Source organism: Malania oleifera, chromosome 4, assembly GCF_029873635.1.
Source record: "Malania oleifera isolate guangnan ecotype guangnan chromosome 4, ASM2987363v1, whole genome shotgun sequence".
NCBI classification, from domain to species: domain Eukaryota; kingdom Viridiplantae; phylum Streptophyta; class Magnoliopsida; order Santalales; family Ximeniaceae; genus Malania; species Malania oleifera.
In genome coordinates this window covers 24,993,557-25,065,645 of record NC_080420.1, presented here as the reverse complement: position 1 = coordinate 25,065,645, position 72,089 = coordinate 24,993,557, and the positions used below count along the sequence as shown (strand labels likewise).

The 72,089-nt window shown below is 37.4% G+C and overlaps 1 protein-coding gene across 2 annotated transcripts; it reads left to right on the top strand.

Annotated features, from left to right (window-relative positions):
- The first annotated feature begins 15,746 nt into the window (after nucleotides 1–15,746).
- LOC131154161 (uncharacterized) lies at nucleotides 15,747–44,105 on the top strand. Of its 2 annotated transcripts, none has more exons than XM_058106735.1 (7): nucleotides 15,747–16,230; nucleotides 16,350–16,810; nucleotides 18,955–19,138; nucleotides 19,302–19,526; nucleotides 19,657–19,773; nucleotides 36,700–36,933; nucleotides 43,615–44,105. In XM_058106735.1, the coding sequence occupies exons 1-7, from the start codon at nucleotides 16,171–16,173 to the stop codon at nucleotides 43,828–43,830; spliced, it is 1,497 nt and encodes a 498-aa protein (XP_057962718.1). In that variant the 5' UTR covers nucleotides 15,747–16,170; the 3' UTR covers nucleotides 43,831–44,105. The 2 variants fall into 2 exon arrangements, with proteins under 2 accessions (XP_057962718.1, XP_057962717.1); XM_058106734.1 differs by having other exon boundaries at nucleotides 18,955–19,183.
- The last annotated feature ends 27,984 nt before the right edge of the window (nucleotides 44,106–72,089 follow it).

Below are 72,089 nucleotides of genomic sequence, written 5' to 3'. Positions count from 1 at the left end.
TACCTGCAAGAAAACCATCATTGACGGTTTTCCTAATCCTCATGAAATCACCAACGGTTTGGTCCTAGCAAAATCCTTTTTCCTATTTTTCCTTTCCTTTCTCTTTTCTTTTATTTATTTCTTTATTTTCTTGGTTCGGGTTACTACATTCTCCCCTCCTTAAAAAAATTTCGTCCTCGAAACTTGCTAACTGATTTCCATCACATCAATTGAATTATCACTAATTTGCTGACTAACTCTAGAAAGAGTCGGCGGCCACCCACATAGTAGCCTCGTCCTAAATTTATTAATTGCCCTCACTTATGGCAGAGGAATACTGTGGTTACACGTAATGTATCAAGAGATTACAATATCCATAACAAACTCTCCTAAATACCAACCACGAACAAAAATAGCAACAATTAATAAAGCTAACAAGCCTACTCTAAGCAACCTATATACAAAACCAACACTTACCTACCGTTCTACTTACGTGTTTAGTGTTGAACCTCTTTGAACAGCTGTGGATACTTCTGACGTATCTCCGTCTCTCATTCCCATGATGCTTCATCCACATCATGATTACACCAAAGTACCTTTACAAGTGGAATCCTCTTAGCACGTAGCTCCTGCTCTTTATGGTCTAGGATCTGTACTGGTATCTCATCATATGCCAAAGTGTCCTCGAGCTCCAAAGACTCATATAACTGATCACATGCGAAGGATTTGGAATGTACTTCCTTAGCATAGACACGTGGAATACGTTGTGAATCTTAGACAGTGCTAAGGGTAATGCTATTATGTACACCACCAGACCAGCTCTCTCTAGAATCTCGAATGGCCTGATGTATCTAGGGCTTAGCTTCCTTTTTTCCCCAAATCTCATTACTTCTTTCATCGGAGCAATCATAAAAAATATCACATCACCTATCTCGAACTCCAACTCTCATTGGTGTATACCCGCATAACTTTTCTACCGACTTTGTACTGCCTTAATTCTTTCCCTGATAAGCTTGACCTTCTCAGAGGTTTGCTGAACAAGCTCCGTCCCCAAAATCTGCCACTCACCAACCTCATCCTAGTACAACGGAGATCGACACCTTCGACCATATAGTGCCTCATACGGTACTATCTCGATACTGGCCTAATAATTTTTATTGTATGCGAACTCAACTAACAGCAGGTATTTAATTCAACTACCCCCAAAATCCAGTACACACGCCCGTAGCATATCCTCTAGGATTTGAATGGTCCATTCTGATTGACCATCGGTCTGCAGGTGAAAAGAAGTATTGAAAGTGAGTTAAGATTACAATGCTTCCTATAGACTGTTCCAAAATCGAGAAGTAAACCGCAGGTCCTTGTCTGAAACGATGGATACAGACACCCCATGCAATCTGACTATCTCCTGCACATAGGGTTCTGCCAGCCTGTTCATGGAATAACTGACTTTAACCGAAATGAAATGGGAAATCTTCATCAGTTTGTCAACAACTACCCAGATAGCATCTTGTCCATGAAGTGCCGATGGAAATCTCGTGACAAAGTCCATGGAAATGTGCTCCCACTTCCACTTAGGAGTGAGAAGTGGTTGCAAAAGTCCTGCTGGCCTTTAATGCTCAGCCTTCACCTGTTGACATGTCAGACACTGCCCAACAAAATGGGCGATCTCTCCTTTCATGTTAAACCACCAAAAATATTCCCATAGATCCCTGTACATCTTTGTGCTCCCTAGATGCATTGTATATAGAGAACAATGTGCCTTTTCCAGGATGGTCCTTTTAATATTAGCATCATTTGGTACGCATATCTTGGTGTGAAATCTCAACATCCCGTCGTATGAGACATTGAAATTTGCCTTCAATCCATTATGTACTTCATTCACAATCTCTACTAGCTCTGCATCTTTCGTTTAAGCTATCCTGATCCTTCCTAAAAGGTTAGTCACACTACCAGACTAACAATGAATGCTTTGTGATTTTCTTTCACTAACTCCACACCCAACCTTTCCAGGTCCATCTTGGATCGATGCTGAACTATAATTGCTGAGATAGACGCACTCATTGACTTTTTACTCAAAGCATCAGCTACCATATTAGCCTTTCCTGGGTGGTAACTGATAGTACAGTCGTAGTTTTTTATCAACTCAAGTCATCTTTGCTGCCTCATGTTCAACCCTTTCTAAGTGAAAAAGTACTTAAGACTCTTATGATTAGTAAAGATCTCGCACCTTTCACTGTACATGTAGTGTCTCCAGATCTTTAATGCATAAACTACTGCTGCCAATTCCATGTCATGCGTTGGATAGTTCTTCTCGTACTCCTTGAGTTGGTGAGAAGCGTACGCAATAACCTTTCCCTACTGCATTAAGACACACCTAAGTCCTTTCTGAGATGCGTCACTGTAGATCACAAATCCATCCTCTTATGATGAAATGGTCAACACTAGGGCAGTAACTAGTTGTTGCTTCAGTTCCTAAAAACTTTGCTCACACTCACCATGTAATGACCCAAAGAATAATGGTATTTAAATAATAAAGAGGGAGAGAAATGGAAACAGTAACAGAAGGAGGCAGTTGACTTTGTCGATGAACACTCACTTTGGGATGTAATGATCCTAGAGAATTTATCAGATCCTAATCGACGAACATAGGGGATTCGTTGACGAGGGTACAAGAGGGCCTCATCGATGAAGACAAGTTTCGTCGGCGAGAAAATACCAAGAGCGAATTTTTGGAAGTGTAAAATTCATCGATGAGGGTGCAGGTTCGTTGACGAACTTTCTACAGGACTCGTCAACGAGGTGATGTGTCTCGTCGACGAATCTAGCTCTATAAATAGCTGAAACTTGGATTTTTACGCAAACAATTCATAGAAATTCACTCCCTCTCTCTCTTCTCCAGCTCCACCTCCATCTCTTTTCCATTTCGGCCCCGTCGTTCGCCGGATCGACGATCTGAGGCCACCACGACGCTCGTGGGGAAGTTCTCCCTAAGTCAGCTGGAGCGGATCATCAGTGGGATGAAGTTGGATTTCATCCCAGATTTAGGATAAAACCTTTTTGTTGAAATTTGACTTTCCAGCAGTTATAGGAAATGTTGTAGACGTAAAAATAGTGATATTTTGTTCTGGGATATATGGTTTTCAAGGTATTGAGTGGAGAATCCTGCGAGTGTAGGACCCATCACGGTAGAAGGATTTTAGCAAAAATCAGGTAAGGGAAATATGCTATGTTAGGCAAATTTGGTATGATTTTTAGTATAGTATATATATTGATACCAGATTATTATTCACAATAGAAATTTTTAAACAATATATTAATTATGTTAAATGTTTTAAAATTACTGTGTGGCATGAGATTATGAATATAACACAGAATCATGTTTACGGAATGAGTATTGAAACAGGTTTTACAGTGTTTTCAAGTTTATGTTTTACAGAATATACAAACAGTAGATATGTTTTACAAAAATTGCAGAATACCATGATTATACAGTTTTACAATACCCTAACATATAGTTTTACAGTCTATTTCAGAGATACAATTAATATAGTTACAGTTTATTACAACGTCATGGTTAATACAGTTATAACAGAATCATGGTAAAACAAATAGTTGTATATAGAATTGTACTATATAGTATCAGACCCTGTTGGACCATACAGTTTACAAAGTACGGTACCATTGCTACATACAGTATAGAGTGCAACCACATATTCAAATAATACGTGGTATGTAAGTTGATCGTATAAAGCCCACGAGTGGACAGGCTCCCCACTAGATATGGGTTGAGGAGGGCTGATGAGACTGGTGGAGTATAGTGGTTTATCTTGGTCAACCAACTAGGGTAGATCCCACCTATGGGTCGGACAACCCTGTTATGAGGGGTTGAATCATGACATACAGTTATCCACAGGGAAGTTTTCAGCTATTAGATGTATATACAGTTTTACAGTAACAGTGGGGGTACTTATATATAGTAGAAGTATTATGAATGGAAAACTTATAAAAACATATATGTTAAGCAACATAGGTACAGGTGGTGGTTTTATATGTTATTCGTACGTGTATTCTCATATCCAGTTATACATGATTATTTAGAAACAGATCTTTAAAGTATTGTAACTCATTTGTCATACACTAGCAATAGCATATTTCGTCTTACTGAACGTTGTCTCATCCCATTACTTTAACATTTTTCAGGTGATCCAAGTAGGCGAACAGATCAAGCTCGCAGATAAAGGGGCCTCAGTACTGCCTTGTCAGTAAAGTGAATATTTTTTAGAGTATCTATGTATAGCCCTAGCCCAATTGAGGGTATTTAGGGAAAAAGTCATATATGTATATTTTGGGGACACATTTTAGCACTCTGGTATTGTATATTTTCTTGATTGTGTTTATATGGATTCCGCTTCTTACTGCTTAGGTTGATGGTTTGGTTTAATCTAGTAGGTACTAGAGCATTATAAATCTTACAGTGTATATAAAAAAAGACAATCAAACAGGAAAATAATTAGCAGGTCGTTACACACCAGTCCACTCAAACTTTATGTTCTTCCATGTGAGTCGTGTTAGCGGACCTAATAGTCTAGAAAATCTAACTACGAACCAGTGGTAATATCCTGCCAGACTCAAGAAACTTCTAATCTCATGCACGTTCTTCGGTCTCGCCCAATCAACTATCGCTTCTATTTTGCTCGGGTCAATTGAAACACCTTCCCTGGACACTACATGTTCTAGAAATGCCACTTGCTCCAACTAGAATTCGCATTTCTTGAACTTTGCAAACAACTTTTTTTCCTCTGAGTACTAGAAGTACCAACCTCAAATGAGTTGCATGCTCCTCAAGACTCCTCAAATAAACCAGGATGCCATCGATGAATACCAACTGATCGAAGTACTTGTGGAATACCTTGTTCATCAGGTCCATCAATGTCATAGGAACATTGGTCAATCCTAAAGGCATAACCAGAAATTTGTAGAAGCCATACCTAGTACAGAAAGTCATCTTTGGTACATCCTCTATTTTAACTCTCACCTGGTGATATCCGGATCGCATATCGATCTTGGAAAAGACCTGTGTGCCCTGTAACTGGTTGAACAGATCATCAATTTGGGGTAATAGGTACTTATTATTTATTGTCACTTTATTAATCTCTCTATAGTCAATGTACATCCTCATCAACCCATCCTTCTTTACAAACAACACCGGTGCTCCCTAGGATGATACGCTTGGTCTGATAAACCCCTTGTCAAGAAGTTCCTACAGCTGCTCCTTCAACTTCTTTAGTTTAGTTAGAGATATTTTGTATGGAGCCTTAGAAATAGACGATGTCCTTGGAAGCAACTTAATGGCAAACTCCACCTCGCGATCAGGAGGCAATACTACTAAGTCCTCTAGGAAAACATTTGAGAACTCCCTTACCACGGGGATATCCTCCAGTTTAAGTTCTTCCCTCGGTGCTTCTTTTACAAACGCTAGGTACCCTTGGCATCCCTCTAGGAGTAACCTCTTTGCTTGAATGGTTGAAAGAATGCGTGATGCAGAGTGCACACACGACTCGACAAATATAAACTCCTGGTCCTTAGGAGGTCGGAGCACTACTTCCTTCCAGTGGCAGTCAATACTCGCATGGCTAGCTGCTAACCAATCCATCCCTAGAATGATATCGACCATGCATGTCAAAGATAATCAAGTTAGCAGGCATCATTCTCCCCTGAATCTCCACTGGGCAATCTCGGATCACTTTACTACAAACTACCACTAACCTTGTTGGTGTGATGACCTCTAACTCGGCATCTAACAACTGTGTTTTTGCCCTGCACAATTTAACCAATCCCTGAGACACGAAAGAGTGCATCGCACCTAAATCAAACAATACTACAACACAATTTGACAAAATGAAAATAGTACCTATCACCACATCGTTCATGTTTACGCATCTCCCTATATAAGCGAGTACACCCGCGCCTGGGCGGTGCCCCTCTGGTGACCACATTGGGATGCCTAGTTACCACCCCGATATTGATGTTGTGGAGGTGTGAAATTCAACATCGCATGACAATCTCACGCCAAATGTTTGAGTCTACCACACCAGAAACAGCCACCTGGTCCGCCCCTACACTCTCCTGAATGCCTCTTATTACACGTAGGACAATCATGGTATGATGGGATACCCTGAAATGCTTTACCACCCATCTCCCGTCACTGACCTTTGCCTTTACCATACCTCCCCCAAGGATCCTACCTCGCACCTGCATGAGAACTCAAAGGCATCGACCTCTTCTTCGGGCTCTGAACCTTCACATCTCCCTATAAGCTTGTCTCTGCCACAGTGGCCTTATCCACCAGTGTAGAGAAATCTTGCACCTGCAACACAGCCACCTACTTTATAATCTTCTGTCTTAGACCCCTCTTGAACTTCCAAGCCTTTGTGGACTTATCAGGTACCATATAGGGAGCAAAACGTGACAACTCCACAAATCGGATGGCGTACTGCTGAACAGTCAATTGTCCCTAAGTCGGGTTCAGGAACTCCTTTGCCTTTGCTTTCCTAATAAAGTTTGGAAAATACCGATCAAAGAAAACTTCTCCAAAGCGATTCCACGTCATCACCATCGGTATCAGTCTCTGCTCCTCTAGTAGCTTTATTGTTTCCCACCATCTCTCGGCCACTCTAGTCAGCTTAAACGTAGCATAGAATACCTTTTGCTCATGAGTGCATCATAGTACAACCAAGATCTTTTCGATTTTTCAAATCTAATTCTCCTCAAGGATCAAGTTGGTACTTCCCGCAAAGGTAGGAGGCTTTAGTGAACTGCTTGATAGAACCTCCCAGCTCAGTAGTGAGACAATCCTACCCTTGAGAACTCCGCATAACCTCAGCCATAAACTGTTGGGCAAAATATCAAAGCGCCATTGTAAAATTGCTGCCACCCTTATGGGCAGCCCCCTCACTCCTACTCCCTTCAGTGATAGCGTTACTGTATCTGGGATCCATCTTGAAGATAGAACCAAAATGAATTTAGAATTTTAATATCCTAACATGTCTGGTGCAATTATAACACTAAAATGCTCACTTTAAATAAATTCTAAATATCGGCCTAAATCTTCTCCCCTAATTTATGACATACTTTGTCAATTTCATATTCCTGTTCTACTTTTCAAGTTTTTGCCACTCCGCTCGAAAACAAAACCATCAATGGATTGCCGTGGTTTTTTGAACCCATAAACTGATTTAGAAAACACAGAAGTCTATCAAGAGATTTATGCCTCTTGGATTACGAAGCAAAACTCAACATTCCTATTCTACCAATTCCTATCCTCATCTTACTTAAACCTATACTCTGGTAAGATCATCCGACATAGTCTACATAATCTAGCAACCTAGGCTCTTATACCACTTGTAACGACCCGAAAATTTAACTGCTAAAAATATAAAAATGCTCTCTGATACCATATATATATATATATATTGCAACCTGCCCTAACTAGGGAATCCTGGGTGCACCCGTTATTACTACAATTAAAAACCATACACCAGAAGATGCTAAAACATCAAAACACTTTACCAGAGTTCTAACTGTTCCCAAATACATACATAAAACTATCTTTCTATATAATACAATCCAACAAAATGACAAAATGTAACAACTGGTGGCTCACCAGCTCTGTCTATCACCCCTAAAAGTCTAATCCCTGCCTCGTAGTAAGTTAGGCACGGTTCCCTGAAGGACCTGAAAAATGATTTGTATAATGGGGTGAGACACTTCTCATTAAGACGGATTATATTATTATCAGTGTGTGGCTAGCATGAGTTCCCATGTGAATATAAAACTTCCATTATTTAACTGTATATGAAATGACATTTAAACTGTACTGATCTATAATACTGAAAATACATAAGTTCTGAATAATAAATTGTCGGTTCAATATAACCCATTTTATAGTTAATTTGCCCATATATACATAAAATATACAACCTAGATTGTTGAACTAGCGTCGTCACGCTTTGACATACTCATACAACATGCTTTCCCCTATGACGGGTTATGCAGCCTGAAGGCTGGACTCAGCATATGGCTGGCCGACCATAGTTGAGTTAGAAAAGGTAGTAAGTACGATTGTACGTGCCCTTAACCCGAAATTGCATCGGGAAGGGTCACTCAAAAATGCTTCATATGGAGCTCCCGAAACGACCTCGAGGTAGTACTGTACCCAGGTCTCTAATCGACTATCCCGTATCACACTTCCATCCTCGTGTGATTACACCACCTCCCAGATCTAGCTACGGTACCACGCTTATAATACAACATCTCATATGCACAGGGTTCTAAAATCATATATGGCAATTTACATAATAATACTGAAATCATATTTCATTTTTCATAACTTTTTATAAAACATAGCTGTTCATTATTCTATCATTTTATGTCTCAGTATAAAACCAGCATATCAAATCTCGACATCTAGCCGTCATATCAAATCTCAGCTTATAGCCATCACATCACATTTTAGCTTTTAGTCGTCATATCATACTGTGTAATATCAATTAAAACATTATGTTCATATATGTCATTCAAAAATTGTTCTCATGTCACACAATTTTTATCTGATAAACCATAAATAAAATAAACTGACTGGAAAATATATGAGTTGCTGAAAACAAGGGTATGAGCATTTCCAGAGTTTTATTTAACTCAAACTACATATTTGATTGAAAATAGGAGATATTCAAACCATTCACATTATTTTTCCCCCAAACCATATAAAAGTCAAAACGACCATTTTCATATACCCGATTCGTTCAGAAAATCATATATACCTTTTTGTAACATAGATTGCAATTTAATTGGTCCATATTTCGAAAATAACTGACATAATATAATCCCCTAACCTATTCCTGAAGAAAATGTCTAAAGCCTTTGAAACCACGAAAATACTAACTGCACGAATCAACTGAATATTGACGGAATACGTGCCGAGAGAAGGGAGACAAAACTAGAGAGCACTTGCAAAGACTTCCCGGGCTAGAGAGAGAGAGAGAATCAAAAACCAAATTTTTAGAGAGAGAGAGAGAGAGAGAGAGAGAGCAAATGAAAGTTATGAAGAAATAAACATAACTTAGCCCTTAAGTAACTCTGCTCATAGGAAAACCGTCGACAGTTTTTCTGGGCTTGACAAAATCGTCGACAGTTTAGCCTTTAAACAGCTCTTGGTAGTTTAACTGCAGGAAAACCGTCGATGATTTTTCTAATCCTTACGAAACTGTTGACGGTTTGGTCCTGGCCAAACCCTTTTTCCTCTTTTTCCTTTCCTTTCTCTTTTCTTTTATTTATTTATTTTTTAATTTTCTTGGTTCGGGTTACTACACTAAACGTACATGAACCTTAGATCCTATCTAAATAATCCCTATAGCAATCCTCGGAGGAAATCTCTCCGATTAGCCCAACCTACTGGCCCTCGATCTAAAAATACGTAACTTGTGTTGACTGAAACTATCGATGATTTGGAGCAGAGAGAAATACTATTTTGTCTAAATCCGCCGACGGTTTGCCCCCTTCATGCAGCCTCTCTCATGCTCTTGCTCCTCGCATTACGTAACTTTTCCGGTACATGCGTCCCACTCAAAAAATGAGCCACATCCCCAACAGTAGTCTTTGTATTTTGTAAGGTTATCTAATATTTAATAGCCTGGTGATTGAATAAAATGGAAGAATTTGAGTCTTGATCGTTTGATTTTAAAGTTGATCATAAACTAATCAGGTACCGTCCATTGGATAAATGTGAAGGGGTGCTAGTACCTTCCTTTTGCACAACTATAATCCTAAATCCAACATGGTAATACCAACCATTGACCATTGGTTTCCTTATACCTAGGTGTAGCTTAGAGATCAATGAACTAGTAGCATATAAAATAGGTGTTTTAATATCACTTAGGGCAAAAAATAAATTAGTGGTGACTCCATTGACTTATATTTGACCCACTTCTCAATCTTATATACTATATTAGGTTCATATGAATTCAAGTTCTCCATTTAGTCGAGGCAATTTGGAGATTCACCCCCCCCCCTTTTTTTGATTTGACCCTCTGAGATGTAGCAACAACCGTTATTTGAGAAGAGCATAATTAATATTGTTAATTGCTATAATATTTTTTAGTTGTTTTTATATAGGTATCATCATTAGATTCTAGTCAAGGCGTGTCATTTCCTAAGTTCAATTTTATTTTAGAGTTTATTAATGATTGTTTTTTTAGATTCTAAGGAAATTAGAAACAATTTTGCTAAAGAATAGCCATTTCCTAGGTACATTTAAAGGGCAAGTCTGTTGTGTTCTTATATTCACCTTAACTAAATGATGAACAAGCAATAAAAAAATTTTCCTTCTTATTTTGGTTATAAATTTTGAATTATTCATAAATTAGCTAAAAAAACTTGAAAGAGATGGGTTAGGATTCACCTAATGGCCCCTTCTGTTGTCTCCGCCTATATTTTCTATGTGAAGGAATCTCTTTTTTAAGATGAAATCTCATTATGATTATCCTAACCTATCAAACTTCCAACACGACAAATCTTATGCTCTTTTCCTTCATATGTTGCATGAATAAGTACCAAGACTAGTTCTTTGAATGTTTATAAATGTTTGCGACTTATGCACTGTGCGTATAGATGTTGCATGAACTATAAGAAAAAAATTGAAACCTTATGGAGCTTTATTTTTAACATAAATAATCAAAGAAATGGAAGGGGTAAGGAGACGAGATCATGAACAAGTAAAAGAAGTTGAAGATGAACTCGTTCAATTGTCACAGGATGGAAGTGAAGATTCCAACCATAGAAGTAGTTCTAGAGTTAGAAGTTAATACAATGAAAACCTAGAATAAAAGGAGGATCAGGTTTTTAAAGTCATTCAAAAGTCTAAACAATGTGGTGTTTAGGTTCAAATTACAATATTTGAAAATGACATGGAACTTGATAAATTCTGGGATTGGATGGACAACAAGTGTTGCTTTGGGTGCAAAGACACTCTAGAAGATTGTAGAGTCAAGTTGTGGTTGAAAAGGAATCTACTTTAACTTGGTTAAGGCATTACCAAAATGATCATGAACTTAATGGAAAAAAGAAGATTAGGCAGTGGAATAAATCGAAGGAGAAACTTGAGGCAAAACTCCTATTGTGGGACTATGATCAAACTTCGTAAAAATAAAACAGCATGGGAAGAGTGTAAAATACTAAATGCAAGAGTTTTATAAGTATGAATCTGTTTGAAATATAATCTTAGAAGGTATGTCAATGCATCAATGATCTTCCAATAGCAATTTAAGATAAGTAACGTTGCAGCGACCTTTCAAGATAATCACCTAACTTCTAAAATTGAAGTTTGATTGACACAAAATGCATTAAAGAAATTAAGGTATGATCCAGGGGTGGAGGCTTCTTCCATCTACACAAAATCAAATCGAAATACAAAGGCAACATCTATAATTTGCACAAATGCTTAGATAATTTAGGAACGTTTGTGGATTTCTAGTATGATGAGATCCTAATTTATAACAAGGATCCTAAGGCTCAAAGAAAAACTCGAGGGCCATTTTGCAAGTTTTAAAGCAAAATTTGCAAGAAATAAATATGAAAAATTACTTATTCATGGTTCACATATTGGAAATTGTTGGATTTGTGGTCTTACTTATGATATAGAAGTGAATCCAATTAAAGTCCAAGCAGTTGTGGACTCACTCACTCCAAAGACATTCACCGAGACTAGAAGCTTTCATGGCTTAACAAACTTTTAAAGAAGATTGATAAAAAAATTCAAAATAAAAAATCAAAATAATTTTTCTGAGCTTGCTTGGATTTTTTATCACCTAATCCTATTACGTGGTTAGATTTTTTTTTTCTATGCAATATATTTTTCATAGACAAGTGGGACTATTTATTGTATTCATACTTTGCGATACCAGGTCTTTATTGTAATGCATTTGGTTTAACTTGCATATTAAATGCTAATAAAGCAAAGCAAGATTTATGCATTGTAAATGTAACAAGGTGATTTTACTTCACGAAAGTCGAAAGTTTTAGTATAGGCATTTTTTTATCATTACAAACTATTAGAACAAAAAAATAATAAAAGTAAGTCCTCATGCATAAGCTCAAGTGGTAAGGAGGTTCACTAGATCACCTTGGACAAAGGTGAAGTTTGAGGTTCAAACACTACCGCTTGTAGCGCACATCTGCAATTTACCTCGTACGTGTTGGCTGAGGGCACGACTGGCGTAGGCGTGGGATTAGTCTGGCGTGTAAGCCCAGGAAACCTGGCATATCCCAAAAAAAAATGAAAATAAAATGATAACATTATTTTTACTACATTCATTCTGAGAAATTGTTTCTATTGAGGTTTTAGAGGATCATTATAATTAACTTATTTCTATTGTAATTGAAATTAGGAATAACTTCCCAAGAGGGAGGGTGAATTGGAATCTTTTTAATTTAATATATTTTTTTTAATCTAGTTCTTTAGATACTAGATAGAACACAACAAATAATATATAGATACACCTTAGAATACTTGTAATTCAAACAAACAAGATAATTAATAACGTTTAAACAATTTAACCACTTAATTAAGGGTAATATATATTTTGTTGATTTCCCTGTGAATATGTATCACCAGCTTTGAATTAACTTCCAATATGTACCTTTCTTGATTAAGATTTCTGCAGATTAACCAACGTACTCCCTTTTGGGTTTCCGCAAACGGTTAATCAAAAACGTACTTTCTTAAATACCAAGAATCTTTATTTCTTTCTCTTTAAAACTTATTACCTGCACTTTGAAATCATACAACACAGAAAATAATGTATATAAAATAAAGAGAAAGACACAAGATTTTTACGAGGTTCGGCTTCAACGCAGCCTACGTCCTCGCCCTTGGCAAAATACCAAAGGTTTCCACTATCGTAGTTCCGTTACCGGGTGGAACAAAACCTGTTTACAATCACTCCTTTGGTCAAGGCTAGAGCCCGCCTTCTCCAAACAATATATCCTTGCTTGGTCAATGTTCCAACAGCCTGGAAACGTTCAACATCTACAAAAGAAATATCAAAACCTGATGTACAAGAGAAGTTCACTCAAAGAGCAGATTAGTACATATAAGAACTATGTACTTCAAAAGATAAAATATCAACAATGAAATAAACTTTTGAAGCTTTTCAAAGAATTCACCAAAATCCTTTTCTCCAGATGAGAAATCAGTAATTCTTCAGGATTTGATGAACAAAATATCAGAACAACAATACGTTCAGCTTTGCAAGAGATTGAGTAAGAAATATTAGAACAAGAGAGCTTTAAGAGAGTTTTCAATTACTTGATTTATTCTTAATTCACAAGAACCATATATTTATAGGCTTTGAAGTAGGTTCCCTTGTTGTAAAAGTTTCCTAAAATGTTTCCCAAGTTGTTTAGAAAATTTGGGTTTCAAACGGCTATATATTAAAAATAAGAATTTTAAAAATTTTGTCCTTTGAACAGTGTTCAGTTGATTGAAGTATCATGGTCAGTCAACTGAAGTTCCTTAAACCCTTAAAAATTTGAACAAGATACAGGGTCAGTCAACTGAAGTCAGAGTTCAGTTGACTGAAATCGCAGGTTCAGTTGACTGAGGTCACGGGTTCAGTTGACTGAAGTGTCTTATACTTTCAAAAATTAAAACAGGATACAGGGTCAGTCATCTGAAGTCAGAGTTTAGATGACTGAAATCGCAGGTTCAGTTGACTGAGGTCACAGGTTCAGTCAACTGAAGTTACTGCTGCAACTCTCTGCCTGTTCTGAAAATTCTTCAGTCAGCTGAACTTATTCTTCGGTTGACTGAAGTAATTCTTCAGATGTCTGAACTCAATGTTCAGTCAACTGAAGTCTTTACTTCAGTCATCTAAACTGAAAAGTTCAGTCAACTGAAGTCTCTACTTCAGTCTTCTTTACTTTCTTTTTTAAAAAAAACTCTTTTGTTCTCTCATGAAATAAATATTTAATTTAAATAAGTCTTTAAACATTAATAATCTCTTAGAAAAAGCTTCAAAATATATTTCAAAAATATTTTGCCTTTTGAAATACTTACATATATGTTTCCTAGGCCTTCAAGCTTGAGTCCTCTCATCTCTTGAGATATTTTAAACAATTTTATTGAGCTTCAACAATATCAGACCCTTCATGAATTTTTAAGAAGACATCTTCATACTTGACTTATACTTTATTCTTCTCATAACTCATACTTGATCTAAATTTGAGCTTTTGCTTTGAATCACACTTGATTCATATTTCTTGAAACATCAAAACTCAACTTTGTTTTAAGTTAAATCATCCTTTGTTTGTTATCACCAAAATCAATTGAAAGACCTTGCTAGGCCAACAGTAATAGTCCCACATCAAATGTGTAATAGAGAAATTTTATGCTTATAAGGATGAATAGTCTCTAGACATCAGAGATGTAATGGTTTTGGGCTCAAGTTTGGTGAAGTATTGTCCGCTTTGACCCATTGACTTTACGATTTTGTCGTATAAAAAGTGTCTCTCATAGTTGAAGCCCAAATCATTCTTAAAGTTCAAAATTTTGCTAGTACATATTCAATGTAGGGACCATGACACCTAACTTAATTCAAGTGATTTGACAATTATTTATCCAACTAGCTCCTATTTGATTGGACTCATCATCAACGGATATCACAGATCTGAAACCTAATCCTATCGCCGCAAAGAAATCGCATGAGAGTGAACGACGTCATTGAAGGCGGAGGCAGAAAAAGAATCAAATCTAGAAGGCTTCTCAAATCTGTCCGATCTTCAAACTTCCAAGTCACAACTTTAAGAATTGATTTTTGGAGAGAGGAGACAAACAATAATGAAGACTTGAAGAGAGAAGCTCTTCCAAGATTCAATTAGATTTTTTTTTTTTAAATTTTCATTGAATATTGAAGTAGGTAAATGAATAGCAGTATAATTCGATTAAATTCAATTAACCTATTTAACCGAATAAATATTTTGTTCAGTAAGAAGTTAATATGAGCAATAATTCGGTTTGGTTTGGTATGTAAATTTTATTAATCAAATTTTTTTGGTTAAATTCGGTAAATCAACCCACTTTGATCACCATCTTCGTGGGGCATAACTGTACACTTATGTTACGCTTGGTTTGCATAATGGAATGGAATAAAATTGAAATGGAGAATATGAAAAAAAAAATATAGAGTTAAATTCAATTTCACCTCATTTCTATTTACAAGAACCATCATCAAATCCTTAGGGTGAAGGGGGAATCATTAGAAACTATTATAGCATTGTATCTATAAAAGGGAAGTCACCCTTATGAGGTGGTAAATCCAACAACACCTTAATTTTCTTTGCCCCGGGTAGAATAATCCAAGTGAAGCTTTGCGACTACTAATTCACACCTTTACAATATTTCCTTGGAGTGAAAAGAGTAGGGCAAAGTGAATGTTTATAGATAGTTTTGAATTATTTTACAATTTAATATTAATTATCTATTTAACATTTTATCTAATTATATTAATTCTAAATAAGAGGATTATTTTTATAAATAAAAAAAAAAAGAGCACAAAATAAGAGGCTGCAAAGCCACTTTTGCCTTTCTTCATAATAGATGCATGTGAGGCCTATGTTCCCACCTCTTATTATTCAAGAAAAATATTAACTTGTTATATATTAAAATGAAAAAGTATACTTTGTGCCAAACGCTGCACAATTCCCCATTTAATTTAGTTTTATATTTTATAATTTCAAGGAGTCACCGTGTTGAAAAAAGGGCGCGCTCGCCAGTCCAACCCCACGTTACAAAACAAAAATAAAAAAAAGATTTGCAGATCAGGACGTAACTCCGACAACAAAATCAGCAAATCAAGACACAAGCCCATTCCCTCTCTCTCTCTCTCTCTCTCTCTCTCTCTCTCTCTCATTTCCATTAGTCCAAACGATTCTTCTTTTAGCCGTTGAGCTTCAGTTTCCGCTCGTTTCCAGAAATCACAAAATGTCATAATTGAATTTCCTGTTTAAATCCCTAATTCTCATCTTCCTCCTATTGACCTTCTGTTCCTCGTCTCGGTCTTCTCTCTCTCTCTCTCTCTCTCTCTCTCTCTGGTTTGATTCGAGCTATGCTTCTCGGTCAACCGGGATCGCGCCATGAGTGATTCCCAGAGCGTCTCCTCCGCCGATTCGTCCTCCATCGCCTCCACAGATCAGGTAACTCGAGTTACAAAGTCACGGTCTTTTCTCGCGTCAGTCCAATTCCTCTGTAAGTTAATTGAAAATTGTAATTAATGCTTGTTCCGATCATTGTTTTGATTCGTTTCTGGTCGTAGAATGTTGCGAGGGGTCGTATAAGCGGCGATAATGGGCATGCGCTCTCCCCTGATATCTCCCGGCACTGGCGGGATGTTTTCTGGTCGGGGATTTTTGTTGTGCATTTGATTGCACTGGGATTAGTTCTGACAGTACTTGGACTCAATAGGTTTAAGAAGACAGATAGGCTTAACATCGATAGATACACGAACAGAATTCTCGAGAACCAGGCTGGTTTGACAGAGGCATATTGGCCGCTGTATGCGGTTGCGGGTGGTGTTGGCGCTTTTCTTGGATGGGCTTGGTTGTTGCTACTTGGCTCACGCGCCAATCAAATGATGAAGGTTTCAGTGCACATTTTGACGACTTATCTTGCAGTGATTAGCGTGTTGTGCTTTTGGGGGGAACAGTTCTTCTGGGGAGTTGCGTTTGCTATTGTTGCTACGTTGCAGTTTTTGTATGTGATATCAGTTATAGACAGGTATGAATTTAAGGTATTATGTGTTTGAATTTCAATCTGGTTCTGTTGTTGGTGTTATAACTAGCTGAAATAATTATATTAGTGAGATACATTGCTTATTGTGGCTAGATGTTTTGAAAATGCGTTTAATTGTTGATAATTCTTGATAGATGGAGACTCTGCTTGATATGTATATATATATTGAGTCTGTTAACATGTGCTTTTATTGCAGCCAGATATTATTACTTTCTGTTCTTTTATTGACAGTCAGACATTAATCACATTTCCTGATAGTGTATGTCAAATCATAGGCTAGATATTGCACCTTTCATGAATTAGTTTGATTTACAAAGCGGCTAAAATTTGACTTGATTCAGAGTTTAGTTGGTGAATTCTTGCACTTCTTTTTAAATTTTTGTGTGGAATTATTTGAATTACAGATACCTACATGCTTATTACACTTAAATCGGCTAAAAACTGAAGTGGAAGTTGAAAACCCTGCTCCATTCTGTTGGAAGTAGATAACATGCTGAAAAACAGTTGCATAGATGCAACATGCTTTGGCCTGTCAATAAGACAATTGAACAATTTTCTTTTTTCATAGTTTTCGAATAATTTGTAGAACCTCATTTATTAACATTAATTTTCTATACATTCTGTTTAGATACTGGAATCAAAGGAAAATGACATCCAAACTATAGGGTAAAGAAATGAACATAAAGTAAAACAATGGCGGACACCTTTTGATCCTTGAACATTGTAAAATAAAAGAGAGCACAAAATTAACTAAGGTCTTTGAGCATTGTATCGTCATTTCCTTGAAGTTGCCTACCCTTCTCAAGACAATTAAAAATTCTGTGGACAATTGGACTTCTATTCTGGTCCCTTTAAATGTTTATTCAAATAGAAAGTTTGTTTTGTGATGGCGTCTTGTATTCTAATGTGATGATGGCGGTTTTGAATTTCCAATCCATTTTTATAATCTGACCTCGTTTGAAATGTAAGGGAAAAAATAGAATTCTGTTGGCTTGAGCTTCCTGACCCAATAGTTGAGAGGGAGGGAAAGCAATCCAACGCATCAGGTTGCCTAGGGTTTGCTTTACTATTTATGTTTGAGTTATGGCCTGGGCTGAGATATTGGGCAGTTGTTTGAATTAAGAGGTTGAGAGCCATTGTTGTACTTTCAGCTTAACAAGTGAATGTTTGATCTTCCTCCCCTTTGTTGATTTAGGCTTGCTGAGCTACACAAGTCCTAATGTTCTTGTGTGTGCTTGCCATTTCACATGATTAATTGTTAATTTAGTGTATTTCGGGCCTCTTTGCTTTTAAATCTAGTTGCTATATAATGTCATTTAAATTTTTTTAACAAGTTATGAATGAATGCAGAAGAATGTTTGTTTACTCATGCAATAGAGAGAGCTTTTAATATTGAATCAATTTGGTTGTTAGCACGTTGCCAATCCTCATTAAAGGAATTTAAGTGGGCTAGGACTTAACTAATTATTTTAAAGTGGTAGTCTAGATCCCTACATCTATTTATGCTGTGGGTGAGAGGGGCTCTGCAAAGTACACTTGGCACACTGGTGGTCAACAAAACATGTTGTGGGTTCTTAACCCTACAAGCTACATTTCAAAATTTATTGTCAAATGTTTCACGTGCTTTTTTTTTTCAGAAGTATTGTGTCTTCTCAATTATTTTATTTTTTTTGTTTCCATTTTTATTTTTTTATTCTTCTATTCGTGTAGAGATTTTATTTTTCCCTTTGGTTCATATCTTGCCCTTCCCAATTATATTGAATAATCCAGTCCTGCAAACACACAATTTCCATAAATTGTAGAATACTAGCAACGACAAAGTTAAATGCATGCATACATCTATGTCCTATTCGTCAATTCAAATCTGCTTTTTCTTTGTAAGTATCTTGAGTTGGATGCATTTTTCCTCTCTCCTTCTCTCTTTGACTTTCTTTTTTAATTTGTGATTCTCAGAAACTTACCTTCTCTGTGATGCAAACCACCCCCAGTCCCACCTCTCCCTCCTCTCTCTCTCTCTCTCTCTCTCTCTCTCTCTCTCTCTCTCAAATGCAAAAATCAGGCTGTTCTGGATTAATAATTTAGTCAGTCATCATCAGTTTTATCCTGATCTTTATATTTTTCTTCTATAGACTTCCATTTACCATGCTGGTGCTACAAACAGCTGTCAAGATGGTATGGAGTCTACCTGAAGTTATGAGAGTAGCATATGCATTCATGATAGTCATGCTTTTATGGATGGCAATATGGTCTTTTGGAGTAGCTGGTGTTGTGGCTTCAAGCATGGGTGATGGTGGACGCTGGTGGCTCCTTGTGGTGAGCGGGCAAGTTTTGCTCTTTATTCCATCTGCTACTATCAGGGTGAAAGTTGCAAAAAAGAACTATTTGAACATGCTTTATCTTATTATGGAACAATCAAAAAACACAGCATATTTCATCCTGTAATAATAACCATTAATGCTGTCATTTGTACATGCAGGTGCTTTCAGTAAGCTTATTTTGGACTGGTGCAGTCTTATGTAATACTGTTCATGTTATAGTGTCTGGGATGGTGTTTCTTGTTCTCATCCATGGTGGCCGAGAAGCAGCATCACTGCCTCCCAATTCATTGTCAAGATCTCTACAGTATGCTGTGACGACTTCTTTTGGCAGCATTTGCTATGGATCCCTCTTTACAGCTGCGATCAGGACATTGCGGTGGGAGGTACATGCACCAGGCTTGCTTTTAACTGTTCAAATGATCATATTTCCATGTTTGGATATTTTTATTATATTTTATTCATTTGCACTTAAACCTCATGCTTGATAGTGCAGTTTACCTTTATAATTTCCAGATCAGGGGCCTCCGGTCAAAGATTGGCAACAATGAGTGTTTGCTCTGCTGTGTTGATTTCCTGTTTCATCTTGTGGAAACCCTTGTTCGGTTTTTTAACAAGTACGCTTATGTCCAGGTAATTTTTGTTCCTTCTTTTTTGTTGTGAATTCTTTCCTGTAGTATTTCTAGGTTTTAAAATTTCTGAAGATTCCAGTGCAGTTGTCTTTGATGACCACTGATAATGTGTTGTAATAACATTTATAATATATAAAATTTGTGATTTCAGGCTGGAGATATTCCTTTTATGCTACTGTGATTGGTAATCAACAAACAACTGTTGAATATTCTGGTTGAATTTAAATTTAGCAACAAATTATAACTAAGTGTGTGCAATAGATTTATTATTTACCAAATAAAGTAATTTTTTTTCCATTTATGATATTGCTTTTTGGGACTTTCTCTCGGTAGGATATTAAACATTTTAGTACTGAAAAATTTGCTTTTCATTCATGTATCAACCACACTTATTTTCTGCATTTTTTAACAATAATGAAATCCGCAACATCCTTTGTGAAAAGAAGTTAATATTACATCAAGCAGGCGTGTATTTTTGACATAAATTCATATGTATGAGTATACCTTTTGTATTTTATTTTCCATATGAAGCTTTCAGAGTTTCTCCTTTACGAAATATATAATGTAGATGTTTTTGTCAGCCAACAAACATATTTCTCACTCATTTTTAAGATTATGGAGGTATGCTTTGAAACATTTTATTAAGAGAATGATTCACGGATCTTGTTTTTAGTGGGAGTTGCTAATAATTTGTGGAAAGCACATTAGTCACATGGCAGAAAAAAACTAATTAGGAGGAAACCTGATTTAATTTTGTTTTTTTGGATGGCTATTTTGAATTCTTTCATCAATTAAAGGATCCTATTTTGAAGGATAGGGCTAGTTCACAGCCCTTTCTACGACCTAGGCATGTGTTCAAGGTTCATTTCCCTCCCACCCCTGCCCCCAACACCCCCCCACCCATTTAAATGAAAAGGCATCCTCTCTCTCTCTCTCTCTTCTTTGAATAACTCTCTCTTTTTATTGCTACATGAAATTACTTGTCGCTTGGTTTTGTTAGCTTAAATTATAATAATTACTTTTGTTTAAACCAGAGTCACCAGTTGGCGGGAGTTCATAATGAGTAACGAATTGTTGTTTCTTTTCTTTTTATTAATACTGCTATGTCACCATTTTGGAGGCAAACCTTGAGCAAAAGGTAGGGTGTCCTGGAAGTGTTAGTCATGGAAACAAACTCTCCAAAAGTGGATGTAAGTTGCATGCAGTCTCTAGACCCCCAATATGGCATGGGGGTGTTATGCACTGGGTTTCATGTTTTTTTTTTTGGTCATCAATTTACCCAAAAGTTGAAGCCATTAGGCAGTCCAACAATGTATATCAAGGAGCAATTAATTTTTGTTTTCACACATTTGTGTGTGTAGATGTTTGCATGCATATCTGCATAGATGTCTAGATGTGTACATTTTTACATGTGTATCTGCATGCATGTGTTCTAGTTATTTTATCACGTGCAACACAGTTACAAAGTGAGTAATGAATCTTTGTTATCAAAAGGGCGCTTTTAGGTCAATTATTTTTGTACAAAGTTTTAGGGGTGGTAATACTCCGTATTGTTTGAATGTCTATAATAGTTATTGCTTTCATTTTGCATTTTAACCAAGTAAACATTTTATATTTGTGCAATTAGCATTTTGGTTGATAGTGATGAGAATTTATGACAATTAGATATTTGTTGCATTCAAAGATTAATTATAAATCAGTAACATTGTAATTGCAAAAAATAATAATAATAATGCTGTGCGACAAAAACAGTCTTCTTCACCTGACAGAGACAGCAAATCAAAGCCATAATTTTTATTTTTTTTATGGTTCAAATCCTAAGCTATCTATAATAAATACTTTAAATATAATTATGTAAAATTATAGTTAAGCTTAATTCTTTGCAATAATGTTTTGTATTATTTTTAAAAGATAGGGATATTTTTTTTCATCAAAATGATTTACAATATTTGTATTTTTATGTACAGTATAGATATAGATATCAATGATAACATTTAGATATTTGTTAAAGTTCAAACATTAAATGACTAAAATTTTACTTTAAAAAATTGTTTAGTGCCATGCAATAGAAGCCAAATCCTTCTCAATTCATATATTAAGCAAATTGAAGTCATGTACACAATTTTTCAAGTTCAAATTTTAACATATCTAGAGTAAATACAGACTATAATTTTAACATAATTCTAGGAAAATGTAATTCCTTTAAAGAACATTTTTCAAGTTCAATTGATTTCAGATTTTTAACATTGTATCAGAGCATTGATTTCCTCTATGTCTGATTTATCTGAGTTGGTTTTGGACGTCCCTTTTCTTTTCCCTTTATCTTTCTGTATTTGGTTCTCCATATGCTTGTCAATTTGGTTGGAGAGTTGTTTAGTGGCACTCTTCCAGTCGACCAGGCCGTGCAGCGTCCTTGGTTGGATGCTGTGTGTCAGCGGTGATTTGCTAATGTGAAGTTAGTCTCATACCTTTCCAGTATACTGCTGTTGTTCTGATGTTCCACTGGTTGGTTGTGGCACAATGATGCTGTTCTGATTCTATGTGTGTTCATGATTGATTGCTTGCAATCTTGTATCAGTAGCTAGTTGGATTCTGATTGGTGTTCAATTACTTTATTTCCTGATCTTGCCTGCACTTGCTTCTAGGTGCTGCCTGTCAACGGAACAGCAAAGCAAAAGATTTCTTTCCTTACTTCAGCCAACATTTATTTCCTTATATTTCAATTCATTATTTTGTACAGTTAGCATATATTTAGTTTGCATGTATAGGGCTTGACAGATTATAGTGTACTTGTATAGGGCTAGAATCATGCTAGACCTTATTTACTTTCCATGTATAGCATTCTTGTAAAGTCTATATATAATATATAGAACTCAGGGCCAATTGATTCAGCCATTCACAAAATATTTGACATGGTATCAGAGCCAGCTGACTGCTAGGTTTTTTTTTTCCCCTTCGATTTTTTTGTCTTCTCGGTTTCGTGGCTGTTAGGGTTGTGTTTTCTCTTCTGGAAATTTTTTCTCTGTTCTTTCGGTACTTCTATGGCTGCGTGGCTGTCGGCACAGCAGGTTTCTGGGTTGCCATTTATTCCTCCAGTTTATGTCCTTGTGATTTTCGGCGAGCAGGCAACAGTTTTCTGTTGCTGTTTGTGACTTTTGGCAAGCAGGCAACAGCTTTCTGTTGCTGTTTCTGGCACTTATCTTCTCGGCAGAGCAGGTTTTTGGTTCAAGATTTAATTTTTAGTGCAGTTTTTTGGTTCAAGATTTAATTTTTTAGTGCAGGGAGGTTGTTCTTGGTTTTTCTTTGTACTTGCGTTGTTCATTTTAGGCTTTTAGATTTTTTGGTAGTCTGTTTCTTTCGGCACGGTTTGTTTTTTTTGGGGCTTCTCGATTTTCTCCATTATTTAGCATGGACTCCACACCTGTGTGTGCCAAGTTTATGGGCAACAATTATTCTACGTGGGCTTTTCAGTTTGAATTTTTCCTGAAGGAAAAAGATCTTTGGGGTCATATTGATGGCACAGATTGTGCACCCAATCCTGATGATAAATCCAAAGAATTCGCAGCATGTTCTTCATGCGCTGTGCATGATGCTCGAATTATGTCTTGGCTTCTTAGCTCAGTTGAGCCACATATTGTCCCCAACTTGCAACCTTATCGCACCACTCAATTTATGTGGACTTATTTAAAAATAGTATATCATCAGGATAACGGTGCCCGTCATTTTCAGTTAGAGCATGCGATTGTCATGTTTCAACCTGACAAACGTTCCATCCAAGACTATTATTTGGGGTTTTTTGACTCTTTGGAATGAATATTCTGATATAGTTACTGCGGATGTTCCTATGGCTTCTCTTCCCATTATTCAACGTCTTCATGAGACTAGTCGTCGTGATCAATTCCTTATGAAACTCCGCCTCGAGTATGAATCTGTTCGCTCGCCTTTGTTAAATTGCTCTCCTCGTCCTTCTCTGGATGTTTGTTTTGGTGAGTTACGTCGTAAAGAACAACGGCTTAGTACTCAAGTTACTCTGGCATAATCTCATGGCAGTTCTGGGTCTGTCCCTGTGGCTTATGCTGCTCAACAACGAGGACCGCCTGCGCATTCTAGCTTTTTGCAGTGTTTTTGCTGTAAAGAATTCGGACATATTGCTGCTAATTGTTCCAAGAAATTCTACTCTTATTGCAAGAAGAAGGGTCACATTATGAAAGAATGTCGTATCCGCCTGCAGAATCGTCAAGCCCAGGCATTCCAGACTTTTGTTAGTGTACCCCCCACAGTGACGTTTGCGGCTCCTGGCTCTACTTCAGGTGACTTCTATGTTCTTGCACCTCCTCTAGCGAATTACTACACACCCGAAATGGTGCAATAGATGCAAAATTCAGCATTATCAGCAATAGGGCTCCAAGGTAACAATTCTACTAATCTCTGGTATGTGGACTCGGGTGCGTCGAATCACATGAAGAATAATCCCACTACCTTGTGTCATGTTCGGCCCTATGCTAGTTAATCTGCTATTCAGACTGCCAATGGCAATTCTTTGCCAATAACTGCTGTCAAAGATGCGTCTTCTAAGTTCACTAAAGTGTTTCTTGCTCCTTAGCTTTCCACGAATCTTATTTTTGTTGGTCAATTAGTTGATAACAATTGTGTTGTTAATTTTTATGGTAATGGTTGTGTTGTGCAGGACCAAGTAACAGGGGAGCTGATCGCGAAGAGACCTAAAGTGGGGTGCTTGTTTCCACTACTTTTTCCTGTTCTAGCACGTTCGCCAGTTTCTTCTATTTAGTCTTTTGCTTGTAATAATGTTTCAAATCTTAGTATGGTGTGACATCGTCGTTTAAGCCATCCCAATACTCAGATCTTATCTCATGTATTGAACTCTGGTTTACTTGGTAATAAAGAATGTTCTTCTTTATCTCTTGAGTGTGCCTCTTGCGAACTTGGTAAAAGCAAAACTGTTCCCTTCCCTTTGCATGCTAGTAAAGCTTTCATGTTAGTTCACATGAAAAATTTAACTATTATGTGACTTTCATTTTTTATCATAGCAGATTTACTTGGTCTACTTTCTTCACTCTAAATCTGTGGTTTTTTCGTACTTTCATTGAGTTTTTAGCATATGTTGACAATCAATTTTCTGCTTCTATTAAGACATTTCACGCAGATTCTAGTGGTGAATATGTTTCTACTGAGTTTCAGGCATTTTTGGCTTCTAAAGGCATTATTCATCAACGTTCATGTCCTGCTACTCCCCAACAGAATGGAGTAGTCGAACGGAAAAATCATCATCTCCTAGATGTGGTCCATACTCTCTTGCTGGAATCCTCTGTTCCATCCTTGTTTTGGGTTGAGGCTCTAAAAACTGCTACTTCATTAATCGTTTACCTTCTCAAGTCCTACTCATGGAGTTTCCCTATTTTCATTTATTTGCTAAGCAACATAGTTACGATAACCTCTATACCTTTGGTTGTGTATGTTTTGTTCATTTACCTCCTCATGAGCGGCATAAATTATCTGCTTAATCTGTTCGATGTGCATTCTTGGGATACAATCTGTGTCAAAGGGGATTTGTTTACTATGATCCTACATTACATCATACACGCATTTCTAGGAATGTTATTTTCTTTGAAAATCAACATTTCTTTCCTGAGTCCTCTATACACTCCTCTCCTACTATGATTCTCCCCTCCTTTAAGGAGCAGTTCTCGGATCCTCATCCAGTCAGTTCTTGTTTAAACCAGGTATTGTGTATACGCTGCGCCCCCGCCCATAGTCTCTTCCGGTAGCTTATCCGATATCTGATCTTACCACGCTCCATATTCAATCAGTTGCAGCACCTCCAGAGCCTTTGGTACGTCGCTCTTCTCGAGTGTCTGCACCTCCAGACAGGTATGGGTTTCCCTTTTCAAGTTCTGGTAACTCTATTTCAGCTCTTACTGCTGCATTGTCCGATTTAGATATTCCCACTTCCTACTCACATGCTGACAAGCATGATTGTTGGCGACAAGCTATATAGGAAGAAATTGTCGCTCTATAGAGGCCAATCACACCTGGGACATGGAGCCTTGTCCTCCCACCATTGTTCCTCGGGGTTGTAAATGAGTTTAATCAGTCAAGGTCCGATTTGATGGAAGTCTGGATCGTTACAAAGCTCGCCTTGTTGCACTAGGGAATAATCAAGAATATGGTGTCAATTATGAAAAGACCTTTGCTCTTGTGGCTAAGATGACTACTGTTCATACGATTCTGGCTATTGCTGCTTCTAGTGACTGGCCACTACGTTAGATGGATGTCAAGAATGCTTTTTTTCACGGGGATCTTAAAAAGTGTATTTATATGAAGCCACCCTTGGGCTTGTTTCCCTCTTCAACTTCACATGTGTGTAAGCTTCGTCGTTCTCTTTATGGTCTCAAACGCTCCGCGGGCCTGGTATGATAAATTTTGCACCACTTTATTAAAATTTTCATTCAAGCAGAGCAAGTATGACACTTCATTGTTTCTTCGGAAATTAGACATGGTTATTGTTGTTCTTTTGGTTTATGTTGATGATATTGTGATTACTAGTTCCGATTCTGCTTTACTTGCTTAGCTCAATACTCATCTCTCAGTGACCTTTCATATGAAAGATCTTGGGTCTCTCACATATTTTCTTGGTCTTGAGGTGAATCGTAGTGCCTTAGGTATTTCACGCAATGAACATAAGTATGCTAGTAACTTGGTGGCCACAACTGGCCTTCAGAAGGGCAGTTCTGCTGATACTCCCATGGAATTAAATGTCAAGCTTCACAAAGAGGAGGGTGATTTACTTGCTGATCCCCATTTATATCGGAAGTTGGTGGGTAGTCTTGTCTATCTCAACATTACTAGACAAGACATTTCTTTTGTTGTACAGCAAGCAAGCCAGTTTCTTCAGACTCCTCACCATCTTCATTTGGCTGTTGTCCATAGGATCATATGCTATGTTCAGGACACTTCTGCTCGTGGTTTATTCTTCCCTGCAGGCAATTCTACTTGCCTTGTCGCTTATAACGATGCTGATTGCGCTGATTGTGCGGATACACGTCGCTCCATCACTGGTTGGTGTGTGTTCGTAGGTGATGCATTGATCTCTTGGAAGAGTAAGAAACAAGACAGAGTTTCTAAGTCATTGACGGAATCTAAATACCGGGCGATGTCTCTTTCTTGTGCTGAAATTATTTGAAGAGTAAGAAGCAAGACAGAGTTTCTAAGTCATTGACAGAATCTAAATACCGGGCGATGTCTCTTGCTTGTGCTGAAATTATTTGGCTTCGAGGCTTGCTTGCTGAGTTAGATTTTTTTGAGATCGATCCTACACCTCTACATGTCGATAATACAAGTGCTATCCGGATCATGGCCAATCCTGTCTATCATGAGTGCACGAAGCATATTGAAGTTGATTGTCACTCTATCCGTGAAACATTTGAAGCTCGTGTTATCACTCTTCCACACATTTCCACTGAATTACAGTTTGCATATATTTAGTTTACATGTATAGGGCTTGACAAATTATAGTTTACTTGCATAGAGCTAGAATCATGCTAGAACTTATTTACTCTCCTTGTATAGCATTCTTGTAAAGTCTATATATAATATACAGAACTCAAGGCCAATTGATTTGGCCATTCACAAAATATTTGACACTGCCAGCCATAATAACCCGTAGCTGAGTTATTTTTTTGTTCCTTATATTGTTGGTGTGTGGTGGTTGCTTTTGTTTCTTCTGTGCAGTCCTTTCTTTTATGGTTGTGAGCTCAATGGTGGTGTATTATTGGTGGTTGTTCCGATGGCCTCTACAGTGAAAGCTTTTATTGACACACTTAACGTGCAATCAAAACCATCAAATTGGTTGGATCCTCCAATCACTTTGTTGTTTCAAGTAGCGCAAGTGTATATTAATGCAAAAGAGAAGCCAAAGTATTTGCTGTATTCTTCACCATCTCTAGACTCATCAAGATTGGATAAAAGAGAATGACACATTGCTTGTGTGGTTGTGAAATAGCATGGAGCCACAAATTGTAGTGAATGTGAGGTTTCATACAATACCCCAAAGCGGGATGATCATTGTGAAAGCTTCTCACAGAATAAAAATCAAACTTGTGTTTTTGACCTGAATGAGTAGTCTTTCAAATTTGACCAAGATGGTAGGTGCAGCAGAAACCACTCTCAAAGAATGTGGAGGAACTCAATATCTACCAACTGGTTAATATGTTGGCAAGTCTTGAGCTTCAACTTGTCCATGGTTAGATTCTTGTTGGCAAATCCATAGTTCCATGTCATCTTCAAATGAAGCATATGCTCAAATCCAACAGATCACAAAAATGGCTCTAGTCCTCTTCTCAAGCTTCTTCCTGTGATATTTTAACCATGGTTGGAACTTCCTTTAATTAAGGTAGGAAGCATAGAAGGATGAATTTGAGGTTTGGAGGGCGCTCATGGCAGAGGTAATGTATCAAAATGAGGAGTTTGCCACGATGTTTTAAAAAGCAAAGGCATAAGACGAGACATTTTAACTCGTAAGAGGTGAGCAATGAGCCTTAAGGTGTTGAGGTGTAGGCCTTTTGAGAATTTTTTTTTTAGATAAAAATATGTAAATAACTTATGAAAAATTTAAAAATAACAAAAAATTAAGAAAATCACAAATTTAATGTAAAAAATGAAGTCAAATATAATTTGCAAGCTACTTGTTGGCCATTCAAAAATTGCTAACTTGACTTCATTATGTAATACATGACAAGAGATAGCTATAAAATTATAAAGTTCAAATTATTTTCAATATCTAAGATAAATTCTCAATTATTTTGGAAATGTGAGTTTTGAGAGTTTTAGAAATCAACTCATATTATGACTCCTTTTATATAAACATGGAGTTAAAAATTTCTAATCAAATCTAACTTGAGAATCACACACCCAAAATGCGTAAGCCTTAACTAAAAAGGCGCAAAAGGCATACCTTTTGTACAAATGCATAAGTCTCAACATGTAATGTGTTGAACTTTTTGAGATTTGGTATTTTAGATTGAGCCTCGGGGCGTTTTAGGCATGCCTTGCCTTAAGGCGAGCCTTGATTAAGCCTTTTAAAACATTTGTTTGCCATGGAAATTCTCACATTTGTACACCTTGTGTTAAGGAAAACCATACTTTTGATCGCTATTAGGATCTCCACTGGAAATGAAGTTAGGCGAATAACTCTTTTGCCTAGGGTGATCCTATTGTTGACACTTTGAGTGCACTTAGCCACTCAATTGAGAAGCTATGTACATCATCTACAATTTCCTTACTTCTTAGAGTATAACAATCTTTTTGCATGGTTCGACAACAACAAACTCGATCTGCTACATTTAGTGCTACTGTTGCCCTTGGGGCTTCTTGTCTCTTCATCCTCTTCTCACTGGGTTATTGGTTCTCATGCCTCCTCCTCAGGTAGTTGTAATATATTTACTCTTTGAAACCCACTACTTTACACTCAAGGGTTTCTCTTGCTCATTGTTCAATTACATTAGTTTCTAGTTGTGAGAATATTCTTTCGTTTCCTTTTATTCCTCTTTCATTTTTATTATATGTGCCTGAATTTCTATGGAGCCTATTGTCAATTATTTAAATTTCATAATTGCTCTATAAACTTCTTTCCTTCTCATTGTGTATTCAAGATCTCCAAAGAAGAGGATTTTGGAGGGCTTGGGAAGGATGGCTTGTACTATTTTGATGATGGTGGTAGTACATCCAATTCTTTCATACAACCTCTTCAATATCTATTCATGGGATCGGAGGCACACTCATTTAGGTCATCTATCCATTCAAAAACTGCAACAGTTTTTTCCCATCTTCAAGTCTATTTCTTGTTTTAAGCTTTCAATGTATCTGTTTGGATAGCATATTAGGATTTCTTGTCTATCTAAAGTTGTGTCTCATAGTAAATTATTGTTTTCTTTTGTTCATTCATATATTTGGGGTCCATGTAGAACGTCATTAATATTTTGTGTCCTCTGTTGTTGACTTTTTGTCGATGACTTGGATCTGTTTGTTTAAACATGGGTCTAAATTTCTTAATGTATTCACTCAATTCCCTCAAAAAATAAAAACATGGTTTAGAACTGATATTCAAAAAATTTTATTCCGATAATGCACTTGGATTTGTTCGAAGGTCCATGCTTGCTCCTCAAGCAACAAATGGTGGAGATTGGTATTTTAAGAACATTTTTCGAAGACACTACAAATTTGGGGGCCCCGGTGGGGGGGGGGGGGTGGGGTTTAGGGAGGGACTTTGCAGTTTAATAATTGATAGTGGGATCAATGAGAATCTAGTAGTGCAAAAAATGGTGGATAAGGTGATAAGACTGAGAAACACCTACGACGGTATTGTTTCCTTTGGCTGAGGAAAGGAATTGAGCAAAGTAAATGAGTTGCTTGTGTCTTCAAGATGTTTGGTAAATTTTTAATTGGCAATTTAGTTAAAAGATTCAGTTTGGTGTGATGTACTGGCAATGGATGCTTGCCCATCTTATTTGGTTGGTCATGGGCCAATGGCAATATGATTTGGAACAACATGGTGCTATGAACATTTATAATTTTTGTTTTATGGTAAAAGATAGTGCTAAGACTAATAAAAGACGGCATTATGGTTAAAAGGGAGAGTAGATGTTCTTTTTTGCTTTTGGGGCTGGAGGATTTCATTAAGAAAGCAAGGTCTGTGCAGCTGTTTATATGCTGGTCAGGACGCCAGAAATCCATTTATTTTAATTCCAAAATAAGTGAGCACGTTACTAGAAGAATGCAAGGAAGATCCCTATTTCAAAGACATCTTAGAAAGACATGAAGCCAAGGTCAACAAGGTGCTTGCTGAATTTTTCCTACAAGATGGATGTCTATTCAAAAGAAACAAGCTGTGTTCCAACTAAGAGAGTTTCTAATTACTGAATTGCATGATATCAAGCATGTTGGTCAAGATAAGATGCTGAGTTTGGTGATTGAAAGGTATTTTTGGCCTGTGTTATGTTGAGTTTTTTCAAGTATTTGGAATGTGTCTAACATATTAAATTGCTTAAGGCCAGCAGCAAAATATTAGTTTCTAGACACCATTACTTGAGCCTATCGCACCATGGTTTGAAGTAAGTATGGATTTTGTTGTGGGATTGATCGTCACAACAAGAGGTATTGATTCTGTATTTGTGGTGGACAACTTTTCAAAAATGGCACATTTAACTGCATACAAAAAGGAAATTTGATGCTACTCATGTAGCACATCTATTTTTTTAGGAGATTGTGAGCTTACAGAGGTTACATGGCTTGTCCAAAGACAATATCAGCTGAAAATTTCTCAACCCACTTATGTTGAGTGATGCTGAGATGTGTGATCTGTTGAAGAGGGCAATTCACATAGGCATGAGTTTCTTCTAATGAAGGAGGAATGATGCAGTGTTGAATGGTGAACATGTGAAAATCAACTAGTATTCCCTAAAATTTAATCCATTTTGGCCTTGTTAGTAGCTAATACTTGTTAATTGTTGTTATCTAGGTGTCATTATTTTGGTCTAGTAAAAATGTATCATTTCCTTCCAACTTCATTTTCAAAGTTCTTTTATGAGTCAAGTTCCAAAGCACATTTATATCTAGAGAAATCAAAAATAAGTTAGTGAAGAGTAGTAATTTACTATGAACATTTATGTGTAAGTCAATTATGTACTTATAATGAAGAGGTACTGAAATAGTACAGAATTTCCCCTTTTCACTTGTTTATAAATTTTGATACGTGCAGAACTTTCCTCTAATTTTGAGTTGAGGATTCACCCAATGGAAACTTCCGTACCCTCCACTGCTGCGTTACCACGTGAGAGGATCTCTCTGCCACCAAATATTTGCCACCTAATATTGCTATAATTAATCCTAATCTGCCAAACTTCTAATCTGATGGATCCTGCAGTATATTTCCACCACACACGTTGCATCACTAACCCTTCATCACATGTTGAAGTGCTTTGTGACCCTAGGAAATTGATGTAGAAATGGATGCCTTGACTACATGAGGGGACATGTGAATTGGTGGATCTTCTTCTAATTAGGTATTGTTGGGTCTGCACCATCAAATATCTTCCTAAGGGCTCATCAATTGGCTTAAGGCTCAATTGGTTGTGAAGGGGTACATCCAAACATATGGTATTTATTATTTGAGACCTTTTTCTCAAGTTCATACAATTATATTGCTTTGGGAGAGAGTGGTAAGGTATGTGGGCTGCATAAGGCCATTTGTGGTCTTAAGCAGTCTCCTCAAGCTTTGTTTTTCAAATTTAGAATTGTGGTTTTGCATTTGGTTTTTCCAAGTGCTAATCTAACCATTCATTCTTTATCTACAAAAAAGAGATAAGTGTGGTGCTTCTAGTGGTTTATGCCATAGTTAGAATATTACGATTCGCGATTTGACTCATGCGATTTAGATCAATTCCACACTATTCAGTTCAAATCTTACCGGAAAATCTAAAAAAATGACTAAATCATTTTCGATTCACCTCGTGAATGTAATGAATCTATTTGTATCCATTTATTCACACGATTCTGGGCCTATCATATCCTAACAAATCCAGCTAGTTTAAAAACCCAAAAGCATTTCTTTTTCTTTTTATTACTTTTGTGTTTACATGATTATCTTCCATACCTTATCTACATCCGTGTTTTGCTAAAAAGGGGGAGAATATAGAACGTTAGGGTTTAGACATTGGGAAGAAGGGGCAGGACACTCATCGGCTAAAGTGATACTCATGTTTTGTTGTGTTGTTAAGATTCAAATTTTGATTTTTAGTATTTTGTTCAATTATTATCATTTTTAGGTTAATTATTTTTAAAAAAATTGAGAAATAATATGCTTGAAATATTATTGTTTTTACTTGTCGATAAGCACCAAAATTCTATGCTAATAACATCATCACTGACATTGACTGAAGTGGGACCACATAAGCCAAGTAGTGGCTTCAAGAAAAATTTCAAATGATTACTTTCTTGGGTTGTATTTTTGTAACAAAGGGCTGACCCTGTTCTACTGATAATGTACCTTGGACTTGGTAAGTGAGACTTGATACTCAACATGAAGTTGTCTAGGGAAGTTGGATTGGACTTTTAAGACAAACATAGGTATAGACAGTTGATTGGCGAGTTAATGTACTTGATTGTCACTAGACTTGACATATCATTTGCTTGGGGGGTCGTGAGTTAGTTTATGGAAAGTCACAAGCAACTGCATTAGATCATTGTTTGTAGGATTCTTCGGTACCCCAAGAGCCTTTCTGATATAGGTTTGATATAGATTGTGGGATATCTTATGGATATTAGGTTGGCTATATTAAAGATAGAAATTCGTAGGTGGTAATCTTGGCAGAGCAAGAAAAAAATTACCGTATTGAGCTTCCTTGTTGAAGTAGAATACGGAGCTTTGAAGCTTGTGTGGTTGAAATATCTTTATGTCAGAGATGGGTTCCTTGATAACAGAGCCCATAGACACGTTTCGTGACAATCAAGTTCCCATATATATTGCTAGCAACCTAGTATGAAGGGACAAAGCACATTGAAGTTAATTTCATTTTCACAAGAGATGTTGTTTTGAAGAAGGTTGTGAAGATTCCATTTGTGAACTTTATGGTTGTAGATGAGTTTGGAAATATTTTCAACTCTTCACAAAGACGGGACCTTGTCGAATTGTTGTAACAAGTTGGGGTTAGGCGACATTTACATAGGTGACATTTACACAGCTTTAGCTTCAGGTGGAGTGTAAAAAGGGATTATTTTAGCAATTAGGTGGTATGAATGAGAGTATTTTTCTCTTTCATATCTTTTATTATTAATATATAATTAAAAGGGCAGATGTGAAGTGGTATGTAACTCTCCATGACCGCCAGCTGTTGCGTCTCCCTCTCATCTCTTTGTCTCTCCTCCTCTACTCCTCTAGTCCTAGGAGTTGTATTATCTTCATTAAATATTCAGTTTATTTCATATTTTTTCTCTAAATTTAATTCTTTTATGAATGCTTTGTCTTTTTTTAGAAGATAGGTTATTTTGGTCCATGAACTGAGTTATGCTATTCGTACTTTTAGACGCTAAGATTTAATGGTCTAATTTAATGCAAGAACCAAGTTTTGTTGTTCACATGTACAATAATTTCTTTCATAATTTTTCTCTTCAAGAGAATTATTCAGAGCCTCATATCTGGTGTTTGGTCTGCGGATTCAACCAATGATTCATTGATTCCTAAGTATTTCCACATTTTTTTCTCATTTTATAATTGGGATACCTATTCCTAGGATGATATATATTCTCACAAAGCTCTTCAACTCCAACATTTGTATTACCGTTTTAAAAGATGGATATTGAGACTTCCACCTTGTGAGAGTCTCGAAAAAAATTACGCTTTTCCCACTTTCTAGATTTTAAATATAAATTTTGTAGGTTAAAAAAATCTGGAATGTTTAAAAAAAAAAAGAAAAAAGGAGACTTGCGTATGATTATTAGTGACATAATTTGACTCATATATACGTATGACTTGCATATTCTTATTATTTAAAAATAGCTAGACTATTGAATTAACTCTAAATTATGCGGTAATTTATAATCTTCTTTTTTTCTTTTGATATTTTGTTTTCAATGAGTTCAGTACTTTCTAGTTTTTAGTATTTTATTTTTTCTATTGAACTTCGTGCTAAAAAATATTATGTACAAGCATTTTGGTGAAGTATCACTTGTCCAAATTAATGGTAAGGTTGCTCCTTTGTGGCCTGTTGGTTATGGGTCCAAGTCTAAGGAAACAGCCTCTCTACATAAAAGTAGGGGCAAGGCTGCATACCCCGTGATGACCCTCCCCTTATCCTCACAAAGTGGGGAGCCTTTTGGCTCAGGGACACCTGAGGATTTTATGGGAATAGAAAGTTATTTTATCATCATTCATAGGAATAAACCAACCACACCATAGAAAGTTTTATGGGGTCTATGGTTGGAATGTAATGCACTTATTTTTTCTAGGAAGAAGTTGAATTTGTATTTGGTGTGGTCAGTTCTTGACTTCTTAAATAGGGATTGGAAGAACTGGTTGGATTGATTTCTGTTTTTTGTTGTTTTAGTCTTTTCTGGTTTGTTCCAGATTTTCTTTTGGGAGATGTCTTATTCGCCCCCCATGTAAATTCTCTCTATTAATGAAATTTCTTTTGCTGTCATAAATAAATAAATAAACCAAACATAAGAATACCACATGCCTAGGAATCTATCAATAGTATCCTTCTAAACCAACCATGGGAATCCTATATTCTCACGAATCCTATATCCCAGCTATCATATAATTCATGGGAATTCAGAAGGCCTAAGGGTACCACAATGCTGTGAACCAAATGCCATATTAGGAGTTTTTCTGAAGTATCGAAAAAAAATGTGAGAGAAGGAAATTATATTATGAGTTTTTTAAAATGTAAAGTAATTATAATATTATGAGGAATTACTAATGTTTTAGGGTTTATGATTCAATTGCACGCGCGCATGTAAAAGAGAGACCTACATGGAAACACAATTGAAGAGTTTACATTCTATTTTATTTTATAGTTATACACATGGATGCAGATGTTGTGGTTTGGTGAACTTGGTTAAAATGTCAACTAAACAATTACATATGGTACTCAAAATAACTCTAAAAATAACTTTTTTTTTTCATTTACTTTATTCAAAGGCATGACTAGAGGGTTTTTGGCGAAAGAAATGATAATACATTTTTCTCTGTAGTAAAAAGCGGCATTGATAAGGTGGAAAAAGTGCCGTCGGGCTGCTTCTGGAGATTGGTAATTGAAAATCACATCACATGAGGTTTTAGTGTTCCTTTGCGCTGTTGAATTTGTTCTGTACATGTAATATGTTGAGCCTACTCTACTACTTGTAGCACTGTTAAGACATTTTCATCTAATGTTAAACCTGAAGGACATTTATTGTGGAGTATCAATCGATGTTCCGGACTAGTATTGTTTTTATGAATATTTGACTATAGATTTTTTTTTTTTTTTAAGTGAAGAATTGGATATTGACCAGCCAATGCATTGTGAAAAAACCATCTCACTGGACTGTAGGGGATGGAACTAATCCAGGTTAGAGTCGTCACAGCAGTGGCACTAACTGAATTTTTGGACAGCCTTTAATCTTGGAATGAATTTGAAAATATTTTCTTAACCTGAAACTGACCCTTCTTATCTTACTTTTTTTTTTTTTTTTCTATTTAACTCGACTCTCTATTTGTCCTGGTTCTTAATTTTACAATATTATCTTGCAACATGCAACAAACGTATAATTTTTCCCTGCCATTTATACAACAATGATTATTGAAATTTTAATTGACAAATATATGCATATAGCTTTAGGCAACATGCACCATTCCTAAAACCTGTAAAAAACTGTAAAAAATAAAAAGAAAACTTTCAATGAGAGCTTCTACTTTAAAAAATTAAAATTAAAATTATGTTTATGCCTAATATAATTATCCTAATATAATTATCACTACTTTTGGATTTTCATTTATGGATCCATCTTTTCTTGCACAGTTCAACATTCTTATTTGACTAAGATCTTGTTGTGGATACCTGATAGTTTTTTCATGTTCTTGTAACATCTTTATCTGGTCTTTTCCTTTTCATTTTTAAAAAAAAAAAAAATTACTACGGAATGTTTTTTCTATGTTCTTGCAAGTCTTTCATCAGGCATCTCCTATTGCACAAGTTTCTGTGGTGAGATATATGATTTATCTCCATCACATCTATTAGAATAGTTTGTTAATTTCAATAAAGAGGATTTTTGGTTATATTTTGATTTATAATTCCTTGCTTTGAAGTTTGATCCAAGTATCAGCTAATAGAAAATACACTAATATCACATGACGTAAACCTTTTGTTTCCTTCAGATAGCAGTTTATGGAAAAGGCTTTAATCGCTCAGCTAGAGATGCCTGGGAGTTATTCCAGTCAACTGGCGTGGAAGCACTTATTGCCTATGATTGTTCAGGTGCTGTTCTGCTGATGTGCACGGTCTTGGGCGGACTTATTACTGGAACTTGCTCTGGAGTTTGGGCATGGATAAAAACGAGTGACAGAGTGATTATGGTTGGATCCACTGCGATGCTGATGGGAATGATCTTGGTGAGTTTATTAAAGGGTTGCCTGCATGTTAAACCGTGTCTGTACCTGTTAACCTTTATTAGGCCTTTTTGGATGTGGAGCGGAAGATATGTCTTGCCCATTTAGGAACTCTGGTTTAAAAATTAAATTGTTATCGTTGTCAAGAGATGCTCATGACTCAAAGAATATCAGGGCTGGAAAGTTTTCACCCTATGGATTGTTCCATGAGAGAGAGACCTTAAAAGCAAATAAGATATCCATAATCCTATAATAAGAAGCCCTAAAAGAAAATAAAAAAAAAATTACAAAGAAACCTTAAGCAACTAAAAATGTCTAAAATAACACCTAAATTAAATAAATTTCTTAAAATATCCATATTTTCAAAATTGAAGCAGAACCCCTAATTCTAAATCTTCAAGTAGAATGTGGTTGTTAAAATTATCCATGGGTGGTTCCCCATCAAACTCCCCTTGGCAAAGAAATCTTGACCACAATGAGCTAATAGCAACAACTTGACACTTTGGGACATCTTTAACCAAGCAGCAAAATGAAGTAACTAGCATGAATTGCACACTCAAAGTAGTGAAGAGGTCCTCCAACTTAGGACTCTTCACTTGAGAGCTTCAAATCATGATATGATTCACATGCGATGAAATGGATGGCAAAAAAATAAGAGATTGATGCAGAAGCACTAGCTGATCTAGTAAAGTCAACTGGAAGCATAGAAGGCTCCAATGTCCTTTGTAAGTCACAAGTCCTCCAAATGAGAAATTATGTTAATTTCCAAATCCAATGATAAATCAAGTAAAGATGTATCCCTTCCATACTCAAGAATTATAGGAAATGTTTCATTAGATTTGGTTAAACTAATATGTGAAGAATAAAGGACCTAGTGATGAAGGCATATGGATGGAACAGAAATCATCTAAAGGATATTCTTAACCAGCTCAATAACTAAGGAATATTTACAAGACCTAGAGCAAACATATGTGCTTTATTTTGTGGGTCAAAAGTGAGAAATTGTGGTTTGAGAATTAAGTCATCAACAAGCATTTCAATCCCCCATAGTTGGCAACACATTTTGAAATTCATTGCAAGTCATGAGGATGAAGTCTAGTCACAAGCCGTGGTCCATGCCTGGCCTAGAAGAAGCATCAATCATGTACTGGATTAGAACAGTAATTGACTCAACCATTTAAAAATTATGCACTGGTAATAAGCTAACTATTAACATAACCATGATACTCAACTGCTCAATACTCTACATGAGCACAACTAAAGTTAATCTTTTTTTTTATAGAAAAAGAAATTCAGTAACAAGAAATAAGGGCCAGAGGATAAGAAATCCTCCTAAAACAGGAAAAAAAATAAGAAATATATATATAAACAAAAACATAAAAAAAGTGGGATGTGATAAACCTTTGGATGACATCATAGTTACCAGTTACACTTTTGAATTTGAGGTATTGTTCGTATTATGGGCTAACATCAGAAATCTCTCAGCTTCTAAAACAATGTGATAAACGTTGGACTAACAAATCAGATTCTTTGCATTTTGCAAAGGAATTTTGACTCTTAATTTCTCTTCTTAACCCTTTTTTGAACACATTGATAATTTTTGTGTTCTCATCCTTATCTTAGCTAAAAGTGAGGTCTTTACATTCAGCAAAATATTCTGACACACTAGAAGAAAGTCGCTTGATGCTCGACAAGTGGTCTACTAATTGTCTCATATAAAGAGGGACATATTTCTGTTTCAAAGGGTATTTCATTCTTCATTTGAGAACGAGTGGTGTGAAGCAGTTCTCCTAAATACCCAATGCCCCTTTCAATTTTGCAAATCCAAAACGTCTTGATTTAGCAAATCTCTGTCAACTAGCCAATAGAAGAAAAAGTGAAGGTTGATGACCATCAAAATAAGAGAGACACAGGTTCAGTCACTTTTGAGAATTGCCAACTACTTCATAGCCAGATTTGTCAAAATGACCTGTTCATTCTTGGAATAAATCAGCTATTTGTAAGGAGAAGAGAAAAGGAAACAGAATTTAGGTTTGATGCAGGAAACAAGATAATGATTTTCTTTTTATATTGACAAGCAATAATGAGGAATGCAAGAAAATATGGACCTAGTACGAATTCCCAAGCTTTTCAATTGATACGAAACATTAAATTAATTTTCAAAGGAGTAGAAGCACATGCTGAGGTTAGCGTAGCCTCGCCACGTGCCTACAAGTGTCTTCGACCCTAGTTTAGTTTTTTTCCCATCAATTTCTCATAAATCCACCCAATTTCTCAGCAAACAGTCACATTTCTCACAAAGCTACTATGTTGGTACCGAAAAGATACTGTTACATCTGGAACTGATGTGAGGGGATCAATTTCTCATCATTATTCTGAAAATCTTGCAGCAAACCCTCAATTTCTCAGTCAGATTCAATATCTCTTCAGTATTCAAAATTTCACAAAACATTCCAGTTTTTCCTTGATGCTGACCAAAATCTCAGTAGCAGACAAAAATTCACTCGCAGATTAAATTATTTTATCTCTGAGTCAAAACATCACGTATTATCTCAATTTCTCTTGCTGTTATCAATATCTTTAACGTCGTCGAAAGTGCAAGAGCACTGAGCTCATCACAGGTGGGTCCCACCATTAAAAATGCACCAGATCCACCAAATGAATGGTGGCAATCTGCCCAGTACATGCCCCTGAAGAATTTCTCAACTGAGCATGGATAAATGGGTCTGGGCCTTTGACATAGTAGAATCTATGGTGATGGGGCTTTGATGATTCAAGTTGACTCAATGATGAGGGTGGGAGATGATGTGATGATTGAAGGCTTCAGTGGAAAGGGTATGATGATGGATTCATCATTGTGAGGATCAGTTCTAATGCCGAGGCTTCTAGCGAGGGTTCCATGAAAGTTCTGATGAAGAAGAAGCTCGTTTCCAGCCATAAACTTAGAAGCAGTAGCACTCTTTTTGGTGATTTTCTTTTTAGTTCTTTCTATGCTTTTGCTGCTATCTTCCCTATCACGTCAACAATGAATTCCCTTTTCTGCTTCTGTTCATCTGATACAATCTTCCTCTCTGCAGCAAAGAATCCTCTTTCCACATGCGCACACACACACACACACACACACATTGTGGTTTGAAGTTGGGTTGTGATGTGAGGTTTGGGATTGAAGGGACTTCTTATGTGGGACTAATCACTGTAATTGGAAGGAAGCAACTGAAAGGTTAGGGTGAAGGTGATGGGGGTTTGGATTGAAGGGATTTTGTATGTGGGACTAATCACTGTAATTGGAAGGAAGCAATTGAACAGCTAGGGTGAAGATGATGGCATCACGGTAGTGCAGATGGTGGAAAATCAAAGTTTGCTTTGATGGCAATTTGATGTTGGAAGAAGAAGAGATGAGAAAAAGAAAATGGAGAAACAAGAGGATTAGAAGAATAGAAGGAAGAGAGAAGGAGAAGGGAGAGAAGGAAGAAAGAAGCAGAGAGAGAGAGAGAAAGAGAGAGAGAGAGAGAGAGAAAGATGAGCTTAGTTAATTAATCATCTAGTTCTGTATCCATAAACCCATCAGCATATATTTCTGGGCAAATAAGAAACTGGGAGATGATACCATGATCTTCTGTGAGGTTGGAGATGATACCATGAATATAAAATGCTTACTTCTTTGCTTTGAAGCAATTTCCTTTTAGAAAACCAATTTGGGAAAGTTTGAGCTTATCCCTAGGAATTTGAATGATGGCAATCGCTTAGCTGGTATCACGGCTGCAAGTTGGGAACCTTTCCTTTGAACTACTTTGGTCTCACTCATGGTGCAAAGTGCGGGGAAAAAAAGGATTTCCTATTGTTGAAAATTTGAAAAGATATTGGCTGGTTGGAAGCATAATTACTTCTGTAAAGGGGGTAGACTCACTCTCATCAAAAGCACTCTCTCCAACCTATGAGTTCATTTCATGTCCCTCTTCCCTATTCCTTGCTCTATGTCCAAAAGATAGGAATACATTCAAAAAAGATTTCTTTGGGAAATATGGCGTAGGTTGTTTAGACCCATTTAGTTAAATGGGATATTATTCAACACCATATTCCAAGAGGTGGCTTGGTTCGCAAATCTCGCATGCTTTTCAACTAGGCCCTCTTTGGCAAATTCCAAGAACGAGAGGGAGTTACTATGGATAAAGATTATTGCCTTAAAGCACAACCTCGATAACAATGGGTGGGCATCCAAAGAGCCCTGGCAGAGTGATTGGAAGTTGACAAGGAAAGGGTGGGTGGATTTTTGGTCACACCCCTCCACTTCCATGCTGGAAATGGGAACAGTATTTTCTTTTGGCATGATAGCTGATGAGGCTTATCTTCTCTTAGTTCTTAATTTCCTGCTATTTTCTATCTTTCTGCAACATAGATGCTTTGGTAAGTATGTATGTGGACCACTCTGACAACGGAGCAGCTTGGAGAATATCTTTTGTTTGAAATGTCCATAATTTGGAGCTTGATTCTTTTTGCTAACTTTGACAGCCATCCTTACAGAAATGTCTCCAATTGGACCAATCCGGATGTGCCCTTTCATGGAAGCTTAACAAAAATGGGTACTTCACGGTCAGCTCCTACAAGCAGCTAGACAGCCCCCCTCTAAGGCCAGGCTTAAAACTCTTGCACCAACCAAAGTTTCTATTTTTTCTTGGGACCTCATTCTTAACCTTCAAGGAAGGGACTTTACCTTGGTCGGTAGGTGCTTTCTATGCAAAGAAGATGCTGGAACTGTAGCTCACTTACTGCTCTAGTGCCCCTGGACCAGAATTTTTTCGGAATCTGGTTGCTGCTTTTATTGGACATCGAATCATTGCTGAAACTGTGGGAAAGGAAATCTGGTCATGGAAGGGTATTTCTATGAATAGAGAAAGAAAAAAGCCTTGTTCTTGATCCCACTCACTATCGTCTGGATTGTGAAGAGAAACGCTAGAGCTTTTGAAGGAACAACTACTTGTTCCACAATCCTGAAGGATAGATGGCTTACTATGTTTGAAGCTGGTTTAGTAGGCATTCCATGCTGGACTGGATGCACATGCAACTCTTGATTTCTTGGATACACTACATATTGTTCTCCAACTTTTTTCTTCTCTCCCTTCTTTTCTTGTACATGGATGGCACTGCCTTTAGGCCCTATATATGAATTCTCTTTTTGCTGATCCAGAAAAATAAGGAACTTAATGGTAAATAACCAAAAAAAATTACAAAATAACTCCAGAGTAACTAAAAACATCCCAAAAAAACACCTAAATTAAATGAAATTCCTAAATTATCAGTGTTTCTCATATTAAATTAAAACCACAAATTTCTAACTCTTTGGGTAAAATATGGCAGGGGGAAAAAAATTTGACCTTATAAAATAGCAATCCTGTGTGCCACAGGTGTTAATGTCTAGCATGTAAGACTGTTATTAAGTTGGTGTTCTTGTTTCATCCTCACTCTTCAATTAGCTTTTGAAATTTCTGATGAAAACAAATGATATTTGGAGGAAGTTGCTTGTAGCAAAGTATGCTTAAGGAAAGGCTGGGAGGATTTCCTTGATCAGGTAGGTAATTACAATGTTGGCACTGCGATACACTATTCTACTATTCCATGGAGACTTGGTGAAAGAGTCACTTTCCTAATCTTTATAGATTTTCTGGAGATGGAGATGCTCTGATTAATGCTTTTGTATATTTCAGACGGAGGAGTGGTGTGGGATGTGCCTTCTTATTATTATTATTTTTTTATTTTCTTTGTTCATCTTTTGCTTGGGAAGCTGCATGGGAATTGATTAACCCTTGATAATTTTCAGAAAGGAATCATGGTGGTAAACAGCCGCCTTCTGTGCATAAGAGAACGATGATACAGAGTACCATCTCCTTGTTAGTTGAGTTGCCTGGAAATATTTTGGATCGTTGTCTTCAATAGGTGTTTATTAGGTTGTGGCAGCCTCTGTTCTGGAAGAACAGTCTTCATTGACATTGGAGGAGACAGGAAAATTATAAAGCTTCATATAAAAAAAATTAGAGGGGATTCCACTGACCATTTTTTGAATGGTCTGGAGTGAGAAGTTTTAGAGCTCTTCAAAGGTTGGTTGCTTCCATCAATACTCTTCAAGGTTTGATGTCCAGCACATCTGTTGATGACAGGGTTCCATCGAATGTTAATACTGTTGGTTGTAAATTTTGAATCCGTACTTGTGTTGTGCCCCCTTGGTGTCCTTTGTTATTGCTTTTCTTTTGCCCTTCAAAAAAAAGTGTGCAACATCTGACCCATCTGCCACTGCAGTGACTTTAAGATTGCATCTTTTTTCATACAACCAAATTGCTTATTTTGGTTTTTTGGGGCTTAGTGATTGCATAAAGTGGCTTCAATCTCAGGGTTAGTTGAATGGCATATACTGTGAATATGCTTGATTCACTGCCAAGCAGCATGCGGCCAGCTTCTACATTTCTAATTGTAATTGCTCTCATGAATACATGATGTCTCTATCTGGCAGCAATTAAAACTTAATGTGGGTGTGAGCTTATTTTTTACCATTGTGCCACATCTGGACTATTTGATCATTTGATGTGCTATGAGCTTCGACTCCACTCTGCTAAAATTAGCAGACAGGATCAATTCCCAAATTAAATTGTATTTTCAATTCAATGCTTATCGCATGGAATTTTTATTTTTCAGGTTGGACTGGCAATGGTGGTGGTGGAAAGCGCGGTTACATCCATATACATTTGTTATGCAGAAGACCCCTTGCTGATTAATAGATGGGATGCCGAATTCTTCAACCAAATGTCCGAGACACTACACCAGCGTCTGCAACATAGAAGCTCCCGAGCAAGGGAAGTATTGACCCACAGTAGGCTTGACAGGCACATGCAAGACACGATCTCTGTTTGAATTTCCCTACTGTTTGCAAAAAAGCACAATGTAATTATTTCATGTCTAATTTATTCTTCTCCACGAGATACGAAAGGCTCCATTTTTTTTTTCCCAATATTGCAGGGTGATTCAATCTTTAATGTTTAGAAACTTCAGTGGTCATTTGTCTGCGATGCCATTGCTAGGGCTTTGAACTTGACCCCAGTAGCCATGCTCCCACAGACCTCATTTGTGGACCTGTGGTGGTTTTGAGTTCCATGTGGAAGTTTATATATATACTTCAATCCGAGTAACTAGTGTCAAGGTATGCCGTATTCTCTACATCCTGCAAACCATCTGTCAGCCAAAAGGCCCAAAACTATTTATCAATGTGGGTTTTAGCCAAATGAATGTATTTTTGCTGTGCAACACAGGAAACAAGTTTCTCCTAGATTCATTTTTTCTCTTTTTTTTTTTTGTTTCTCTTTTTTTTCAATGCAAAAGATTATAATTGAAAATCTAACTTTAATGATATGATGAATTTGGTGGTGATGGATGCAGAAGGTATTTTATATAGTTAGTGTGACGTGGAAATAACAGGATTTTTCTATGAATTGTTGTTCTAATTATCACAAGTAATATTCAGCATACCATATATATATATATATATATAACACTAATAGCAATCTGTGTTCATTCTTACCTAACACAAAAGCGAAAGCAAGAGAACGGCTTTGTAAAAATTTTAATAAAATATTATACAGAGATAATTATACAAATCCTCCTTATAGTTTAATAAAAAAATCGAGAGTCATCTTGGAGCTCTCCTATGACTTTATTATGATAACTAAATGCTCTTGTGAGTCGTTATTTTGTAAAGTATGAAAAGTTATAATACTGTTCAGGTTATATTAACTTGAATGTGTTGAAATACTAAAATATCGCACATAATTAATTGAAATGGAAAATGAGTAAAAACATTAGAATCTTCAATAACCAACAACGATAGAAGCAGCAACAATCTCATCTCTAGTGGCTAACGGTGACAATAATAATAAATGCTTAACATAAATAAATGTATTACACGCATACATGATTACATATTCATACATAATTATATAAATTTATATGTGCATATATATATATATATATATATATATGTGTGTGTGTGTGTGTGTGATTACGTAGATATATATTAATTAATAATGTAATTATTTACATATAGAGACATACATATGCCTTTGTTCTTGTCCTTGATATATGTACATAATTAATAAGTTAACTATGCACATAATTAATAAGTTAACTAATAATGTATAAATTATTAATTGACTTTTGTTTGTATAGATGCATAAATTTTAAGTGAGAAGTTCATAGAGTTAGCAAAAAAATTGGAGCATCTCAAGGATGTCACAAACACAAATCCTTAATAATTTGGATCGAAAACCAAGACTTATTTGTGAAGAACAATCTCCAATGGGGCTATAAAATAACTGTTAAATACATACATATTGTAGACACCCCAATTTTTTCGGGGCTTATATAACAAAATTAGACAAATATTTTATTTCATAAAAATAGAAAAAATACAGGGAAATAAACTTTTACATTGAAAAGATCAAAAAAAATTCAGAAAAGAAAAATAAAAAATTCAGATTCTCCAATTCCATGTGGCACCTATAGACACGCACAAAGGAAACAATTTGGAAATCAACAATAAATATTGATTGATATTTTTAAATTTTGATTGATCCGTTTTTTTTTTATAAAATGATTGATCAAGTTTAAATATCAATTTATGTTGATCAATGCTCCCAAGCCTATAAGTGGAAGCTTTTTGAAATGGACAGGACACACATGAAAGAAAAAACAATTAGGAAATCGGCAATAAAGATTGATTGATCTGTTTTTTAATTTGATTGATCCGTTTTTCTTAATCAATTAATCAAGTTTAAATGTCAATTTATGCTGATCAATGCTCTCAAACCTATAAATGAGAGCATTTTTAGAGGGATATGACACATAGAAAAATAAGCTGTTAGAGAATCAGCAATAAAGATTGATTGATTTGTGTTTTTAATTTGAATGATTTGTTGTTTGATATGGTTGATCAGGATTTAATATTGATTTATCAATCAAATTAATGTTGATCAATGATCCCAAGCCTATAAATAAAGGTTTTTTGAGAGATACATTCACACATTCACAGAGACATGTTCAATGAGAGAAATCGTATAGGTAATTGTGAGAAAATTAGATAGTTCTGATCGGGGATGAGCAATAGAGCTTGGGAATTGGAGATATTGTGAAGGAAAGGAAGAACTCATAGAAGCTCAGGCAAAGGCAGTTGGAGTTCGTGAGCCAGGACTTGAAGATTTGAGGACTGCAGAGAACCAGAATCAAATGATTGAAGGACTAACATTGAATGTGAAGACGGAAGGAGTTGAAGACTAAGGTTGATTTCGTTTTTGCTTTTGTGCTTAATTTTGCTTTTAAATTATACAAATTTTGAAAGATCCAGTGATTTGAGACTTAAAATTTTGTTCTAAAATTGACCTATTATTTCAAGTCGTTGACCCAAGGCTCGGCCCATTGGACTCGATCCAACTCGTTGACCCATAATTCATGACCTATTGAATTGGATCGACCCATTGACCCAAAACTCAGGTCTAGGCTGGATCTGGGTCCATTAACCTATTGACCCAATACTTGGCCTAGTATCCTAAATAAATTGGGCCCAACCCAATTAGTATGTTCCAATCCAATTAGTTAGTTTAAGCCTAGAATCCCAAAATGAATTGGGCCCAGCCCAATTAATTTTTCCTAAGCGCAGTTCCTAAATCAATTATAGGCCCAAAGCTTAAATTGAAAGCTATCTGGCCAGTTATTTGAACCAAATTAATTCAAGCCTGCAATTTCAATTTATTGATTGTTTGCCTCATAAGAAAATTTGGGGGAAACTTTCTCAAGAAAATTCAAGAAAAAAAAAAAAAAGGTTAACACGTGGCACGTGACATCATGCTGGCGTCACCCTACTATGGTGAATTTTTTAAAATTAAAAAAAAAAAAAGAAAAAGGTGAACCACGTGTCTCCACTGTGGATGGACACGTGGCCCACCAAGCCCAACCGAATTGAACTGATTTGATTTTTGAACCACTGGTTTTATTTATTTTATTTTCACTTTGATTTTTAATTGATTTTAAATTTTTGAAAATTGGAAAAAATAAAATAAAATAAAAACCAGGAAAACTATTTTAAAAAATAGGAAAAATAAATGAAAAATATTTGAGTTATTTTTTACTCAAATAAAAAAAATAAAAAAAAAAAGAGAAAAATCCTTTTAAAATCCTAGAAAATTTTTGAAAAATGTTGAAAAAATTTAGAAAAATTTTATATATATTTTTTTAAAAAATCTAGGAATGTTTTAAAAACTCGTTGCTTATTTTATTTGTTTTTTTTTTTATATGTTTCCCAATGATTTAATAAAAGGTAAAGAGGTATTTCAAACCTCATCTATATTAGTTATAATGGGGGTTTATCTAATAAGATTCCTTCATGTGAAGGTCTAATTAGACGTTCCTAAATCACATAATAACATTCCCTTTCTTTTATTTATTTGTTTGTTTATTTTAGAGGAGTTAGTTCAAGACCGTTATATTCAATTTAGGAAATATCCATGATTAAATAAGTACCGTTTTTAGAACGGGTGTGTAGAGGGTGCTGATATCTTTTTCTTGCATAACTGAACTCCCGATCCCAACATTGGTAGAAGCAAACTAAGATTATTAATTTTTTTGACATAAAGACCAATCAACAAGTAGTAATTAGATGATCTAACCACACAAAGGTAAATAACAAGTTAGTGGCGACTTCATCAAATTTTCAATATTATTGCTATTTGTCATTTTGGACTGTCTTTGGGACATTGTGACACATTTGTATATAGATTGTATGTATATAATTGTGTAATTAATTAGTTAATTGCATAATTATGTTGTTATATGCAAGCATATTGCATAGGCTTTATTTTAGTATTTGTACTTGATGAGATTAGAATTTACACGGCTCAATTCCATGTTTATGATAAAAAAATGTTTTCACTATTTAAAATTTTGTGATATATAATTTTGTGATGTATGGTTTTTTTGGAGGCTTAGGGGCGGCCCCGCCCCGCCGTGGGGGGGGGGGGGGTGGTATTATTGTTTAAGGGCATTTTGCCTTTAAAATAGTACTTGCATTTAACATATTAAATTCTATAAAATAAAAAAAAAAACTAATGACAATCATAACTTTTTATAATTTTAAAAATCACAAAAGGAGTTCGCGATTATAATAAAATCGCAATTTTTTAACTAAACTGTATGAAGAATTTATGTAGTTTTTTCTATCATAATGGGTTCGCTTGATAAAGAGTTCATATGGAGGAGACGTTTAGATGAGCAAATATAAGATTCAAAATGCCACTTTATGGAAGAATTACTCTTCGGGCTTCTGTTCTAGAGATCATCCATTTGAGAATTAATCTTGGTAAATCAAGATTTTTCCCTTTGAGTAAGCACCACATGACAAAACAATCTAAATATGAAATATAGTCGTGTGATCCTACTTGAGGCAAATTGTTGTATGTAATCAGCTTTTGTAGGATTTGTGCATGAAGATTAAGTTATTTGTATAATGGAGGATGAGCAAAATAGATAGGGTCCTCAGTCATGACTATAGGTAGAAATTCTTCGGGGGTGAAATCTTGTGTCATAATCTAAGATTGTCCAAAATATGGACATTCAAACTCACCTTGTCGAATATTAAAAATTGTTGCTAAGCTCTGTGGAGTAAGGGCAATAGCTTTTCCCATGAATTCGGTAGCAGTTACCATGTCTCCTTTAACCATATTCGCTTGAAAGATTTTGACTAGGTTTGGATATAATCCTTTAGCCTGATAAGTAATAAAAATTTTCCATCCTAAGGTTCTAAACATGGGTAAAATGTTGGGAAAGTCTTCTTCAAAGAAAGTCGTGTCTAAGACCTTACCAAAAATAGGTTCAGTTGAATGAAGATTCTCTCTGTATAGCCGCTTCGCGTGTGGAGCTACAAGCCATTTCTCGATATTGTTGTTATCATCCTTTCCCAAAGTAGAACCTTTTGTTGCTGTATTTTAGAAAATATAAACGGTGAAATCCTTTAAAATCTGATGAGAATGAAGTAGAATGATGTTATTCAGAGATTAAATGGAGGATTTTGAGTGAAGGAGCACCTGGGATCGAACGAGAAAAGGTGAAGGTGAAAAGAGAAACAGGGTCAGGTGTCTGGGGTTCTGAAAAGTGAGGATTTTGCGCACATTCGGTATTTAAAACACCGTCAGTCAGTCGACTGATATCGAGGATCTGTCACCTGAAAATTTTTAGCGCAATTTAATTTTACCTAGACAGTAGCAAATCACTCGAATGAGACTCAGAGGATCAGTCACCTGACTTTACTAATCCTGAAAACTTCAGAAAGTCAAAGAGAGTTCAGTTGACTGCGACTTATTTTTCAGTCGCCTGACCTCACTTGTCTTTCAATATATTCTTGGCAACACATCCAATTTTCTTTTTAAACAACTTCTCTACTATGTAATAAACCTAGTTCTCATCTTATAGAGATAAACCTATCCTCTGGAAGAGGCTTTGTAAATATATCAGCCCATTGATTACTTGTATTTACAAATTCAATTAAGATGTCTTCTTTTTGAACATGATCTCAAAGAAGTGATGCCTTATGTGTAGGAACCCGAACCCGGAAAAGGAAAGAAAATCAATAAAATGAGAGAGAAATAAAGGAAAAGAAAAGAAAAAAAAAAGAGGAAATTAGTTTGGCAGGACCCCAAATCGTCGACGATTTTTATGAGCTCAGGAAAACCTTCAATGGCTACAATCAACTGAGGGCATTGACCTACCAAATTATCGATGGTTTTGTAAGTGCAGGGAAAACTGTCGACGGTTTTCCTGCGGGCAAGCTTACTTAAGTAGTAAGCAATGTAATTTTAAATCATAAGTTTCATTTCTCTCTCTCTCTTTAAAATTAGGTTTTGGACTCTCTCTCTCTCTCTACTCTCACCCTCGCGTGACTCTCTCTCTCACGTAGGCTCACCCGGAGCCCGTGTTTACTCTCCGATCATCTCTCCCTTCTCTCTCGGCTTGCCGGTTCATTTTCGATGGTGGAATCGAAAAGCTAGGGTTTTCTATTTTCCGAACGAAATCAATTTCTTTTTTCAAAAACGAGTAAGGGGCTTAAGTTAAGTCAGGTTTTTATTGAATTTGAACCAATTAAACTGTGGTGTATTCATGGTTTTAAATGATTATGCCAAAATCCAACCATTCAAAAATTATGTTTATTAAATATGGGAATACCCTACGGTGGTTTTGAGTGATTCAAACAGTTGCAAGCTTACCTTTGTTGTTATACACGTATTTCAGAAAGAATCTGAGGGTAAGGGATGATTTTCAACATTTTCTCACGAAAAGCTATATATATGCACCTATATGTATTAGTATGTTTGGAGTAACTTTGGAAGTGGTAGGTTTTCCTAAGTGTTTATTAGACTACGATTTAATATTAAAATCGTGTGGCATGAGAATAATCCATTGGGTTTTGTTTAATAATTGAATATGAATTCTTTATGGTATCGTATTTTGGAAATATGATTTATACGATTTGATGGAAATACTGGAATTGTTTGTGAAAAATACTGAAATTGCTTGTGTAAAATACTGGGTTTTATTTAATGGCTGAGAGCCGGGTTTTATTTAATGGTTGAGAGCCATGTTTTATTTGACAGTTGAGAGCTGGGTTTTATTTGACGACTGAGAGCCAGGTTTTATTTGACGGCTGAGAGCGGGATTTTATATGGTGGATGAGAGTCAGGTTGTGATATGGTGGCTATATGCCGGGTTTTGAAATGATGGTTGTATGTTGGGATTGTGAAATGACAGGTTTTATATGAAATGAGATTTATACTGCAGTTTTCATTACTTAAATTGCATGATATGGTTTAAGAACCCTGATGACTAGTTGTATTGAGAGCACGGTACCGTTGTTAGGGAATTATTTGGTCAAGTGCACCCACACTGTAGTTGTGACGACCTGCTTATTTTTCACATATTATTTTTTTTTATAATAAATAAATCAATATTACATATCTCATATTTCAGCTCAGCAGATCATAATCCACCTGGACCCGTGGGTACCAGGGATACATCAGAACACCAAACAGAAGCCTAAGCAGCGGGAAACATACAATCACAATATAATAAATACGAAAATATCCATCACATTACAATAAATACTAGAGTCACTATATCCACTGTATTTCCATATATACATCCCAAAAATAAGATCTAGGGACATTTCCCACAAAATCTTACTGTCCTTACAAAAACTTACCCTTCAAAAAGGGCAAACAACAGCTCTAGATCAGCAGGGCTTTTCCCGCTCTCTTATCTGGGGCTTCTGAAACGTTTATAAAATTTAGGGGTGAGACACCTCTCAGTAAGGGAAATAAATTAATACCAGTGTGTGACAACATGAGTATTTTGTGTTATACATATACCATACATAACATATCCAGTAACTGTTTGTTAAATCTAGGAAAACATAAATATATATATATATATATATATATATATATATATATATCAAAACATGGTAAAACATACTGCATTTTCATAATCATATTTCATCTCATAAAGTATAATACAAAACATTCCTGGTAGGTTAGCTGGCTGTTGTTATGTATTACCCCCACATGACTGGGTTGTATGGCTCGAAGGCGGGACCTTGCAATAGGTGGCCGACTACTGCCAAGTCAAAAGTACAGTCTGTAAGTCTGATGGGTCTGCCTGACCTGGTCCGTACACCAGGGGCGATCACACACTTCTTAAAAACCACATCGATCATCCAATCTCACACCACTCCGTACAACGGCGTTAACACAAATATCATGATCATGAAGACCATGGACACATAGCAACGGTACCGTGCAAGTGCTAGCCTAGACCAAGCCAACCATGTTCTGATATCATATAGCATATACTGAAACTATGATACATGGATATCTCATATCATTAATTTTCACATCAATCATATCATTTTGCATATATACGTATACCATGAAAATCATCGGCCCGTACACCAGTATTATATATTTTATCATAACTCGGCCCGTACGCTGGCAAATCATAGCACAACTCGTACGCTGGCAAATCACATCATAGCACAGCCCGTACGATGGCAAATCACATCATAGCACAGCCCGTACGCTGGCAAATCACATCATAGCACGGCCTATACTCTCGGCCCGTACGCCAGTTTTCCCATTATAAAAATCCGTACCATAATCCCATTCCAGAAAACAGTATTTCATAACATTTCATACTCATGCCACACTAACATTTTATCGCATATTCAACATATCATCATTTAACAATATTTTTCCAAGTATAAATTGTAGTAACCCGACCTCTAAAAATAAAAAAAAAAAGAAAAAAAAAAGAAGAAAAAAAAAGATATTTTGAAAAGAGATATTTTTAGATATTTATATATAAATATCTTGGAGGAGATATTTATTTAGATTACTTAAGGGCTAAGTAAGGATCTATTCTATAAATTCTCTTATCCTCTCTCATTCTCTCATTCTCTCTCTCTCTCTCTCTCTCTCTCTCTCTCTCTCTCTCTCTCTCTCTCTCTCACATATCTCTCTCTCTCTCTCTCTCTCTCTCTCTCTCTCTCTCTCTCTCTAAGATCCTTTGCCGTTCGTCATCCGTTTCCAAAAACGGAGGGTACTGCGTGGATCAGAAGAGGAAACTCTACACTTTTAGTGGATCGGATCGTCGTTTCGGAGAGTTTTGGGTTTTCCCAAGAATCGAGGTAAGAATCTGATCCTAATTTTGATTGGATATTTGGATAGCAGTAGAAAACATAGTAAGGTTATGTTCTGTGGTTTTAGGTTTTCGAGATCTCGGGTTGTCGTTTTGGACCGTTTTCGTATGAAATTTCATTTCGAATATAAGGTAAGGGGAATTTGATTACAACAATTATTTTGGAAAACTAAACCGCTAAAAAGCTAGTTTACGTTATTATGTATGATTTAACTGCTTATTTGTGAAATTCTACCGAGTAGAAATGCCGATTTGACGATTTTACAGTTTTTGGTAAAAACGAGGATTTCAACATATGATCTCCAAATTTTACAAACATCGTTATTTGTGTTTATACCATAGTAGGAGAGGCCCGATTCCTTTATTTATTCAGTTAAACTATGTATATTGAATTTCTATCATTTAGCGGGTTTTTGTGATATATGTTGAAATGGAAATGAATGTATTTTCTATACTACTGATATAGAATATGGGAATGAATTCCAATTTGTTATACTGACAATGTGATAAACAGAGGCTGGTGATACACCAAGCCGCATCAGTAAACAAAGAGGGGTAAACTGAGTGGAAAGACGCCGGTTTGAACCCGCTGGGATTATTTCTATACTATTGATATAGGGTTGAAAAATAATTTCTTTGCAGAGTTGAAATAAACTACTGTTATATGATACGGCGCAATATCGTGGCTAGACGTACATGTGCAACCACACGTACTAAACGATGTGGGTACCAAGATTTTCGGCTAGCAGGGTGAAACCATTGGCTGATATTGGACCAATGGAGGCAGTCGGATCGTAAGTAGGTACTCGACAGTGCCTGCACGAACAGGGCATTGGACGAGTATCAATGCACAACCCGAGCCACGGGGTAAAACTAGTTATAGGGATATTTTGCTGTTGGTCATCTGATAAATCATTAAATGGTCGAAAGACAAATGTGGGAATTTTGTAATATGAATAATGATATAACTGATGCATTACTGTATTGAAAATATTTGATTTATATTCCAGATGTTGAATGAAAATATGCATGTATGCAGTCACACACTGTTGTAACTCCTTCTTCCTTACTGAGAGGTGCTTCACCCTATCTTACAACCTTTGTTTTCAGGTCCATCCGTGCGTCGGTTCTAGTAGATAAAGGGACTAGGGAGGTTATTTTGGTTAGCTTACGTAAGCATCTAAATTTTGTACTAAACTTGATGAAAGTCCTTTTTGGAGGGTTGTAATATGACGATTACTCTAAGTCCGAATGTATGTAAATTATGGATGTATTAGTGAACTCTGGTATAAGGCTAGTAGTAATCCCAATGGATGTTAATGTTTTTCTGCGACATTTACATCATGATTATGTATGTTTTACACCCGTATGTCCCTGTTTAGGGCGGGTTGTTTCCATATCTTGAATAGGTATAGGTATTTGATGTATGTGAGTGACACCTGAGTCCGTGTAAAGGGCCGGGTCGTTACATAAATCATATATATGAACATATTTACTTTCCTGAAATCAAATGTTATATATATACATACATTTCTCAAAAAGAACTAGCTTAGTTTATCCCCTTATCTGGCTACTGAGAAAGCCCCCAAAATATTCTAGTCTAACACCCGTAGGGTTTCATGACCAATACCCTAAAAATGAAAACTCCCAGTATTAAACTTCAGTATTTCCATGCGTACATTATTTTCTATAATTACCGCAAGACCAAATTTGACTTAAAAAGCCTTACCTCAATTCAGGGATGATTTCCAACCTGCTTTTACCAATGATCCGCTCTGGCAGATTTGGAGAGAACTTCCCTAGGAGCGTCGTGGTGGCTTCAAACTGTCGATCCGGCGTAAATTTAGCTCGAAATCGAAGAAAGAGAGAGAGAGAGAGAGAGAGAGAGAGACTGAGAGAGAGAAAGAGAGAGAGAATCGAAGAGGAGAGAGAGAGAGAGAGGAGAGAGTTGGCTTCGTTTGTAAGTTAAAATTTGGATTTTTATATTTATAGAACTGCATTCGTCGACGAGCCATGTCCTTCGTCGACTAATTCTTCATTAATTTCGTCGACGAAATTCAGTCATCGTCGATGAAATTCAGTTGGCTCACACCTCTCTTAGTATTTCTTCATCGACAAAATTCAGTCTTCATCGACGAATTCTCTTAAACCTTCGTCGATGAATCCCCTATATTCGTCAACGAATTCTCTTAAGCCCTCGTTGACGAATCCCCTGTATTCTTCGACGAAGCCTTGATGATTTCCCCTTGATTATTCCTTCCAAAGTGCAATGTCGTCGACGAACGCTCGACTTCCTCCTTCTGTTACTTTCTTTATTTCCCTTCCTCTTCATTATTTAAATTCCATTTTTATTCAGGTTGTCACATTCTCCCCTCCTTATAAAATTTCCTCCTCGAAATTTATTATTCGTATAATTCATTATCCCTTATTAGGGAAAATGGTCTACTTATTTTATTACTTACCCTCACTTATGGCGGAGGAATACCGTGGTTACATTCCGAGTCCTGAGAGATTACACATACAAAAGAAAATTTCTCCCAAAACTAAAATGCTACACTAATTAAACCATTACATGTACCTGCAAAAGAAATACTACATGACTACTTACATTTTACCCAATCAGATCTCTTGGAACAAATGCGGATACCACTGCTTCATCTACTCCTCGGATTTCCAAGAAGCCTCTTCTACCGCATGATTCCTCCACAAAACTTTTACCTGAGGAATCTTTTTGTTACGTAGTTCCTGTACTTTCCTATCCAAAATCTATACTGGTACCTCCTCATACCCCAGTGAATCACTAAGCTCCAACTCATCATAATTGATGATATGAGAAGGATCTGGGATGTATTTCCTCAATATAGCAACATGGAATACGTCATGGATCCTGGACAACACTGGTGGTAAAGCTAGCCTATAGGCTACCGGCCCCACTCTATCCAGAATCTCAAATGGACCGATAAACCTAGGACTAAGTTTACCCTTCTTCCTAAATCGCTTAACCCCTTTCATCGAAACTATCTTCAAAAACACATGATTACCCACTTCAAATTCCATATTCCTGAGGTGATTATTAGCATAACTTTTCTGTCGGCTCTGAGCTGCACTAATCCTGTCCCTGATAAGTCGAACTTTATCACACGCTTGCTATACAAGCTCCGGCCCCACTACTCACCGCTCACTCCCTTTATCCCAAAACAAAGGAGATCGACATCTCCTACCATATAGAGCCTCAAATGGTGCCATGCCAATGCTGGACTGGTAACTATTATTATACACGAACTCTACTAATGGTATGAACTGAGTCCAACTACCCCTAAAACCCAATACGCACGCACGGAGCATATCCTCTAATGTCTGTATCGTCCTCTCAGTCTGCCCGTCTGACTGAGGATGGAATGTCGTGCTAAACGATAGCTGAGAGCCTAGTGCCTCATGCAGACTCTTCCAAAAACGTGACGTAAAACGCGGGTCTCGATCTGACACAATCTATACAGGCACCCCATGAGAACGAACTATCTCCTGGACATAAATCTCCGCTAAACGGCTGAGGGGATAGTTGATCTTGATAGGTATAAAGTGGGCGGTCTTAGTCAAACGGTCAACAATCACCTAGATGGCATTCTGGCCATGTAATGTCGTCGGCAGTCCTGACACGAAGTCCATAGATATATGATCTCACTTCTACTCTGGGATAAATAACGGCTGCAACTGCCCTACCTGCCTTAGGTGCTCAGCCTTTACCTGCTGGCATGTCAAACACTGGGCTACATACTCGACGATCTCTCTCTTCATACCACTCCACCAGTACGACTCTAGCAGATCCCTGTACATCTTCGTACTACCGAGATGAACTGTATACAAAGATCTGTGAGCATTTTCTAAAATAGCCTTCCTGATCTCAGTATCGGCAGGAATGCATAATCTGGAACGAAACCGCAAAGTTCCGTCATCTGCAATACTGAATTCCTCCCACTGACCACTCTGCACTCTGTCCATCACCTCTACTAATTTTGAGTCTTCTTTCTAAGCGGCTTTAATTCTTTCCTGTAGAGTAGGCTGTACTACTAGGCTAACAATACACACTGAAGGATCACTTTCTACCTACTCAATGTCGAGTCTCTCCAAATCCATCATGATCGGATATTGGATCTCCATAGCCTCCAACACTGGCTCCCTGGATTTTCGGTTCAACGCATCAGCTACCACGTTTGCTTTCCCTGGGTGATAACTGATGGTGCAATCAAAATCCTTAATCAGCTCCAACCACCTTCTCTGCCTCATATTCAGTTCCTTCTGCGTGAAGAAATACTTTAAGCTCTTATGGTCGGAGAAGATCTCACACTGCTCACCATACAGGTAATGCCTTCAAATTTTCAATGCGTGTACCATCACAGCCAATTCAAGATCATGTGTAGGGTAGTTCTTTTCATATTCTTTCAACTGCCTAGACGCATACGCCACTATCCTGCCATGCTGCATTAATACACAGCCAAGTCCCTTCAAGGACGCATCACTATAAATGACATACCCCTAACCCCCTGATGGGATAACCAATACTGGTGCTGTGAATAATCTTTGCTTCAATTCTTGAAAACTTTACTCACAGCTATCATCCCACTCAAATCTGACATTCTTCCTCGTCAGTCGTGTCAAAGATCCTGACAAAGCTGAGAATCCCTCAACGAAACGATGGTAATATCCAACTAGCCCCAAGAAACTCCTGATCTCCTGGACATTTTTTTATCTAACCCAATTCACTACCACCTCACTCTTGCTAGGATCCACAGAAATACCATCTCCAGATACAACATGCCCCAAGAACACGACCTTCTCAAGCCAGAATTCACATTTACTGAACTTGGCGTATAACTTCTTTTCCCAAAGTGTCTGCAAAACCTACCTCAAGTGCGTCTCATACTCCTCATAATTCCTTGAATAGACCAGTACATCATCAATAAAAATAACAAAAAACTGGTCTAGGTATTGGTGGAAAACTCTGTTCATCACGTCCATAAGTACCGCAGGAGCATTCTTCAAACCAAATGGCATAACAAGAAACTCGTAATGCCCGTACCTAGTCCTGAAGGTCATCTTCGAGACATCTTCTGCTCTCACTTTTACCTGATGGTAGCCGGATCTGAGGCCAATCTTCGAATACACTCGTGTACCCTGGAGCTGATCAAACAAATCGTCTATGCGGGGTAGAGGATACTTGTTCTTGATTGTCACTTTATTAATCTCTCTATAGTCTACACACATCCTCATAGTCTCGTCATTCTTCTTCACAAATAAAACTGGAGCTCCCCACGAAGATACACTGGGTCGTATGAAGCCCTTATCAAGCAGATCTTGTAACAGATTCTTCAATTTTACCAACTCTACTGGCGCCATCCAGTAAGGTACTTTAGAAATCGGTGTTATACCTGTAAGTAGTTCAATAGGGAAATCTACCTCACGATCGGGTGGCAAGCCTGGTAACTCATCTGTGAAGACATCTATAAATTCCTTTACTACAGGCGTGTTGGCAAGTTTCAATTCACTCTCTGACATCTCCTTCACAACAGCCACAAACCCCTGGCAACCACTCAGTAGTAGTTTTCTGACCTGAATAGCTGAAACTAGCTGAGGTGGGGATTGCGCTCGCGAACCTATGAACTTGAATTCTGCCTTCCCCAGAGGTCTGAATATCACTTCTCGTGCTCGAAAATCTATGCTGGCAAAATTAGCTGCTAGCCAATCCATGCCAAAAATAACATCAAACCCGTGCATGTCCAGCACTATCAAATCAGCAGACAAAGTCTTTCCTTGAATATCAACAGGACAACCTCGGAGCACCCTATTACACCTCACTGCTAACCCAGTCAGTGAAGATACCGACAATTTAACTTCTAATAGTTGTGTTTCAGCGCTACATAATTTAACATACCCCGACGACACGAACGAGTGTGTAGCTCCTGAATCAAACAATGCAATAACTTTAAAAGAAAGCATAATAACCATATATGTCACCATGTCACCCGCCGTCTCAGCCTCACCCAGCGTCAAAGCGAAAACCCTGGCTGGGGCCATATTCCTCTGCTAGCCTCCTCGTGGTGCCTAGTAACCCCCTCGTGCAGGTCTAGGGGCAAGAGCTGCACCAATTTGTGTTGGACACTCCCTCATCATATGTCCTGACTCCCCGCACCTGTAACAGACCCTCGCTCGGCACGACACTCCCCCAGGTGTCTCTTCCCACTAGATGGGCAAGCTAGAGATGGCTGCACACCCTAGAAACCGCAATTCCCAGTCTCCTGTCTCCGGTCCCTATAGTAGCCTCCTCTCTTCCACGAACCACGTCCAATCCCCTACTAGGAACCAAAAGGTGTGGATCTCTTCTTCTACCTCTGCTCCTTAGCCTCCATTCGCTCACCAATCTCAGCTATTGTGGTTCTATCCACTAGCTCACCAAAATCCTGCAACTTCAAAATCGATACCTGCTTATAAATTTCTCTCCTCGGACCTCTCTCAAACTGTCATACCTTCTTCGCCTCATCTGGAATGATATACGGGGCGAAGCGAGATAGCTCAATGAACCTCACCACATACTGCTGCACTGATAGTTGTCCCTACTTCAAATTCAGGAACTCTTCAATCTTAGCCTCCCTCGATGAGGGTGGAAAATACCTGTCGAAGAATAATTCTTTAAACCAATCCTATGTCATGACTATCGGAGTCGTCCTCTGCTGCTCTAATAGTCTCACCGCAGTTCACCACCTCTCGGCCTCTCATGTCAATCTATAGGTGGCGAAGAGGACTCTCTGTTCCTCAGTACACTGTAACACGGCCAAGACCTTCTCGGTCTTTTACATCCAGTTCTCAGCGGCTGCAGGATAACTCCACATGAGAATGTCAGAGGATTCATCTTTGTAAACTTCTCTATAGTGCACCCATGGCCTACAGATGGACCCATCTGTTCCCTCGAGCTCCTAGCAATCTCAGCCATTACTTGTTAAGCCACGCTACGTAATATTGCATCAGAGTCAGTCGCAGCTATACCCGATGGTCCTGCTCCACCGCTGCCACTCACATGGGCACTATTTTCTTCTGGATCCATCCTGAAAACAACAACCACAACTTAGGAATTCTATCCTTATAATTTACCCACCTATCCTCACCATTTATTTTCTAACTCATTTCTAATCCCCAGTCCTACATTCTAGGGACACGACCCGACAATAGCTTACTATGATTTTCCTGAAATCGTCACCCCAGGAAAAACACAGAAACTACCATGGAAGTTCCGCCTCTAGACTGTAGAACAAACCTCAAATCATTTCCTAGATTCTGGTGTAGTAACCGGGAAAAATAAAATTTAAAATAATAATAATAATAATAATAAAATTAATTAATTAAATTAACAAGTAAAATGAATAGTATGATAAGGAAAATATATATATATATATATATATATTGAAACATGTATATATATATATATATATATATATATATACATGTGTGTGTGTGTGTATATATATATATATATATGTATATATATATAAGTAAGTTATTATGACATACATTTAATATATAGGTTAAAGGTATATATATACATAATGGTGTGCAAGCTTCTTCAAGAAGCTTGTTTAGATTTTTTTTGGAAGTGCTCTCTCTCTCTCATCTCTCTCTCCTATGACTTTCTCTCTCTCTCTCTCTCTCTCTCTCTCTCTCTCTCTCTCTCTCTCTCTTCGATTCCGGGCCAATTTTACTCCGAATCGACAAACTGAAGCCACCACAACGTCCTAGCGAAGTTCTCTACAAGTATGCCAGAGTGGATCGTCAGGGAAACGAAGTTGGATTTCATCCCAAATCTAAGGTAAGACTTTATATTCAATATTTGGATTTTTGATAGTTGAAGAAAATGATATACGTGTAAAAATACTGAACTTTAATATTGGAAATTTTCATTTCCAGGCGTGTTGATTGGGAACTTTGGGAATCATCCCTAAGTTGAAGTAAGGCCTTTTAAGTCGAATTTGACTTAGTGGTAGTTATAGAAAATGTTGTACGTACGAAAATACTGAACTTTAATTCTGCGAGTTTTCATTTTCAGGGTGTTGAGTTGAGAACCTTGTGGGTACGGGGAAGATTTTCTTATGGGCTTTTCAGGAATCAGGTAAGGGGATAAACTAAGCTAGTTTTGTTTTGATAAAATGTATGTATATATATTTAGCATCTGATTTGCAGAAAATGTATATATATTTATATATATGATTTATATTTGGAAAATACTGTTTAAATGATAATATATTAAATACGTGGAAAATTTGTTCAATGTGGCAGGAGTATAAAAATGTTGTGAAATACTGTTTTCTGGGAATGTGGATGATATGGATTTTTATGATGGAAAATCGGCATACGGGCCGAGATATTTATATATATATATATATATGTGTGTGATTTTCCGGCGTACGAGCCGTGCTATGTGGATATGTTTGCCGGTGTACGGGTCGTGCTATGTGGATGAGATTTGTTAGCGTACGGGCCGCACTATGTGATTTGCCAGCGTACGGGCTGTGCTATGTGATTTGCCGACATACGGGCCGATGATTTTCATGATATATGTATATGTGAAAAATAATATGAATGATTTGATAATTAATGATATGAGTTATCCATGTATCACAATTTTAGTATATGTATATGATATCAGAACCTGGTTGGCTTGGTCTAGGCTAGCACTTGCACGGTACCGTTGCTATGTGTCGATGGTCCTCATGATCATGATATCTGTGTTAACGCCGCTGTACGGAGTGGTGTGAGATCGGATGATCAATGTGGTTATTTTCAAGAAGTGTGCTGTTATTGCCCCTGGTGTACGGACCAGTCTAGGTAGACCCATCGGACCTACAGACTATTGTTTGACTTGGCAGTGGTCGGCCAACCATTGTCAGGTCCTGTCTTCGGGCCACACAACCCAATCATGTGGGGGTAATACATGACAACAGTCAGCTAACCTACCAGGATTGTTTTATGTTATTATTATTGTATAAGATGAGATATGTTTATGAAAATGCAGTATATTCTGCTATGTGTTGATATATATGTATGTTTTCACATATTTGATAAATAGTATTGAATATGTTATGTATGGTATATGTAGAATACAGAATACTCATGTTGCCACACACTGGTATTAGTTTATTTCCCTTACTGAGAGGTGTCTCGCCCCTAAATCTTATTAACTTTTCAGGAGCCCTGGATAGGAGAGCGGGAAAAGCCCTGCTGATATAGTACGATCTATTTGCCCTTTTTGAAGGGTAAGTTTTGTAGGGACAGTTAGATTTTGTGGGAAATGTCCCTAGGTTTTATTTTTGAGATGTATATATATGAAAATACAGTGATTGTAGTAACTCTGGTATATTATGGTATATGGTATTGCGATGTACATGCTTGTATATTTTCTGCTGCTAAGGCTTCTGCTTTATGCTATGATATATCTCTGGTGCCCATGGGCCCAGGTGGATTGTGACCTGCTGAGCTGGAATATGGGATATGTGATATTGATATTATATAAAAAAAAAAATATGTGGAAAAAAATGAGCAAGTCGTGACAGCTTGGTATCATAGCCTAAGTTGCTAGGTTTTGTAGACTTTAGAGTGCAGTAGGAACAATACCAGAGTTTAGGAAAGGATTTGAGGTTTTGTTCTACAGTCTAGAGGTAGGAATTCCATGATAGTTTCCGTGTTTTTCCTGGGGTGACGATTTCAAGAAAACCATAATAAGCTATTATCGGGTTGTGTTCCTAGAATATAGGACTGGGGAATAGCAATGAGTAAGAGATGTTGAGATAAGTGGTGAGGATAGGTGGGTAAATTATGAGGGTAGGATTACTGAATTGCAACTGCTATTTTCCAGGATGGATCTAGAAGGAAATAGTGCCCATGCGAGTGGCAGTGATGGAGCAGGACCATCAGGTGCAGTTAGGGTCGATTCTGATGCGGTATTACGTAGAGTGGCTCAGCAGGTTATGGCTGAGATTGCTAGGAGCTCGAGGGAGAAGAGTGGTCCATTTGCAGGCCATAGGTGCACTATAGAGAAATTTACGAAGATGAATCCTCCGACGTTCTCAGGTGGAGTTGATCTTGTAGCCGCTGAGAACTGGATATAGGAGATTGAAAAGATCTTGGCTGTGCTACAGTGTACTGAGGAAAAGAGGGTCCTCTTTGCCACTTATAGACTGACAGGAGAGGCTGAGAGGTGGTGGACTGTGGTGAGACTATTGGAACAGTAGAGGGTGACTCCGATAGCTATGACATGGGACCGGTTTAAAAATCTGTTCTTTGACAGATATTTTCCAGCTACTGTGAGGGAGGCTAAGGTAAAAGAGTTCCTGAGTCTGAAGTAGGGACAGCTATTCGTCCAGCAGTATGCAGCACGTTTTATAGAGCTCTCTCGATTCGTCTCGTACATTATTCCTGATGAGGTGAAGAAGGCGAGGCAGTTTGAGAGAGGCTTGAGGTGGAGTATATTTAGGCAGGTGGTGGTACTGCGGATCCAGGACTTCACTGAGTTGGTCGACAGGGCGGCCTTGGCAGAGATTGGTGAGCGTCTTGATGCGGATGAGTAGGGACAGAGGAAGAGATCTGCATCTACGAGCTACCAGCAAGGTCACAGGCCGGGTCAGTGGAGGAAAGGTAATCATGGTAGAGGGCGGAGATAGGAGACGGGAGGACACGAGGTGCAGACAGGGCAGGGTCCTCCAGTTTGTCATAATTGTGGTAGGAGGCATTGGAGAGAGTGTCGAGCTGGTGGTGTAGTGTGCTACCGCTGCGGTAGATCGGGACATATAGTGCAAGATTGCCCTACCCCGCCAGATGCAGCTCCGGTGTGCTATCCCTGCGGTAGATCGGGGCACATGGTACGAGACTGCCCTACTCCACCAGATGTAGTTCCAGCTCCTAGACCATACCGGGGAGGTTATCAGGCGCCACGTGGGGGCCAGCAGAGGAATACGGCTCCAGCCAGAGTGTTTACTCTGACGTCGGGTGAGGCTGAGGCGTCAGGTGACGTGGTGACAGGTATGGTCATTGTGCTTTCTTTTAAAGTTATTGCATTATTTGATTTAGGAGCTACACACTCGTTTGTATCCTTGGGGTGTATTAAATTATGTGAGGCTAAAACACAATCATTAGATGTTGAACTGTTGGTATCTACACCGACTGGTTCGGTAGTAATATGTAGTAGGGTACTTCGAGATTGTCTAGTTGGTATGCAAGGGAAGACTTTGTCTGCTAATCTGATAGTGTTAGACATGCACGAGTTTGATGTTATATTTGGCATGGATTGGCTAGTGGCCAATTTTGCCAGCATAGATTGTCAAGCAGAAGAAGTGATATTCAGACCTCCGGGGAAAGAAGAATTCAAGTTTGTAGGGTCACGTGTGCAATCCCCACCTCAGCTCGTTTCAACTATTCAGGCCAGAAGACTACTGTTGAGTGGTTGTCAGGGGTTTGTGGCTGTTGTGAAAGAGATGTCAGAGAATGAATTGAAACTTGCTAGCTTGCTTGTAGTAAAGGAGTTTATAGATGTTTTCCCAGATAAGTTACCAGGCTTGCCACCTAATCGTGAGGTAGATTTCTCCATTGATCTACCTTCCGGTACAACGTCTATTTCTAAAGTACCTTATCGGATGGCGCTAGTGGAGTTAGCAGAGTTGAAGAGTCAGTTGTAGGATCTGCTTGATAAGGGCTTCATACGACCCAGTGTATCTCTGTGGGGAGCTCCAGTTTTATTTGTGAAAAAGAAAGACGGGATTATGAGGATGTGTATAGACTATAGGGAGATAAGTGACAATCAAGAATAGGTATCCTCTATCCCGTATCGATGATTTGTTTGACTAGCTCTAGGGTATACGGGTGTATTCGAAGATTGACCTCAGATTTGGCTACCATCAGGTGAAGGTGAAGGCAGAAGACGTCTCGAAGACGGCCTTCAGGACCAAGTACGGGCATTACGAGTTTCTAGTGATGCCGTTTGGTTTCACGAATGCTCCTGCGGTATTTATGGACTTGATGAATAGAGTCTTCCACCAATACCTAAACCAGTTTGTTGTTGTTTTTTTTTTATGATGTAATGGTCTATTCTAGGAACTATGAGGAGCATGAGACGCACTTGAGACAGGTTTTGCAGACACTTCGGGAAAAGAAGTTGTACGCCAAGTTTAGTAAATGTGAATTTTGGCTTGAAAAGGTCGTGTTCTTGGGGCATGTTGTATCTGGAGACGGTATTTCTGTGGATCCTAGCAAGATTGAGGCTGTAGTGCATTGGGCTAGACCGAGAAATGTCCAGGAGATTCAGAGTTTCTTGGGGCTAGCAAGCTATTACCGTCGTTTTGTTGAGGGATTCTCAGCGATGTTAGGACCTTTGACACGAATGATGAGGAAGAATGTCAGATTTGAGTGGGATGATAGCTGTGAGCAGAATTTTCATGAGTTGAAGCAGAGGTTAGTCACAGCGCCTGTATTGATCATCCCGTCTGGGGGTGAGGGGTATACCATTTACAGTGATGCGTCTTTGAAGGGACTTGGCTGTGTATTAATGCAACATGGTAAGGTAGTGGCGTATGCATCCAGGCAATTGAAAGAATATGAGAAGAACTACCCTACCCATGATCTTGAGTTGGCTGCAGTGGTACACGCACCGAAGATTTGGAGGCATTACCTGTACGGTGAGCAGTGTGAGATCTTTTCCGGCCATAAAAGTTTGAAGTATTTCTTTACGCAGAAATAACTGAATATGAGGCAGAGAAGGTGGTTGAAGCTGATTAAGGATTTTGATTGTACCATCAGTTATCACCTAGGGAAAGCAAACGTGGTAACTGATGTGTTGAGCAGGAAATCCAGGGAGCCAATGTTGGCGGCTATGGGGATCCAGCATCCGATCATGATGGATATGGAGAGACTCGGCATAGAGTTGGTGGAGAGTGATCTTCCAGTATGTATTGCTAGTCTAGTGGTACAGCCTACCCGGCAGGAGAGAATTAAAACTGCCCAGAAGGAAGATCCAGAGCTAGTAGAGGTGATAGACAGAGTATAGAGTGGGCAGGGGGAGGAGTTCAGTATCGCAGATGACGAAGCTTTGCGGTTCCATTCCAGATTTGTGTTCCTGTCGATACTGTGATCAGGAAAACTATTCTAGAGGAGGCTCACAGATCTTTGTATACAGTTCATCTCGGTAGTACGAAGATGTACAAAGATCGGCGAGAGTCATACTGGTGGAGTGGTATGAAGAGAAAAATTGCCGAGTATGTAGCACAGTGTTTGACGTGCCAGCAGGTAAAGGCTGAGCACCAGAGACCGGCAGGGCAGTTGCAGCCGTTATTCATCCCGAAGTGGAAGTGGGATCACATATCGATGGACTTCATGTCAAGACTGCCGACGGCGTTACATGGCCATAATGCCATCTGGGTGATTATTGATCGATTGACGAAGACCGCCCACTTTATTCCTATCAAGTCAGTTACTCCCTCAGCCGTTTAGCGGAGATTTACATTCAGGAGATAGTACGTTCTCATGGGGTGCTTGTATCTATTGTGTCATATCGAGACCCACGATTCACATCACAATTTTGGAGGAGTCTGCAGAAGGCTCTGGGGTCTCATTTATCGTTTAGTACGGCATTCCATCCTTAGTCAGATAAGTAGAATGAGAGGACGATGCAGATATTAGAGGACATGCTCAGAGCGTGTGTACTAGACTTTAGGGGTAGTTGGACTCAGTTCATGTCATTAGTAGAATTTGCGTATAATAACAGCTATCAGTTTAGCATTGGCATGGCACCATTTGAGGCTCTGTATGGTAGGAGATGCCGTTCTCCTTTGTTTTGGGATGAAGTGGGTGAGCTGCGAGTAGTGGGGCCAGAGCTGGTTCAGCAGGCGTGTGATAAAGTTCGTCTTATCAGGGACAGGATCAGTGCAGCTCAGAGCTGACAGAAGAGTTATGCCGACCATCGCCGCAGGAATTTAGAGTTTGACGTAGGTGATCACGTAGTTTTGAAGATAGCTCCGATGAAAGGGGTTATGCGATTTGGGAGGAAGGGTAAACTTAGTCCTAGGTTTATTGGTCCATTTGAGATTCTAGATAAAGTGGGACCGATAGCCTACAGGCTAACTTTGCCACCTGTATTGTCCAGGATTCACGACGTATTTCATGTTACTATGTTGAGGAAATACGTCCCAGACCCTTCTCATGTCATCAATTATGATGAGTTAGAGTTTAGTGATTTACTGGGATATGAGGAGGTTGTACAGATTCTGGATAGGAAAGTACAGGAACTGCGTAATAGGAAAATTCCTCAGGTCAAGGTTCTGTGGAGGAATCATGCGGTAGAAGAGGCTTCTTAGGAGTCCGAGGAGCAGATGAAACAGAGATATCCGCATTTATTTCAAGAGGTCTGAGTGAATAAAATGTAAGTAGTTAGGTAGTTTCTTTTGCAGGTACATGTAATGATTTGAATAGTGTAGTATTTTAGTTCTAGGAGAAGTTTCTTTTGTACATGTAATCTTCTAGGACTTGGAATGTAACCACGGTATTCCTCCGCCATAAGTGAGGGTTGGTAATAAAATGAGTAGACCCTTTTTCCTGATTAAAGGATGGCGAGTTACGGGAACAGTAAATTTCGAGGACGAAATTCTTTTAAGGGGGGAGGAATGTAGTAACCGGGAAAAATAAAATTTAAAATAATAATAATAATAAAAATAATAAAATAATAAAATAAAATTAATTAATTAAATTAACAAGTAAAATGAATAGTATGATAAGGAAAAAAAAAATATATATATATATATAAGTAAGTTATTATGATATACATTTAATATATAGGTTAAAGGTATATATATATATATATATATATATATATATATATATATATATATATAAAGTGTGAAAGCTTTTTCAAGAAACTTTACTTTAATTAATGTTTAGTATGATATTAATATATATATATATATATATATATATATATATAATGGTGTGCAAGTTTCTTCAAGAAGCTCGTTTAATTTTTTTTTTTAGAAGTGCTCTCTCTCTCCTCTCTCTCTCCTACGACTCTCTCTCTCTCTCTTCGATTCCGAGCTAGTTTTACGCCGGATCGACAAACCGAAGCCACCATGACGCTCCTGGCGAAGTTCTCTACAAGTTTGCTGGAGCGGATCATCAGGGAAACGAAGTTGGATTTTATCCCAAATATAAGGTAAGGCTTTATATTCAATATTTGGATTTTTGACAATTGAAGAAAGTGATATACGCGTAAAAATATTGAACTTTAATATTGAAAATTTTCATTTCCAAGGGTGTTGATTGGGAACGTTGGGAATCATCCCTAAGTTGAGGTAAGGCTTTTTAAGCCGAATTTGACGTAGTGGTAGTTATAGAAAATGTTGTATGTACGAAAATACTGAACTTTAATTCTGCGAGTTTTCATTTTCAGGGTGTTGAGTTGAGAACCTTGTGGGTACGGGGAAGATTTTCTTATGGGCTTTTCAGGAATCAGGTAAGGGGATAAATTAAGCTAGTTTTGTTTTGAAAAAATGTATGTATATATATATTTAGCATCTGATTTGCGGAAAATGTATATATATTTATAGATATGATTTATATTTGAAAAATACTGTTTAAATGATAATATGTTGAATACGTGGAAAATTTGTTCAGTGTGGCATGAGTATAAAAATGTTGTGAAATACTGTTTTCTGGGAATGTGGATGATATGGATTTTTATGATGGAAAACTGGCGTATGGGACGAGATATATATATATATATATATATATATATATATATGTGTGTGTGTGTGATTTGCTAGCGTACGAGCTGTGCAATGTGGATATGTCTGCCAGAGTACGGGCCATGCTATGTGGATATGTTTGCCGGCGTACGGGCCGTGCTATGTGGATGAGATTTGCTAGCGTATGGGCCGAGCTATGTGATTTGCCAACGTACGGGCTGTGCTATGTGATTTGCCGGCGTACGGGCCGAACTATGATAAAATGTGAAATACCGGTGTACGGGCCGATGATTTTCATGATATATGTATATGTGAAAAATGATATGAATGATTTGATAATTAATTATATGAGTTATCCATGTATCACAATTTTAGTATATATATATGATATCAGAACCTGGTTGGCTTGGTCTAGGCTAGCACTTGCACGGTACTGTTGCTATGTGTCGATGGTCCTCGTGATCATGATATCTGTGTTAATGCCGCTGTACGGAGTGGTGTGAGATCGGATGATCAATGTGGTTATTTTCAAGAAGTGTGCTGTTATCGCCCCTGGTGTACGGACCAGTCTGGGTAGACCCATCGGACCTACAGACTACTGTTTGACTTGGTAGTGGTCGGCCAACCATTGTCAGGTCCGGCCTTCGGGCCACACAACCCAGTCATGTGGGGGTAATACATGACAACCGCCAGCTAATCTACCAGGATTTTTTTATGTTATTATTATTGTATGAGATGAGATATGTTTATGAAAATGCAGTATGTTTTGCTATGTGTTGATATATATGTATGTTTTCCCATATTTGATAAACAGTATTGAATATGTTATGTGTGGCAACATGAGTATTTTGTGTTATACGTATACCATACATAACATATCCGGTAACTATTTGTCAAATCTGGGAATATATATATATATATATATATGTATATATATATATATCAAAACATGGCAGAACATACTGCATTTTTATAATCATATTTCATCTCATAAAGCATAATACAAAACATTCCTGGTAGGTTAGTTGGTTGTTGTCATGTATTACCCCCACATGACTAGGTTGTGTGGCCCGAAGGCGGGACCTAGCAATAGTTGGCCGACTACTGCCAAGCTAAAAGTATAGTCTGTAAATCTGATGGATTTGCCTAACCTAGTTCGTACACGAGGGGCGATCACACACTTCTTAAAAACCACATCGACCATCCAATCTCACACCACTCTGTACAACGGCGTTAACACAAATATCATGATCACGAAGACCATGGACACATAGCAACAGTACCGTGCAAGTGCTAGCCTAGACCAAGTCAACCAGGTTCTGATATCATATAACATATACTAAAACTAGGATACATGGATATCTCATATCATTAATTTTCACATCAATCATATCATTTTGCATATATACGTATATCATGAAAATCATCGGCCCGTACGTTGGCAAATCATAGCACAGCCCGTACGCTGGCAAATCACATCATAGCACGGCCCGTACACCGGCAAACATATATAAAAATCTCGGCCCGTACACCGGTTTTCCCATTATTAAAGTCCGTATCATAATCCCATTCTAGAAAAGAATATTTCATAACATTTTATACTCATGCCACACTAACATATTTATCGCATATTCAACATATCATCATTTAACAATATTTTCCCAAGTCTAAATCATATATATGAACATATTTACTTTCCTGAAATCAAATGCTATATATATACATATATTTCTCAAAAAGAACTAGCTTAGTTTATCCCCTTACCTGGCTACTGAGAAAGCCCCCAAAATATTCTAGTCTAATACCCGTAGGGTTTCTTGACCAATACCCTGAAAATGAAAACTCCCAGTATTAAACTTTAGTATTTCCATGCGTACATCATTTTCTATAATTACCGCAAAACCAAATTTGGCTTAAAAAGCCTTACCTCAACTCAGGGATGATTTCCAACTTGCTTTCACCAACGATCCGCTCCGGCAAATTTGGAGAGAACTTCCCCGGGAGCGTCGTGGTGGCTTCAAACTATCGACCCGGTGTAAATTTAGTCTGAAATCGAAGAAGGAGAGAGAGAGAACGGAAGGGGAAGAGAGAGAGAGAGGAGAGAGTTGGCTTCGTTTGTAAGTTAAAATCCGGATTTTTATATTTATAGAACTGGATTTGTCAACGAGCCACGCCCTTCGTAGACGAATTCTTCATTAATTTCGTCGACGAAATTCAGTCGGCTCACACCTCTCTCAGTATTTCTTCATCGACGAAATTCAGTCTTCGTCGACGAATTCTCTTAAACCTTCGTCGATGAATCCCCTGTATTCGCCAACGAATTCTCTTAAGCCCTCGTCGACGAATCCCTTGTATTCGTCAATGAAGTCGACTTCCTCCTTCTGTTACTATCTTCATTTCCCTTCCTTTTCATTATTTAAATTCCATTTTTATTCGGGTTGTCACAGTAATGGAAGTGTAAGGGGGGGTTTAGCCAATTTACATGCGTAGAGTCGTTGTACCTTCCCTGGGGTCCGGACCAAGAAGTGGTAAGGCAATCGAACCTGCAATGGAGTTTGCGGATGCCTGCAGACGTACTTGCAGATGGTTACTTTGAGTTAGTTTGGGTTAATCACCCAAGCTAAGTCTAGCCTTCGGGCCACACAACCCGTCATGGGGGTTAATCATGTCGTTTAGTCCCAAGGAGTGTCTTTTACGCATATATGTGGATTTATGTAAATGGTGTTTCTACTCGTTAAACTAGTTTATACTGTGGAAGCAAATGCATATTTTCAGCTGTATAAGCGTGAGTATAAATTAAAAATGCTATCTTTTGGTTAAAACGAGAAATTAATGTTTCTGCATATATTAAAACTCATGTTGGTCACACCCTGATATTAACTTAATCTGTCTTATTGAGATGTGTCTCACCCCAACGATCATTTTTACTTTTCTAGAAACACCAGGGATCGTACTTAGCAGGCTAAAGGGGCTCAGTCTAGTTTATTTAGTTTATGTACGTGGTGTGTATGGACCAAGTTGGGTTTTGTATTTGATTATGGCTTGTAATATGGGAACTTAGAAACTTCTATGTATGATAGTAGTTTAGAACTCTGGTAATGTATTTGGAGGATGTTTTATTTATTTTTGCTGCTTTTATATAATGAATATAGTATCAGGAATACATATGTTACTAAAGTAGCATCTTGGGCCCCATGTGGCGAGTCGAGGCGTTACATTATGTCTATACACTTAGTTCTTGAGTGTTATATAGGATTTTTAAAAATATTTGTGGCAATGATATTGTCACACTTTATAGGTATAGCTGAATATTCCAAATTAAAATCTTTTAATTGTTGCTTCATGTAGAGAGTTTGTACACAACAGCTACCTGCTGCCACATACTCAACTTTAGCAGTAGATAGGGCTACGAACTTTTGTTTCTTGGAGAACCAAGATACAAAACATTTTCCTAGAAAGTGGCAAGTACCACTTGTACTTTTTTTTATCAATTTTACATCCAACATAATCCGCATCTAAATAGCTAATCATTTCAAAGCTTGTGTCTTTAGGATACCATGGACCTAAGTCAATAGTACCTATTAAATATCTTAAGATTCTTTTCATGACTATTTGGTGAGA

Coding starts and splice junctions, on each gene's coding strand:
- LOC131154161 (XM_058106734.1), top strand. CDS start 16,171: ATGAGTGATTCCCAGAGCGTCTCCTCCGCCGATTCGTCCTCCATCGCC. Junction 19,184..19,301: donor TTCCATCTGCTACTATCAGG/GTGAAAGTTGCA, acceptor TTGTACATGCAG/GTGCTTTCAGTAAGCTTATT. Junction 36,934..43,614: donor TGCTGATGGGAATGATCTTG/GTGAGTTTATTA, acceptor TTTATTTTTCAG/GTTGGACTGGCAATGGTGGT.